Here is a 72,089-nt window from a genome sequence, read left to right on the forward strand (position 1 = left end):
TGGGGAATAGGAAGGTTAAAGCTATATCTTATCTTCATAGAACTCATACCAAATAATAATGCGAGAGTAGCTTGGTCCACAATTAGGACCAATAGGCTGCATACACTTAGCTCCTTCCAACACCCAGCCTTTTCTTCAGATAAATAGGAAATCGAGAATGACAGAAGGGTTTGGTTGAGGTTTACTGTGACTTAAAAGAGAAGGAAAGAAGAATTCTCAAATAGTCTAATAGTAGGGTTTTAAAAGTGTTTCCGTTGAAGAGAGAGAGTTTGTTTTAATATTTATTTTTTATTTTTTAAATATTGCTGATGTGGCAAGCTCTAAGGACGTCAACAAAAAGTCAAAGGTTTCGGTTTTATAGTATATATAGAAATAAATAAATTTATATGTATATATATAAATAATGGATGATTAACGTAGCTATAAAATATTTGTGTATTAATTTCATAGTTAACAAGGTCGCAAAAGATAAAATTAACATACACATAAACATTAAAAAAAATTCATTAAAAACATAAATAAAATACTGTGATTTTTGCCTTTCTAAAATATGAACTTTTAGTTTTAAATATTTGTAATACATATAAAACAAAAAATAGGAAACACTAAATCAAGATATTGATATGACAATCCAAATTTTTGGCTCATTACTAGTTTTAGTAGCACCATATTTAGTAGCACCATATTTACGGATGATAATCATAGGTAGAGCTATCTTTGAAATTGGCTTTGGATTATCATTCACTTCGAGTCAACTATAAATATCATAACCATTGCAAAATAAAATCTGGGGTACATTGATTAGTATAATTGGAATCGTTTTCACATTAGAGCAATTACCCTCTTTTCACTATATTCAAAGTTTAGTAAGGTCAGTATTTTGTTTTTGGTTTAATTTAATTTTATTATTCATATACTATTATGTCAATTCAATTTATTTAAACCCTGCTTCTAACAATTTTAAAACTTAACAAGAAAAACTTATTACAACCGCAGCAGAATTGCACCAGTTATTTGCAAGAAAGAGTGCTTAAGTAAGATCAATTACCCCAAACTGAGACACAATTTAATGAAATCTTAAAACCGTTAAGGTAAAAAATCATTATCCTTGTTATCGACCTCTTTGCAAGTCTTGGTTGATTAGAGGTGGGCATATTCGCAAATAAGGTGTTTATTTTTCTTTTTTTCTTTCACTTTTTTGAATATATATATACATATATATATATATAATTTAAAAATGGATTTTTATTTTGTAGGCTTTATGCAATCTTAATAATGTTATTTAATAGATTCTCAAAAAAAAGTTATCTAATAAATGGTAAATTAAAAATATAGAAAGACAATACATTTTTCTATAATTTTTATGCAACAAAATAAATAAATAAAAAATTAAACCTTATAACATAATTTTTATAGTCAACTTATAAGTTTTTGCAAAAAGTTAAAAATTTTATTGCAAACAATCGAAACATGCACAAAAGAAAAATTGTATACGTATATACAATATATATATATATATATATATATATATATATATATATATATATATATATATATATATTAACTATTGAGATTTTTAGCTTTCTAGAATATCACCTTTTGGTTTTAAACATATATAATACAGATAAAATAAAAAAGCAAAAACTAAATCAAGGTATTGATATTGGGGTGCACAGATCTACCAATCTACATGACTAACTTCACCATAGCAACAACTTGATTGTTGACGTTTAACTTTGATGCAGATTCACTTGAAAAAGCTCAGAAATTTTCAATATGGTGCCGAAGACGATGCTTGGTATAGAACCATTGGCGCACACAAGTGGTAGTAAAATCTCCTTTTTATCTTTCTAAACTCACATGTTCAATAGGTGGGGGTTATTGTTTTCTCTCTAGAACACGGTAAGTTAAGGATTTCTGCCTCTACAACATTATTTAAAGTGGGGCTTAGTGGGCCTTTAAAGTAGAAACGTTTCAGCCGAAAACAAAACCCATGAATCTCAATCGGTTGAGTGGTATCAAGGTGGTATCTAGATTTAATGAAGCTCAATCGGTTGACCTCCAAGAAATTCAGCAATTCTTGAGCAGATTTTTTAGAATACTCGTGTCTTCCAATATCATCTTCAAACACACTACTAGACACCAGGAACTTACAACTCAAAATAGAATTAAACAAGATTTTGGATACTGGTTGTCAAGTGTCAACACCTAATAATTTTGGACCTAACAATTATAATGCTTTGTTTTCTTATGCTGTGTTATTCATTCTGTTTGCAATTGTAAATTCAACTTCCATATTATTTTTGTTGTTGATGAGGAGAAGAAGAATCGGTCTTTTTGAGAAAAAGAATTTTGATTTAATTGTGACATTCCAATAATTTTTGCTTGCTTCTTTTATAATTCCTACATACATAAATACTACTAAGGAGATAAGCTTCATCACAACCAAGTCCTAAAACATAGGATCCAATTCCTACTTAAATTCAAATACAAATTGAAATTAAATCCTAATCCTCATCCTAATCTACTTCATAATTTTATTAGAATTCTATTCGAATTCAAACTTCTTCAACTACTTCAGAATTATTTGTCATTTGACCTTGGGACACAACATTCCTTTCCTCTTCAGTTGAATCTTGTCCTCAAGATTCTGCAACATAGAAATTAACCCTTGCTCACATTGATTGGAGAATACTCAACCTCGAATTTTAAAGTGTTGAAGGAAAATTATGACCATGGAGACTTGCCCCAATTCTTTAACCATTTCTATGAGCAGTAGAAACAAAAATATCTTGCTTCTCATACCCTTGAACTCATCGGGAATGACAAATTCAATGTGTGGGATTGAGATTGGCTCATTTGAATTCATGAAATAACCCATTTGATAAATCTTTTCCACTTCATTGAACCTTTGATCTTCAAAATCAATTTTTGTAGAAAGTGCACCCTCCAACATATTACTTTCTTGAATTGTTGGTGATGCTTGGAGTACATCACTTTGATTCTCCGAAATTTCATGGGATCCTTGATCTTTTGATTGTTCTTTGATTTCCAAAAGTACATTGGATTGTCTATCTAAGACCTCTATCATTTGACCCCATGAATCTTGCATCCTTGATGTGCTTTTGGACAACATATTTCAGCCTTGTAGGTGAGGAATTAAAGTGGGACAACACATCTTTCTTTTATGGTTATGAAGGAAGTATCCACCCAAGAAACTTTATATGGGTTAGGGCGTGGGATCAATTTTAAGCCTAGGCGGGAAACAACGTTAAAGGACACCATATTAATGCAACTCCCACTATCTATAATAACCTTGCAAGTTTTGTCCCCACACTTGGTGTAAGTTTGGAAGATGGCACTCCTTCGCCAATCATCAGTGTTCCTCTGTTCTGCCAAAGCACACCTTACCACATTCACTCTAGGGACACCAAAGATGTCATTGAAATCATCAACCCGAGGAGAGATGGCTCTAATGCACGTGAGGTAGCTAGGATCATCTTCCCATTCTGCCTCAACATCTTGGATTTCTTCAACATTTGGATCATACACCAGCTATTCAACATCTTTTACATTTTCATCATCCTCTTGAATGACACAAGTTCTAGAGGGACATCTAGCAGCGATATGTCCAACCCCATTGCACTTGAAGCATTGGAGGCAAGAGCGAAATCTTGCAGGCTCATTGACCACACCTTTTCCCTTGTCCTCTTTTTCTATTGGGGTGCTATTGGGGTTGACCTTAGGGGGTAAGGCAAGTCTAGATTTGTTACCAAAAGGTTAAGGGTTGGTAGGAACACTCTAGAGCTTAGAACGTCGCCAAAAGATAAATTTGGATGCTAATTCACAATTCCTAGCAAGGTCATATGCTTCTCTTAAGGTAGTGACTCCTTGGGCATAATCTCGCCTAGTAGGTTAGCATTTAAACCTTTCTTGAACCTATTGAGTGTGAAAACCTCTTCCTTGACTATTCTAATTCACCTCTTGAATTCCTTGAATTTCTCTATATATTCAGCCACAGAAACAGTGCCTTGCTTTAGGCGATCCCATTCCTCAATGAGGGAGCTCCTATCAGTTGGAGGAAGATAATTCCTCGAGAGTTCTTCCTTCATCTCAAGCCAATTAGTGATGGGGGGCTCATGTCGTCGCTTAAGGGTATCCTCAAGGTCCTCCTAGAAAAGGTCGACTCTTCCAATTAACTTCATCCTAGCATACCTCACTTTCTTATTCTTAGCCCAATGGTAATAGTCAAAGAATTTCTCCATATGACATAACCAATCAGTGAAAACTCATGGGTCTAGGTAACCATCAAAGGTGGCTGCTTCTATCTTTTCATTGGACATCCTATCATCATAATCCCTAAGGCTAGTGTGATTATAGTGATCATGTTCAAGGTTTGGAGCCCTATTAAAGTAACCATGGTTATTTTGCCTAAGCATATTATCTCCTTCATGGTTAATATTCTCCCTTTGAGATGCTTCAACTCGCTCTACCCTTTCCAATAAAGCATGGATAGTTTTTGCTAGGTCTTCCATGGTTTGCTCTGAGGAGGACCTAGGCTCAGAAGTGGATTGATATTCAGGGTTTGACATGATGCGACCACTACGTAGATGCATGTAACACTACATTTATGAATGTAGTTGAGATTCCTAAAAACTCAAATAACCAATTTTCAATATAAAATCAAGGTCAAACAAGAGTACATGTAGAGACTAGATCGAAGAATCAAAGGAATAAATTGCAGTCAAGTAGTGAGATAGCCCGAATAAAATTCAAATTCCAATAAGCTCCAAAATTAATAATGAGAATCAGATATTTCAAAGAAATTGGGTTATGTCTTTTTTTTTTTTCTTTTTCTTGGAATTTTAGAGTGGGTACTAAAAAAAAGCACAAATAATAAAACAGCTAACATGAGCACAAAATTGGAACCCAATGGAGTATGGTGGGATATGCACATAAAAAATATAACGACAATATTTTTTTAATGAGACAAAATTGAATTCACCAAAAAGAGAGTAAGAATTGTACCATTGTTAGTGGCCAACTTACTGCACTAGATAGTCACGGGCTTGGCTCCTCAATTGAGTGGGTCTATTTGGACAAAGTGGACCTGTGGATGAACAATTTAAAGGCCCAATACATGCAATGGGCTGTCATAGCAACAATACTTTCTTTCTTTTCCTCCCTTTTGATTTTTTTTTTTATGAAAAAAAGAAAAATACAAGAGTTAAACACGATAAACTTAAAGACAAAACATAAACTCAAAAACTAACTAACAAAACTCAAAAGAACTTAAAAGGTTGCCTCTGTGATGAGAGTCTTCGGCCGGTGTGGGGAACTGACGCCTAGCAGCAGCACAAAGGAGGCACAGACAGCGGTGGCGTGAAACATGGAGGACCAATGGCGGCTTGTCTCGGGTCTTGGCAGTGGCAGTGGTTCGTCAATCTCAGCGGCGGTGGGTTGAGGTTGACGATGGGTCTTGGCATGGGTCACTTCTTCTTCTCTTTTTTTTTTTTTGTGGTTTGTAGTTTATGGGTTCTATGATCAAAGGCGAGCATGGATGATGGTCACCGGCTTAGAAGAGGTCACTAGCTTCTTTATGGGTTTGGGGATGAAAAACTCATGTGGCCAAAGAGGGTATATATGGACTACAAGGGCTGGTTTGGGCTTGTTCAAGATCTCGTGGGGCAAAAACTTGAAAGGTAATGTCATATTTGGTTGGCTTGCTCTTAATGGTTTTTTCTTTCAAGTGGTTGTCTACAGTTGTATTGTATGGACCGGAAGTCTGCTCTGATACCAAAACTGACGTAGGACAACCACACTATTTCAATAGAACAATTAAACAACAATAGAATCAAGACTATACCCTAGGAGTCAGCACCTAAGGGTTGCTTGGAGTCAGCACCAAGCAAACTAGAGTCGACACCAGTGTAAAAAGAAACACAATAATTTTATAATTCTCAAAACTGTCTTACAATAATCAGAAAAGTGCTTAAATAGCTAACAATAAAATGCATAAAGAAACCATAATTATTAAATGCTCGGACTTGCTTAATCTCAAGCCCAATTACCAACAAGCTCCATCCATAAGGCCACAGGTTGGGCCGTCTTCTTTTTGCTCTTACTACCATACGTGCGTATAATTGGGGGCTTGTACCTTATGTCCGCACCAATTAGCTCAATAGAGTAATAGGACAAACCAATGCATCAATTTCCTCAGATTTACATTGTGTAATGTGTAGCTATTGTTTTGGATAGTTTGCAATATCAATTCATTTATTAGAGGGGAAAGATGAGGACTTGACGCATGATTTTAGAATAAAACAGATTCATAAGATATTTAAAAGATTTAGATTACAAAAAAGCAAAAAATGTCAGCTTCAGCCATCAATTTTTCACTTTGGTGGATTTGAAATTTCAATGGTACAGATGGGATGGCTATGTGGTCCTGTTTTGAAGCTTTAATCCTCAATTTCATAAAGGGATGGAATCCTAGTAGAACGTAGTAAACAGTCTTTGTCATTCCCCCAACATAATTAGTATGATTTATATAAAATCTTGTATTGATTTAACTTTTTGATTCTTGTACTGAAACCCCACCACTAGTCTGATTCATCAAAAATCTTCTACAATTTGAGTCTCTCCACCCACTTACACAACCACCACAAATGAGAGCAACATAAATCTTAATCTTCCATTAAAAAGGCAAACTCCAATCCCCCACAGATTTTGAAATATCGAATTTGTTTGTAGGGTTCCAATTATTTCAAGTGTGCTTGGGGCACAGGTGATTCAGTAGCAGTTTTGAAACTCTTGTTCACCAGTTTGTTCAAAGGATACAAAGTCAAAATAACAGTATTATATTGATAGCATGATTTTAAGGAATTGAGATTTTGTATAGATATCAATCTTACCTCATAATCAGTTGTGCCCTAAGTCAGAGAACTCCCAGTCTGATAACAAAGGAAACTGAAAAATAATCAACATTTGCTGTCTTTCAGCAGAATGAGAATATCTTTTGTAAAATAGACAATATGTTTCCTATCCAGGCTTTTTATTATCTGGGCGAAGTGGAAGACACAAACCCAACTTTTGGGTTTAATAGCAGAAGCTGCTGCATGTCCTTGGGAAGCACATTGAAAACTGCCTGCAGGTCTACCTTCGGATTCTGACGAGTTAATAAAAACTCTGCACTAGCACTTCCCGATTCCTGCAGCGCTGAAGATTGCATTTGATTGAAATGTAAATATATTGCCGTACTATCTTCACTATATAAATATGATTTCATGTAAGTTATATTTCACATAAAGCAAGGATAAATGAAACCCACAGGTTACACATAAAACATAAAGCAAATATTGTGCATAAACATTACATAGTTAAAATTCTATAAAAAATGTAGTAGTATAAAGTTTATCATTTCGGACACTACAACTCGTTTTGACAATTTCCAATGGATAGCCAAATGAAGCATCCAATCACGTTTAGACTAACATCCCAAACCAGCAGGTGTGTATATATATATATATATATTTAATCACACGCACTTTCTGTGAGCAATAATGTTCTTTTTCATTTTTTTTTTTTTTTTTTTTTTTTGGTTTAGTGTTATAATGTTTAAAAGTAATATATAAATAACCGTTTTTTTTTTTTTTAAAGAGGTAAGGTAATGAGGAATAATATTTAAAAATGAGATAGAGATAGTGTCTTAAGTTTTAGGCCGAATGGAAAAAACAAAAGAAAAAACCAAAAACTTAGGAATAATAAATTACTCTTTTAGCCAAAAAATAAATTACTCTTTTAACCAGTTTGTGTTTTTTTTAATTTAAAATATTTAAATAAAAGATAAAGGTATTTTAGAGAGTTTAAGAATTTGTGAGGATATTTTAGTCGCAAAATGTTAAAAACCAAATAGGAATCCTGTTATTAATAGTACTAGAGTCATCACACATGCAAAGCATATGCAATAATGCTCTTTTTTATTTATTTGTTTTTTTGGTCTAGTGTTATAATGTGAAAGCTCAGATTTGTGCTTAACACGAGAGCTTGTTCAGACCCCCCCCCCCCCAATTAAAAGTTATAGCTAGATTGCTTTTACTTTTACTTAATCAAAGTGCGGAACAAGAGTAAATGAAGCAAAATAAACCAATAACTACTCTAGTGCATAAACATGAATAACAAACAATAAATGTAAAGCACAAGAGTAAGGGAAGAAAGATGCAAACACAAGATAACACGCCAATGTGTTATCGAAGAGGAAACCGAAGTACTCGGCGAAAAACCTCTTCGCTACCCTCCAAGTGGTAAAACGATCCACTAGACAATAAGTTGGGATACACGAATAACAAGAGACCCTCCAAGCCTAATCTACCCAATGCACCTAAGCCCTCTAAGCTCCTATTCCAACAAGGCTTCTCGAAATTGTGTCTTGTCTAGCTTTCTGGATCCCGCAATACGCCCGATTGCATCTACCAAGTCTCACCAGCTTCCTTTGGCAAATCCTTAAAGCTTCCCAAGCTCCAAAACACTCTCTACACTCTAAAAATGTGTGGGTTGTGCTTGGGTATAAATCTCCTCTCAAGATATGACAATGAGAGAGGGAAGGAGAAGAAGCTACAATGATTTCTCACCAAGGATAGGTAGCTCTCTCTAAAAGATGGGTGTGTGTGTGTTGTAGAAAACCTATCTAGGGTTTTTCTTTCTGAATGACCTCCTTTTGCAATTTTTGTGGGTAATGAGGGTATATATAGTATGGATAAAGGGTAAAAAAGTCACACTAAAAAATCCTCCAAGCAGAACATTTCGCTAGAAGGCCTTACCCGCGAGACACTCGTGAAATTCTCCAGGCTGTCATGACTCTTCAGCTTCCAACATGTGCTTCTCATGTGGCTCTTTCGCAGATTAGCTTCTTGCGAGCTTCTCGCGAAATCCATTTGTTCTTCAATTCATGCTCGATTCTTCACCAACTTAATACTAAACCCAATACAATAAAATCCCACAAAATACAAAGAACAAAATTAAAGCAATTACAACACTTTTTGTCATAGAATAAAGCCAACATAAAACATAGTTGTAAATCACAACTTTACAATCTCCCATTTTGGCTATTCTGTGACAAAACTCCCTATAACAGACTCTAGACTTAAACGTGAGTCCTAAATCTAAAACTCGTGATGAACTTGGAACATATGTACCTGTAACCTAAAGGTAAATCAAGTGATAAAAGATAAGTATAATTTAACAAGTAAATTGCGATCAAGTAAACATGATGTGAAACATGTAAGCAACTTGATCATACACCAAAATAGTCATATAGAAATGATTACAATGATCACATAACAAAGTAAATGATCATCCGAACATGCAGCCAATAAAGCACAATAGCATAAGGATGTATGCATGTCCAACACATAAACACGATGTGATGAGAGCAACAAAGTAAAGATACTAAACATAACTCAAGACACCATAAAGCAACAAGAAAACAAGCATAAGGTAAAACAAGACAAAACAAGGTTTTCTCATAAAAGAATGTCTTCTCCCCCTTAGTATGTGCATCTCCCCTATGGCTTTCTCCCCCTACGAATGTGCACGAGGTAGATTTCTCCCCCTAAGAATGTGCACATGAGTCATATAGAAATGACGATATACTCCGGTATACTCTTTAGTATACTCTCCCCCTTTTGTCATGAATAGACAAATGAGTCAAGAGGAAGGAGGGAAAGAAAAGAAGATATGAGCAAGGGTATGATGCATGAGGAGTGCAAGATGAATGAGAAAATGAAGCTCAAATAAAAGACAAAAACAAAGAATTCTACAAAATATAAAGTAAACATGACATGCTAAGGATGATAAAACAAAGTATAGACATAAGCATGACATAGACACAAGAACATGTTATATGTGCTAAAAGATCTAAAAAGACTTAACTAGCATGAGTGAATACAAAACATGTCAAGTGTTAGAGTGTGTGTAGCAAAGGTGCATCTAGTGTGCATGTGAGATGCATGACTAATGCATGAGCAAGCACTCATGAGGCAAAGTGTGTAAAACACACAACCAATGAACAAAACATGATAAACATGTATAATCATGGTAATTCCCAAAAATTGGTACTCATCGGAGTCCAAAACAACGAGAAAATGTCATTTGGGCATTTTATCAAATACTTAGAGTGCACACACTACACATGTATGTTAAACAATGCATGAATATATGAAAAACTTGTCTAAATACATGTTGTTTTTGCCACAAGAGGCCAACATCCAAAGCAAATAAACATTTAAAACAAAACCCAATCAAAAAGATTGACAAAAATAAATTTTCCAACTCTCATTTGAGAAAATTCCAACTATGAATATACAACCCCCCAAAAACATAATCTAAGGATCAAAATCAATGAAAAGAGTTAAAAATTACCTTAGAGATGTTTATGGAATGTAAAACACTTAAAATTAGTTGGTTTTTGATATAGAAACATTAAAATAGGGGTTTGGAAGAAAATGGAAGAAGTTTAAAACAAATGTCCCACGAAATGCCCTTTAAAAAACTGATTTAGAAATTTTCGCTGGTAACTCGCAGGAAAACTTTACCCGCGAAACAGTCGTGAAACTCTCTGTCTAAAGTTGGAAAACTTGAGAATTGGACCATTTAACTTGTGACTGAGCTTACACGTGAACTAAGCCATGAAAACACCTAGAAAACATGTTTTTCACACAAAAACAACTTGAAAAACTTTGAAAAACATGGGTGATACAAATCACTTCCAAAAGCAACAACAAAAAAAAAAATCTTTTTGGTTTAATCCACATATGGTTAAGCACACACACATCAAATTTTAACATGTGCAATCATTCAAATGAAATAAGCATTTATTGAACAATAGACTTGTGTGTTGTGTGTGTGTATCAAATATGAAATAGTCCTTAATCTAGAGTGAAGTTTCAATGATCAATTCAATCAAGTCATACACAACTAATACTTAGCCAAGTGGTCTATCTCAATTATAAAAATGAACATCTATAACCTCCCACAATATAATAACTACAAATATTTGAAGCTTTTCTTTTTAGCTTCTTTCACTTTATAACTTTTGATCATTTACGAACAATACATCCCATTTTGAGATCGATGCCTAAAATTTTTAATATTTCAATTTTGAGAGTAAGCCTTTAGCTTTTTGAGGTACCATACATTTCAATACAAGTCGCTTTCCCTTTTTCCTAATTAAATACTAGTATGTGCGATGCCTTTTGCAGCTCATTATCTCTTTTCGAGATTTGACATTTGATGAGCTATAGAGTAAAAACATAAAAACGTGGGAAGATATATAGACACAGTCTATGCATTCATCAAAATCAACAAGACTATTGACTAATCATTTATGACAAGCTTGAAGATTGATTTACAACAATCACACATAGATTTCAAGATTTTTCCCACAAAGATAAATGTGCATACATAACAAGCTAAGCTCGTAAATGCACTACGCTATTAGTACAAAGGTACTAGGCCAAACTCACATATGATAAGTGCTTAAACATATATGATTAAACTTTTTGAATTTTTCACTTTTTATGTGTTTTTTAATTTTTACACACACAAAAACAAAAGCATAAAAGTAAGATCAAATGCAAAAACAACAAAAACAATGCATATAAAGGAATGCATGATGCACAAATGCATGATAATGAAGCATATAATACATGAAGGGCCCTGCAAAGATCGAAAGAATTAGATCAAGGACCCAAAGAGCAAAAGCTCAACCCTAGGAACCTTTCCTCATCCAAACGGAACGATTGTTTGGAATGAGTATCTCATGAGAAGTGAGACGATGGTTGGAAGAATGAGAACCAGAGATGCACATAGACAAGGAGGTAAGAACATCAAAAACTTTCTTCACCAACTTACCATTTTCCCCCAAATTCGATTTTGCTTTTATAGCACAACTTCCAAAATGCTCAAGTTTCTCTTTTCTTTTTATTCTTTTAAGAGCTTGAAATTTAGAGCAATGAGGTCTAAGATGACCAAAGGCACACAATGGTGACAAACAATTTGTATAGGTCCATTAGGCTTTTTGGGAAGGGATCCAGCAACATGGTTTTGTTCTCTCTTCAACTTTGGACATTGAGATCTTATATGACCGATCACACCGCAATAGTGACAAGTAGGAACAAACTTAGATCCAATCAATTCCCTAGGATGGGACCTGAACGAAGGCTTAGGCTTAAGAGTCTTTCTCTTCACTTTTTGGTTTCTTTTGTGTGGAGGAATGTACACCGATTTGTTTTTAGATGTAAAACTCACAATAGGCACAAAATCAGATTACACAACATGATTGCAACAAAGATTTTCTTCCTTTTTAGCAATAAGTTCAGCAATCAAACGCTTGGCATGCATCTTAAGAGATTCATTTTCACATTTAAGGTCATCAACTAGTTTGTTAGAGAAAACAAGTTTAGCATCCAAGTCCACATTCAAACGCTTTTAGTTTTTCAAGAGAATGTTCAGCAAGTTTTTTATACTTTTCAACCAATTTGTTAGATTCATTGAGCTTAGCAATCAAATCATCATTTTCACAAAAGAACTTGCTCAAATTCGCATGAAACTTCTTAACCTTTTTTTTTCAATAGTTTGACATTTGGAATATCAACAACACCTATAGATTCATGTAACATGTCATCACAAGTATGAGGATTAACACTCATAGAGGCATTTTCACAAATACATGGCATGTTACAATCAACAACATCCATAGAAGCATACAAAACACTATCCATGGCAATACACACAAGGGTCAAGGATCACACTTAGGTAATGAAACCAATACAAGTGTACCTACTCTGATACCAATTGAAAGCTCGAATTTGTGCTTAACACAAAAGCTTGTTTAAACCCCCAATTAAAAGTTACAATTAGATTACTTTTACTCTTACTTAATTAAAGTGCAGAACAAGAGTAAATGAAGCGAAATAAACCAATAACTACTCTAGTGCATAAACATGAATAACAAACAATAAAAGTAAAGTACAAGAGTAAGGGAAGAAAGATGCAAACACAAGAGAAAATGCTGATGTGTTATTGAAGAGAAGACCAAATAACTCGGCGAAAACCTCTCCGCCGCCCTCCAAGCGATAAATTGATCCACTAGACAATAAGTTGGGATACACAAATAGCAAGAGACCCTTCAAACGTAATCTACCCAATGCACCTAAGCCCTCTAAGCTCCTACTACAACAAGGCTTCTCGGAACCGTGTCTTGTCTAGCTTTCTGGATCCTGTAATACACCCGATTGCATCCGCCAAGCCTCACCGGCTTCTTTTGGCAAATTTCCAAAGCTTCCCAAGCTCCAAAACACTCTCTACACTCTGAAAATGTTTGGGTTGTGTTTGGGTACAAATCTCCTCTCAAGGTATGACAATGGAAGAGGGAAGGAGAAGAGACTACAATGATTTCTCACTAAGGATGAGTAGCTCTCTCTCTCTCTCTCTAAAAGATGGGTGTGTGTCTTGTAGAAAACCTATATAGGGTTTTTCTCTCTGAATGGCCTCCTTTTGCAATTTCTGTGGGTAATGAGGGTATATATAGTATGGGTGAAGGGTAAGAAAATCACACTTAAAAATCCTCCAGGCCGAACGTTTCGTGAGAAGCTCGCGAGAAGGCCTTACCTGCGAGACACTCACGAAATCCTCTAAGCTGGCATGACTCTTCAACTTCCAACATATGCTTCTCACGTAGCTCTTTCGCGGGTTAGTTTCTCGCGAAATCCACTTGTTCTTCAATTCATGCTCGATTATTCACTAACTTAATACTAAACCCAATACAATAAAATCCCACAAAATACAAGGAACAAAATTAAAGCAATTACAACACTTTTTGTCATGGAATAAAACCAATATAAAATATAGTTGTAAATCACAACTTTACATAATGCTTTAAAGTGATATATAAATAAACGTGTATTTTTTTTTTTAAAGAATGAGGTAAGGTAACGTGAAATAATGTTTAAAAATGAGATAGAGAATCTTAAAAAGTTGAAATCCAATATGACATTTGAATTTATTGATTGTAAAAAGAATTGTGATAAGTATAAAAATTTGAGATTTGAACAAAAGAAAAATGATATACATTAGTGTGGATAAATGGGGGTATGTAATAACTGTATAGAATTTGAATAATAAAAATTTTGGAATGTTTTATAAAAGCTCGGATTTGTGCTAAAACACAAGAGCTTGTTCAAACCTCCAATTAAAAATTACAGCTAGATTATTTTTTCTCTAACTTAAACAAAGTACGAAACAAGAGTAAATGTATGCAATGAACCAATAACACTACCCTAAACCATATTCATCCATCATCAACAATAAAATGAAAGCTTAAAGAGTAGGGAAGGGAGATGCAAACACAAGATAACACCAAAACATGTTATTGAAGAGGAAACCAAAGAACTCAGCAAAAACCTCTCCCCAACCCTCTAAGTCGAAATCAATCCATTAAAGCATAAAGTTGGAATACACGAATAACAAAAGACTCTTCAAGCCTAGTCTACCTCATGTACTTGAGCCCTCCAAGCTCCTTCTACCAACGGACTTCTCAAAGTCATTTCTTCTCTAACTTTTCAAATCCCGCAATTTAGCCCGATTGCATCCGCCAACGAATAGCTTCTTACAATGCTTCCCAACTGCATCAAAATCTCACTTAACACTCAAAATGGGTGTGATAAGTGTTTGAGTTAACAACCTCTCAAGGATCTGGAGATGGAGAGGTAGGAGTTGAGGAAAAACTACAAGGAAATGTATAGATGATTTCGGGTATAACAATCTCTAACTCTCAAGTGTATTTGTTAAGGTTTTCTCTCTGAAAAGTACTTCTTACAATTCGTGGGTAATGATGGTATTTATAGTGTGGGTAAAGAATTTGGTAAAGTAACATAACTTTTTGCCAAACAGAGAGTTTCGTGGGTACTTCGCAGGATGGCCCTTCTCGCGAAACACTCGAAAACTTAACAGTCTGGCATGACTCTTCAGCTTCTAGTCATGCACTCACACGTGGCCTTTTCGCAAGTTGCTTCTCACAAGCTAGTTGCGACTTCCACCGATTCACCTTTCGAAACTTGATTTTTCACCAATCTCTCACACTCATCCCTTACAAATAAATCCACATACATACAGGGAAAATGATTGAAGAAATTACAATCAAATTTGGCACAGAATTAAAACCAACATAAGTTAGATGGAAATCATAACTTTACATTTTAAAGAATTTAAAAATATATATAGAAATTTCGAGATAAGAATGAGTAGTTTTTACATGAGGTAGTGGGGTTTTTTTTTTGGAGGAAGTTATTTTTTTTTTTTATGAAGATAATTGAGATATTTGAATTAAAATAAATAACAAAATACAGATAAGAATCAGATATTAAAATACAAATGGGTGGTGAGAATAATGATTTTTTCCCTTTTGTACGTGAGATAGTATTATTGTTTTAACCTTTTTTTGCTTTTTGTAAAAATAAAATAAAATAAATAAATAACTAAAGGGTATGTTATTTTAGAATTTGTGTGGGGATATTTTGATACGCCAAAAATTGAAGACAAAATAGGGGAATCCTCTTATTTATAGTACTAGACTCATCACATGCGCTTTGCGCGAGCAATAATGCTCTTCTCTATTTATTTGTTTTTTTTTTTTGGTTTAGTGTTATAATGTTTAAAAGTGATATATAAATAGCTCTATGTGTTTTTTTAATATAAGAAAGAGGTAAGGTAACCTGGAATAATGTTTAAAAATGAGATAAAGAACCGTAAGAAGTTAATACCCAATGGGACATTTGAAATTATTGATTAGGATTAGAATTGTGATAAGTAAAAAAATTTGAGATTTAAACAAAAGAAAGATGATATACATTAGTGTGGATGGATGAGGATTTGTGATAATTGTATAGAATTTGAATAACAGAAATTTTGGAACATTTTAAAGAATTTTTTTTAAAAAAAAAAAACATAAAAATTTTAGGATAAGAATTATAGTTTTTACGTGAGGTAGTGGGTTTTTTTTTTTTTTTTTGAAAATGTAATTTTGTACTTTTTTATTAAGATAATTAAAGTATTTGAATACAAGTAGACAAAAAAAATACAGATAGGAATTAGACATTTAAATAAAATTGGGTGTTGGGAACAACATTTGTTTTTCCCCTTTTGTACGTGAGATATTATTACTCTTTTAACATTTTTTGGAAGAAGTAATTAATTTTGTATTTTTTTTTATAAAGATAATTGAAGTATTTGAATTCAAATAGATAAAAAATGCAAATAGGAATTAGACATTTGAATACAAATGGATAGTGAGAATAACGGTTTTGTTCCCTTTGTATGTGAGATAATATTACTATTTTAACATTTTTTGCTATTTTGTAGGAAAAAAAATTAAATTAAAGAATATGTTATTTCAAAATTTGTATGAGGATATTTTGGCACGCCAAAAATTGAAGACAAAACAGGAGAATCCTCTTATTTAACTGGTAAGATAAGGAACTTTGCATATCTAGCTGCATAATATTTTGTACATTGAAGAAACATCCGGAGCTCAGAGTTCCAATTTTGACAGTATCTAAAAAAAGAACATACAGCTTCCTATTCATATATTAACATAGAAATAATACTATCAAATGTAAAATAAATAAATAAATAAAGTATTGACAGAGATGATGAATATACAATTAAAATTGACGCTTACATTAACTGAAATTTAAAAAAAAAAAAAAAAAGGCCTAAATGCAAAAGCATTCCTTGGGGTTTGGGTCAGTTGCAAAAATACCCCCAAGGTTTTAATTCTTTCTTATAACGTCTTGAGGTTTTCATGTCCATCAAATTGACCCCTGAGACTAACTTTTGTTAACCCTTGTGGACAGAAAAATCACATGACTATCACATAACTAGTGGGAAAAATTGGTTGATGAATCTTCGTACTAACGTCACATAATGTTTACATGATTTTTCTGTCCATTAAAGATAACAGAAGTTAGTCTCAATCTAAGGCTGGCATTGAAGTTCATCAATCAAACCCAGTAATTGCAATATCATTAGCTCAATAGAGTAATAGTTCAAACCATTAAATCAATTTCCTCATAACAACATTGTGTGCTGTATACCTGTTTTGGCTAGTTTGCAATATCAATTCATTTATTAGGGGGGAAAGACTGAGGACAAGACGCATGATGTTAGAATAAAACAGACTTAAAAGATATTTAAAAGATTAAGATTAGAAAAAAGCAAAGAATGTCAGCTTCAGCCATCAATTTTTCACGTTGGTGGAATTTGAAATTTTTACGGTAGAGATGAGATGAGATGGCTATGTGGTCCTGTTTTGAAAATTGAATCCATTCCTTTCAATTGTCATAAGGGATGGAATCCTAGTAAAATGAAGTAAACAGTCTTTTTTATGCCCCCAACATAATTAGTATGATTTATATAAAATCTTGTAATAATTTAACTTTTTGATTCTTGCAATGAAACCCCACCACTACTACTAGTCTGATTTTTTTTTTTTTTTTAATTCTTTTAAATTTGTTAATCTGGTTGAATTTCAATGACATGTTATATGTATCAACTGTCTTTGAATCAATGACCTAAATGGCTAAATCATTCGTGATTGGTAATGATGTGTAATAATGCAGAGATCAATTCAAAGAAAATCATCACAACTTAAAGTACACTCAAACCTCGTTTACATATAAAACATGTTCATGATTCGTTGACCCAATGTTTAAAAAAACAAAACTGGTAGGTGAATTGAATCGAACAATTTTAAGAGTTGAAAATGAAAGTTAAATTGAGCAATTGAGTCCAGTTTTAAAGTATTCGTCATAGCCTAGTGATACTTCCTTCACCCAATTTATGGAGAGAGCCTAACCATAATGGGCACTAGCCCATGTGAATAGCATAACAGATTAACAGTTTATCAAAGTTCCAAAAAGAAACAGCCGAATAGGGGAGGAATAAGTGGTGGGGTTCTGAAACTTTTAACAGGATTTCTACTAATTGATTGGGCTCTTGACAAATAGCACTCAAATGAACCAAGTTTCTAAAGTCAGCTCAATTCCCTTCTCTGGTGGTAAACTTGAAGATGCTTCAAGCAAGAATAAATTTGAATAGCCTCCAGAATAAACTATGCGTTTGCCTAACGGAAATACATATATACTTTGGGGTTCCTTTTTAAATTTTCCCTATTACATCTTCTTGGCATTGATTGATCTTTATTAACTAACCTGAAGCTTTTATCAACATTACATCCAAATCGCCGTAACAGCAAAAGAATCATTGAATTAGGCAAGAAAAGTTTTTTTTTTTTTTTTTTTTCAAGGAAAAAGCGGATCTTCTTGTCAAAATCTTTTGAGGAAAATAATCCTATATTTGTACTAATCCATGACCTGCTTTCTGTCTCTATGTATTCTGTTTACCTAAACACTATTCACAAAAAACACTTCATTTTGCAGAAACTGTTTAGTGTTAACAATCGCATTACATAGCTCGATCCTTGATATTCATGAAAGATATGCCCCACCGTATAGAATGACAACATTTTTGAGGGCTCTTCCGTGAGTTACTCTACACGTTTCTAGCCTACAATTGATCCCAGAAATGAAAGCAACTTAAATCTTCAACTTCCATTAAAAAGGCAAACACCAATCCCCACAAATTTTGAAATATCGAATTTGTTTGTAGGGTTCCAATTATTTCAAGTGTGCTTGGGGCACAGGTGATTCAGTAGCAGTTTTGAAATTCTTGTTCACCTGTTTGTTCAAAGGATACAAAGTCAAAATAACAGTATTATATTGATAGCTTGATTTTAAGGAATTGAGATTTTGTATAGATATCAATCTTACCTCATAATCAGTTGTGCCCTAAGTCAGAGAACTCCCAGTCTGATAACAGAGGAAGCTGAAAAATAATCAACATTTGCTGTCCTTCAGCAGAATGAGAATACCTTCTGTACCATAGACAATATGTTTCCTAGCCAGGCTATTTATTATCTGGGCGTAGTGGAAGACACAACCCCAACTTGTACTGATGGGTGCCCAGGAAGTTTTGTTGTTCCGGGACTTCCTTGAAGAAGAGATGCTCTTTTTGGGTTTAATAGAAGAAGCTGCTGCATGTCCTTAGGAAGCACATTGAAAACTGCCTGCAGGTCTCCCTTCAGTTTCTGACGAGTTAATACAGACTCTGCACTAGCACTTCCCGATTCCTGCAGCTGAAGATTGGATTTGATGGAAATGTAAATATATTGCCATGGTATCTTCATTATATAAATATGAATCCATGCAAGTTATATTTCACATAAAACAATATTGTGCATAAGCACTACATAGTTAAAATTCTATAAAAAAAAATGTAGCAGTACAAAGTTTGTCATTTTAGAGACCACTACTCATTTTGATGATTTCTAATGAATAGCCAAATGAAGCATCCAATCATGTTTAGGCTAACATCCCAAACCATCACATGTGTGTGTATAATATATATATATATATATATATATATATATATATATAAATTTATATCCTCATTGGTTTATATAACTGGTCTAACTTGATTCCATTAAGATACATATCTAGCTGTATAATATGTTGTACAATGAAGAAACATCCGAAGTCAGAAGCTCAGAGATCCTATCTTGACAGTATCTAAAAATAGAACATACAGCTTCCTATTCATATATTAAGATAGAAATAATACTATCAAATGTAAAAATAAATAATAACTAAAGTAATGGCAGAGATGATGAATATAAAATTTACATTTACTTTTGCATTAAATGAAATTTTTTTTTTTTATAAAGAAGGCCTAAATGCAAAAACATCCCCTGGGATTTGGGTCATTTGCAAAAATCCCCCCTTTGGTTTCAATTCTTTCTTATAACATCTTGAGGTTTTCATATCCGTCAAATTGACCCCTTGGACTAACTTTTGATAACCTTTATGGACAGAAAAATCACATGACCAGTGGTGCAAATCAGTTGATAAATCTTCTTACTAAGGTCACATAATGATTACATGATTTTTCCATCCATTAAAGTTAAGAGAAGTTAGTCTCAAGGGTTAATTTGGGCAGATATGGAAACCTCAGGGTGATAAAAGGAAGAACTGAAACTCTAAAGGGTGTGTTTGCAACTAACCCAAACCACAGGGGGTGTTTTTGCATTTTGGTCAATTTATCCACACATTGGTTTATAAAACTCATCTGATTGAAGAATAATCAGATAGGGTGTTTTGCAATGTATAGCATCCACAAGTGCAGTAATACAAAGCCCTTAGGTCCCACCATTAATATTGAATAACAGAGATAAAATTGATATTTAAATAGACTAAGGACATCCACGCATGATTTACATAGCTGGTCTGGACTTCAGAATGCAGCTAGGAAGTGTTGGAAACAAAAATCCATTTCAAACCCTCAAAGCAATTCGTATTGGCCAAATCCCTATCAGTGGATGCCACAAACTTCTCTCTTAGGTACTCATGAGCAGTCATCCAGTTTAATTCTATTTCTTTTACTTTCTAATATTCTAATTCTTCATTTTCATCTCCTCATCATTACCATTAAAAGGCTACAAATTCTTGGTATATTTTTACTCTTATCATGTGAAGTTTGATGAATCTGATCCTATCACCAGATGTACTTCAGCTTCTAAGCCTAAATAGTATACCTTGGTAATTTAATACTACATTAATTATGATCCAAGCAACTATCAGATGCTGATATCTTTCTAAGCAGTCCAAGCATTTACCTCCGTCTAAATGAATCACATCAAGCGTAAAAGAATAACATTCCACACATCCAAACATTGATATCTTTTGAAGTAGTCTCTCCATCGCATCAAAAGCTCCCTCCCAGATTTAAGCATTACCAAAGAATTCCCAATAAAGTGAAAACAGACCAAAGCTCCTTAACAATGGTACAATGCAGAAAAAGGCGATCGCCTCCCCATTTTTTTTGAACATACAAAACTAATGAACAATGATGTCCTTGCACTTTTTCAGCTTATCCACAGTTAGATTTTACCTTGTGCCAGTGTCCCAAAAAAAAGAGTTATCTTTGTTGAAGCCTTTTGCCTTCCAAATGGCTCACATGGAAGATCTGCCACTAAAACTCCTAACAAATCCCAATAATATGACCTACATCAAACTTAGGATTTCTAGACATTACCAAACCCATTTTGTCCATTCCACCAATTAACTCTCACTGCATAAAGTACCAATGAAGTACATCATTAACACTCTTCATATACCTTGTTATAGTGGCATCTTTATTAATTGCAATGGAAAACAGTTCAGGAAGAGAAGATAATATGGTACATCTCCACGCCATAAATCATGTCAAATGTGAATGCAACTCCCATCACCAACAAAAAGTTTTAATAGACTTCAAGAACATCTCCCAACCACACCTAATATACTTCCACAGCCTCACATGATAAGGAGCACTGATGAAATACTCGCAGATCCTAGCCACCAACCACCACACAGATCTGCCAGTGACCACCCATCCCTGCCAGCATATTGCAGATTGTAACTCACTTAACCATTACATATTTGCCTCTCACTGGCATCAATTCTGCTCACTGCCCAAACCTCCATAATGAGTAGGGGAATACTCTGTATCCTAACTGGTGCAGACACCAAGATTAGTGCTAATTGAATTTCAAATTTTGATTTTCCATTGATGTAATTTTATCCTGATTGAGGATTATGTGGGATTATGCCTTTTGTTTTTGTTTTTGAATTAGTTCTCTTATTGATGTACTCTGTGAAAGCGTATTTAAAAAGCTCTAAAAAAACATACAAGACAGATTATTGAGGAATGAAATTTTAAATTGGAATTTTAGAATTGCTGGGTGTTGATTTCTAGCAACTTAGGAGACGATTATATAGCCAAATGAGAAATGAGTTTTTACAGTCTTGCCAATAGTGTAGTTTCAAATACAGAAATTGTTTTCTAATTGTAAAATTATATGCTTCTTTGAGCTTTCCTATTTCCAAATTCCAATCTTGTCCGGCAGTTTTGCATTAGCAATACCAGAACCCCAAGAACCAAAACAGATCTTTCAAATTGAGAAACATAACTAGCAATAAGAAAATTACAGTTTCCAGTATGGTAATGACTCATATTTCATGTGGATTATACTTCACAATTGACAGAAAAGAATGTCAAAAACAGAACAAGGTTTAAGCTTTGTAAGAATGGAAAGGAAAAATATGTATTAGAGTGTAGTCCTACAGTGGATGGATAACCCCAACCCAAAATGTTGGACTTAGAAAGAAAGAGAGACAGTAAACTACACACACAAAATCAAAACTTGTGAGCATTGAAAGACAACTGAAAAATCCTCCATGATAGGAAAATGAAATAAAGTCAAATTCTAGAAAACTGACAACACAATAGGGTTATAGTTTATTTACCCTAATTTTAACAGCTATTGATCTCAATAATTAACAAGTTCCTAGTTTATCAAATATAGGTCACAATCAACTTCTATCTCCACATGACATATTAGGAAACCCAAGTTTTGCAGGTAATAGAAGGTGGAAGCATGGATGAGAGAGATTGATTACTATGTCAATTTTTGAGTTAGCATTGATTATTGCTTTTAAATTCAGAGAAAAGGTTTTTTTTTTTTTTGGATAATACAACAACGGGGGTGGGGGGATTTGAACCTTGGTATAATTCCTCCTCGACCCAGCCATTATTATCTAATCCAACTTGAGTCATACTATCAGGGCATAATTGCAGCTATCCACCCTAAACTATCCATTTTGGTCATTTGCAATGTCCACCCAAGATTACAAATTTTGCAATTAACGCCCTACTTTGAGATAAATCAGCAATGTCTACCCCCACCAATCAAAATTAGTATACAATTAATAAATGAGAGAGTTGGTTGGATAGAAAGGTGCATTATATGTCAAAATTAACATATTGGTTCTCATATTGCAATTTCCACCCCCAACCAGCCGATTCATTTTTTGCTAATTTTTACATTGATTTCTGATTGTGGAAGGGACATTGCGAATTAATCTTAAATCAGGGTGTGGTTTGCAAAATTTATAGCTCAGGATGAACACTGCAAATGATCTCATAGTTTAGGGTAGAGAGCTAAATTAACCTTATTACTAGTAAGACAAGTTTAAGAGGTAATCACTATACCAATCATCAGTTAATCACCCTTTTACATTTTAAAATCTTTGATGTAGTTACACAAAGCACTTGATCCATGTCACCTAATGATCCCTCTCATGAAGAGATCAGTGCTGTCTTACTATGATTTAGAGCTCACAGTAAGTACTGTTTTGAATATAAGGTGCTCTCTTGAAAGCTGCAAATGCTTCAAAATCAAAAAGACTCTTATATGTGTTTTTTGTTAAATCATGTTTTCTTAAAAAATGGCTGAAGATAAAAGCACAACCAAGAAGAAAATAGGAGATAAAGGGGAAAAGCACCTGTATTTCTTCAAGAAAATGCCTCTCAATGGCATTGAAGGAATCTACAATTTCCAACTCAGACCTTTTAGAAATAAACTGCTGTATGTCAGTGTTCATCCTTGCCTGCCTCCACAGTTTATGCTGTTCTTGTTCAGCAACAGCACGCCTTCTTTGAAACCATGGCATAAAGTTGGGTCCTCTAAGAAAACGCCTGGGTAGAAAAGGAAGCATCTCTATTTCAAAAACATTCATTTAACAGGATAAGTTAACAAAAGGTAACTAACTAAATATTCAGGAAAAATTAAACTTAAGGACACCATATTTGATGAGAACAAGGTAAGAGAAAGATGAGGGGTCATGTGGGCAGTGGTAGTAAATGATGTATGTGGTAGTCAGTAATCATCACCTGTACAAGTCCAGCCAGTTAGACTTCATTCTCTTTGATAAGAACTTCCCTGGACCTCTTGCTGACAAACTTGCAAGAAATTCATCAGCATTAAATGAAGGGAGAGGGGGAGGGTCAACAAATGGAGAAGAACTTTCTGAAGGTGTCTTAGTCCTAAAATATGGACCAAAAGGAGCCAAAAAATTGGTAGTGAGCTCCAAGAAATGCCGCCGCAATATCTCATTGTTAACAACTGACATTGACTCCTCAACCCTAGGTGACATCCCAGCATCTATAAGCCTATTTAAGATAGAAGTGTCCGGCTTCGTTATTGCACCATAAGTGGTCCAGATGGCTTCCTTATGTTCTGTCATGAGACAAAGAGGACCATCTCTTTTCAACTTCACAGCACTTAACAAGTTTGAAGGAGAAAACTTCTTCAAGGAAAGCTGTTGAAGACCAAATGCTTCTGATCTAGCAGAAAATTTTCCACCAGAAGATCTCGTGGTGAAGGCAAGCCGGTTTGAGTTGGGAGCTGGGCTTCCAACTGAAACAATGTGGGGGATCTTACGGAGAGCTTTAAGGAAAAAAAGGTTTGTCACACCCAAAACAATTGGAGGAAATGTGTCTCCTTCTTGAAGTGAGTTCAAGTGGGCAAACTCAGGGTCATGAATTGTAAAGTAAGGCCTGAAATCAACACTATAAAGTAGTGGTGCAACCAAACTCACAAGACTGGCAACAGCCTCACAACACTGGGGAGGTGTTGGTGCAATTACAAGAATAGGCTCACCAATCAGTAATAATTCCCACAACACCCAGAGCTGCAATAGAAGCCCCCGGAAGGTACCAAAAAGATCTGAATCATGGAAAAGACCCTGCGGTACTGACTGATTATTGGGAAGAAAAGGAGCCATAGAGTAAGCAGACTCTTCAAACAACATTCCACTTTCTGACGGCAAGCTATGAGCAGGTGGCAAGTTCACTTTAAGCATTGCATTCCCTATAGGAAGATCCATTAGTTTACCAGGTTTAGGAGCAGGCCACATTGAAACAAAAGCAGCAATATGCTCAAGAGCTTTTTTTCCAATGTCAAAATACAATGGACCCATGATTTGTAACAAAGGTCTAAACACACTGGAATAAGGACTGAGAGACAAAATTACCACAGACTTCTGCTCACCACCTCGCTTTAGCCTCTCATCATGTCTCTGTCTATTAAAAACATAACCATACATGTGTCTTGAATCTTTGTTATTCTTGCAAGTATTGGATCTTGTCAGATTTCTTTTGTCCGTGGACTTTGGAGATAACTCCTTATCAACTTCAGTTATCTCCGAGGAAGAGACAAGGACAGATTGAGAATCATTCTGCCTTCGAAACCGGAAAAAGAAGATACAATCATGAATACTTGAACGGTTCTGGTGTTGGGAAACAGAATCTGGGAACGAACTAAAAGCGATTTCAAGTTCCTCATCTTTTGTAAGACAGCCAGGTGGGTAACACTCTTCAATGAGCTGACCCTGTTCAAGATCAAATCTAATAATACAAAAGGCCACAGCCCATTGCCGCAAAGATGCAGGGTCAAGCTTTGGACTAAGTTCTGTCTTCACTGAAAAAGAAGGAGACCGACTCATTTCCTAGAAGTTCAATGCTGGCTTTTATTAATCATGAGTCAAAACCCATCCCCATCATCGCCAGCAACCAATCATAAAATTACTAAGATTGTCTTCAAAGTTCAAAAAGACCAATGTCAAACTTTCCCACTCAATATTTTTCTCGGTTTTCTCCACTTCAACACTTGCAATCAAGAAATCAAAGCCTAACAAGGAAAAAGCAAAAAAATACATTCATATGCACATTGAATGTGACAACAGAGAGAGTGACAAACAACTCAAATAAGTAAAGTCACGTAGAGTAACAATATGATGCTTCATTGAAAAGCTTAAACATATATGTGCAAAAGGGAACACATTAAAATCTTTCATATTGAGTTTTCATCAATTGAGCAACACCACCACTTGCATTACTTCGAGTTGATAAATTTCTTTCCATTTGTTTTTTTCCCAGATAAGTACTTCAGGTTCACAGACTTTCAGTAATTAGAAAACTATAAAGCACAAGAATCAAATCCATTTTCTTTCCTTTCCTCCCAGCTTCCCATCAACCAAACAAAGTATAAAGACAGAAAGAAACACTATACAGCAATTACAGTTCAAATTCAGAGAGATCTGTAACTGGGTTATCAGCATTTTACCTGAAATTCAAGAACCCGGATACAGTTTTTGCAAGAACCAATCTGGATCCGCAAGAATTGGGCTTCCAATTGCTCCAAAAACAAATGGGTAGCTGTGAAAAAAAATAAAATATAGTTCAAGAACTGTGGGGCTTGTGTAGGAAGAGAAAGTTCGGGTTTTTCTCTAACCGTCCGAATTGGAAGGTGAAGTGCCGAATTGGATTTTGATTGTATGAAATTTCACAGGGAAATCTAAATGTATTAAGGTCTCTTTCAATCTTTTTAGACCCCTAACAAAAGTCACTTTCAATCTGACTCAGCCAAAATGGGAAATAAAAAAATGTTCTTTTCTCATTAATACTTTTTTTTTTTTTTTAGGGGATGCTAGTTATTCTTACACATGGCAAAATTGGATCAGATTCAATAATCTGCCCAAACCCAATGGAAAAATATATATATATGGGAATGGGTATAGATTTTTTAACTTGTAAAAAAAGGGTCAACTCGAATCTGACCCGTTGAAACGATAAATTGAATTGGGTTAACTTATGAGTGACGAATCACATTAATTAATCTGATTCTTATTATATAAAAAATTATTATTGATTGGGATACTTTAATTTGTCAACTTATATCTAATTTGCTAAAATATGAATTTAATCGAGTTGACTTTATTTTCTCAAATGTTTCATGTGTTTTACTCTTTCACTTATTACTTCAATTTTTTTTTCCTTTTTTTTTTTTCTTTTTACAAATACTTAGAGATTCTTTTTCAAGGGGATCGAATCTTGAAGGCTTTAATTTAGTAAATCTTAAACTGAGTAAACGTAAGAATAAATTACTTAACCAACCTAAGCGACAAAGTTTTGCAAAGCTTTGTGAACACGCATGATCAAAATTGAAAGGGTGCAAGGAAAAGTTACTAACCAAAGTGGGGTAAGAAATTTTGATCAAGCAATAGCTTAAGCTATCCCTACTTACTCGATGAGTTGTGTTTTACTCCCAAAAAAAAGCATTATAAATAAGCATGGCTCTCTTATGAGTTGTTTTGGTGAAGTCACCGGAATCAAGAACATAGAATTTATTGGATTGCTTGGGATAAGCTGTTAAATCAAAGCATCAAAAAAAAGGAATGGGGTTTTGTGTTCTACAAAATTTTATATTGCTCTCCTAACAAAACAAATGTGGTGTCTGATTCTTAACATTGACTCCCTACTTTACCGAGTAATGTAGTCAAAATAATTTCCAATATGTTCTTTTTTGCAGGCTGTTGGGAATCAGAATTCTTCTTTTGCATTGAGAAGTTTATTGGCAGGCCGGTCTCTACTTGACAAGGAAATGCAGTGTGAACATTTGGGTTGATTATTGGCTATTCAAGTCTTCAACTTTTGAAGTAACTGGTTTGCGGAATGATCATTAGGCTACAATGGATTTAATGATCGACTTAGCAAGTAATGGAGGGGTGATAATTGATATGATATACCAAGTTTTTCTTCCACCCAAAAAGACTACTATTATTATGTCTTTACCATTGATCACTAGGCTGCCAAGTAACAAACTTATATGGCCTAGGTGCAAATCTGGCTAATACTAAGTTTGCACTGGGTATCGTTTCTTATATCTGCACATTGATGCTCGGGTTGGTTCTTCATCAAATGTGTCAAGTGAAAGGGTGGTATTTGTTACATACCCATCATTTGAAATGAAATTATGAGTAAAAGACACAAGTTGAAAACACGATTTTGAAATTTATCTTCAACTCATGATTTCATTTCAAAAAAATGTGTAAAAGTTTTTATCCCAAATTAAATAAGCTTTTGGAATAAAGGTTGGCATATTCCAATACCAAACAAAATCAAGAATCATGATCTAGCAAGTATGTAAAGGAATTCTTCCTACCAAGGTTAGTCCATTACGTTGTATTTTGTAAACTCTAAATAAATTCCTCACATCTTAGGGCCAGTTTGGACTTTGGATGGAGAGAGAAGCAGGGAGAGTAAAGTAAAGTTGGCTGGAAGTAGAATACATTCACATGCCCAACTAGATTGGCCTAAGAGTACTCCTAACAAATGGTTCTTTGGTTTGCAGGTACTCAAACTATTTGATACGGTACTAACGAGACCAAAATGGGGTTATTTTGTTCTATTGCCTCAATGATTTGGACCACCAAGATTCAATGTTGTCTTGATGGTGTTTGGCATGATCACCCTTTTATATACCAGCAAGATGTTCATCACTACGATGAGTTTGTTTACCGCGCCTATGTATTAAAAGTAACAACAATCCCACAATCCTATTTCTGGTTTAACTTGGCGCCCTTTTATATACCAGCAAGATGATCACCCTTTTTCACCTGAAGATAGCAGCTTAATTTTGTTTCTTGGATCCTCAATCATTCATTTTTAAAATGATTTTGACATCTTGACGATCAAAATGACTAACCACGGACCTCAATCGAATAAATAGATCAAAAGATATTAAGAAAAACAAGTTTTAATGGTTATGCATTCACACTAATGAGCCTAACCACACATGAACATGATTATAAACAATTAATTTTAATTTGTCCAATTTTGATCAATTTAAAACTAATTACATGTCATGATCTCATTGGTTCGAGGCTAACCCATTTGGTAAGCTTGCATGCACTTAATCACTCCTAAACGTTTGCATTAATACAAATTTAATATTTTTTTATCAAATCAATTTTTAAAATAAATTTTAATTGATTAATTTCTTAAGAATATAAAATCATAATGGTTGATTGAGGGCCGATTGCGTTAAAATTCAAAAGGGAAAATTTAAGTCATTTTTTACTTTTTCATGATCCATAATTAAAATATTCGATTTTTTGAAATTTTTGTCATTCTTAGGTTATAACGATTCAAGGAAAAGCGCTAGTCATATCTGCGCTATACCTCAATAAAGACTAATCACAATTGAAACTCCTTATAGTTGTTAGTAAAACTCAGATCTACCTAGCAAATACCCGATGTGGGATTCATCACACACCCACACAACACACATAACTAATCAAATTAGGGCATCACATAGATACTCCTAGAGCACTTAAATGAGGAATGACAAACAACAACAACAAATAAAAATAAAAATAAAAATAAAAAAACGTTATCAACATTATAAATTATAAGTAATTCTTAAGTACTCCTAGAGCACGGTGAATGATGTTCTTTTCTTTCACATTCATGATAGAGTCCACTCATTAAATTCATGGCAAGATCCATCATAAATATGAAAGGAGAAAATACTATTTCACCACACGCCGAGAGTACCTAAGAATTTTCTATATATCATTGATGATAAGTTATAACATTAATTCAAGAATTTAGAGAAGAAATTAATACAATCAATTTATAAATGAATGTATGGATTCTAGTTAGCTCAACTGGTAAAGTATCCGATGGTTGATAAGAGATTTGGAATTTAATCCCTACCTACACCAAAATCCAATTGGTGTCTTAATCTGATGATAAAGAGCTATTATCAGGAGCGGACGCCATAGATTGAAACTTAAAAAAAAAAAAAAAAAAATTAAAAAAATTATAGATGAATGTGAACTCTAGCACATAACTTATAATTTGCCCCAAAATCAATGAATTCTACCTATTCTCGTAATTTACTAAAATTTTCTTTTCTTTTAAGCCCTTTCAATTTGTGAGCAACTCTTAACCATTTTTTTAGTTTTAAATTTTTAAAAAAAAAATTAATGATTTAATCATTAGTCTTTGTACATACATTTGAGTTGCAACTGTTTTCAAAAGGGTCTTTTTAACACATATTTGGAATGCAGACACAGAATAAAACTCAGTTTTCGTACACAACTCATTCGCATACATCATCATGTTGTGAAATTGTGTGCATAATTAGGTGTCTCTGAATTATTCATCAAATTTAGATGTAGAATCGAGATTAACATTAGAAAAGATTACACTGGGAGGACACAAGGTAGAAATCTAACTGACGTACTAATGTTGCTCACACATGGATTTGGATCACTTTTGTGCCTCAAAGGGGAATGGATTTATAGCATTTCAAATGTATATCCGAATAATTTATTAAATACAATAAATAGCAACCTGATAGCATTTGAATACTCTGTATTAGAACATTGGGAATATCTTGAACTAGGAATGTTCTTAGCCCAAAAAATAAAATCTTGTACCAAGAATAAATGTTCCAGCTTCCTGGTCAATATGATAGAAAAAATGGGATCAAAATTGCATTAATACCTCTGTGACGCAGAATGATGAAAGTTCTGAACCGAACTGATGAAGCAGAAAGTTTTCCGGAAAAACAAAAGAAAAATTAAATAAAACCTAGGAATCAGAACCTAAGGTTGCATCACTCTAGCAATGGGTATAGATATCTTTGCCTTGATCTGGGTCTGTTGAACAGATCTTGTGATTAAATATTCATGATGGTCCAACAGAATTTGGTGTGTCATGGAGCAACCAGCTAAAAACAGAGTCCCTGAGTCAGACGTACCTGCAGCAAAAGAAATTGAATCATATACACTAAGTCAAGAAAACACTACTTTTATTATGATCTGTTTACAAGTATTATCTGATATTGCAGATTTAACATTTTTACCAATATGTAGCGCAATCATATTGCCAATCTAGGAAGAAGAAGAAGAAGAAGAAGAAGAGAGCCATTTTAAAGTGTGTGTAGCCACTGTTGTCTCTTGTCTCTTGTCTAAGAGGCATACACGCTGTTGCCCGTGGAAAAGTGAAAATCATTCAAGAAAGAATATAAAGAAGGGCGTAACCTCTAAGAAGTAAGAATTTTCTCAAACAAACTAAATTAATAGAAGAAGATAACATAATTATTTGTATATCATAATTCATTGCACTCAGCAGCAAAGCTTGACCAGAATGTGTCAGGTCATCCATTGAATCCAACATATTGCTTCTTTAAAATCTTTAGGATCAAATGACTAACAGTAATATTTGTTATTAAGTATTGTTAGATATTAAACATACTATATGCAGATATATCAAAAAAGTTAAAATAATGACAGAATGGACAACTAATTGAAGCTTTGATATATTTATTCTCAAAAAGCCTTAAAAATTCATGTATGATCAATACTACCTCAAGTTTCATTCTTTTCACCAATAATCCCGGCAAGAGCATAATCCATCCTTGAAATGGTGAAACCTCTTAGCATCTCGTATGATCAGTTCTCTGCCTACAAGCTTTGAGATGATCTTCAGTGCATTATGGCAATCACCACAAAAACGGAGATTCTTGATTACCCTAATAGGAGCACGAGGAGGGCTGTTAAGGAGACCATAAGCAACAGCAAGTCTCTCACTATGAGAAAGAAGAGCTTCCTCCTTGGCTTCCTGGTCAATGTCATGCAACACAAATCTAGTCTCTGGTACATAACCAGACTCTTTCATTTGTTCCTTCAAACTCCTGAGTTCCGCATAGATCTTATCATTCTCAGGATGAGATCTATCTCCTGCTCGGTATTCATGAACCCGGCTCCTTACCTCTAGAAGATTTTGACTTGCTAATTTCTTCTTCTCCTTCTCTTTTGCAACATCTGAAGCTTTCACAGGTACAAGGCCAGCCTTTGATTGCTCAGTCAAGCGGGAGGGGTCCAGCTGCTCAACAATCTCAGCACAACGATCACCAAGTTCTATGTGTCCATGAACTCTACAAAGATTCATCAGGGTTTCCCATACATCAACGCTAGGTTCCAATGGCATCTTTTCAATGAACTCAAAAGCTTCATCCAGGTACCCAGTACTTCCAAGCATGTCTACTACACTCACATAATGATCCATGGATGGGACAATACTATAATCCTTGCTCATTGATTCAAAGTGTAACATTCCCTCATCAATGTCTCCCAAAACATTACAAGCAGAAAAAATACTGATGAAAAATTGGCCATCAGGTTTCAATCCTTGTTGTTTAAACTGAGTGAACAGATCAATTGCATCCTCTCCAAGACCATTCTTAGCAAGCCACGTTATCATGGTATCCCAAGATGTCAAATTTTGCTTTGGCATCGTGTTAAACACCTCAAAGGCATCATCTATAGAACCACATTCCCAATACATCTTAATAATTCTGTTATAGGTGCTGACCTTAAGTGGAGACAGCAACCTTACGACATGTTGATGAACATATTTTGCTTCTTGCAGAGATTTAGCCTCACTGCACGCCTGCATTAACTGTAGATATTGGTGCAACTCCACTGGAACACAACGTTTCTCTAATAATGACAAAACTTCTACAGCTTCCTTTACTTTCCCCTCCTTGCTAAAACCATCTAGCTCCTCAATAGTACCACTATATGGGCAACTATCAGATCTCTCGCCCAATTCCACCTCAGGTTTTGTATCACTAGATAATTTAGTGTGGGCATTTGAGTTTGGCAAATATTGTCCAGCACTTTGGCTCTGCTGATACACACTTTGTCTTTGCTGATAGGCTCCAACAATGCCCATGTTATGTTCACTTAGGTTTTTCTGAATTTGCCCATGTGTATAGCTTCTAATTTGGCTTCCCTGAGATTCTGAAAGGCCATGGGAAGCAAATTCATTTGTGTTCTGCCTCACTTCTCTGAGACCCTCCTGGTAAGATCCATTTGAATTCTGTAGATATTGATTTTCCCCATAAGATCTGTTCATATTATGCTGTAAGCCCGCTGAATTCTGTGGATTGGCTCCAATAGGGTTCTGTGACAACACTCCATTATTCTGCCCAGTAAAATTCATATCTTGCTGAATTGGGATATTCTGTATGCTTTCCCTATAAACCCCAAAATTATTCTGATATGACCCATTTGAACTCTGCTCAAAACTCCTTGAAGTATTTGCATAACTCTCATTTAGGTTCTGCTGAACCTTGTCACTATGTTGACCACAATAGTACCCACTAAAATTTCCATTTTGCCCAACTGAATTGTTTTGATATGTACTTTTAGGGCTTTCCCCAGATAGTCCACAAGAATTCCGGTAAAACCCATGTGAATTTTGCTGCAAATCACCATAATTTTGCCCATAAAAGCCACTAACATTTCCATTTTTCCCATCTGGTTTGTTCACAAAATCATTTCTGTGGGGGTTTAAGCTCTGCTGAACCTCCACAGAGTTTCCACCATCGAACCCATTTGAATTCTTCTGCCAATCACTAGGGCTTTGGCTCACTTTTTCATATCCACTAGGGTTTTGGTGACACTCTGATGAATTATCTATGTGATATCCATTAGAATTCAGAAAATCTGACCTTTCTGCAGCAGTGCTGAGATTTTTCAGCAAGGTGAGGGTTTTGATTGAATCTAGCGAGTGGCGTGAAGAACATACCTCAGATAGTGCTGTGAGAAAGTTGACTGTGAGAATTGTAGCTCTCTTTGAGGACATATATGGCCTAAACCTGTATTGGTTTAAACACTTTAGGATGAGTGAAGGAGTTTTAGAAAGAGATTGAATTTACAAAGAGAAAAAGGGAGAGGCAAAGCTTACTGCTTATCAAAAAGTTAAGAAATTTATCTGCTAGCCAAAACTAGAATTATATTTCATATTTTAACCATACAAAAAAATCTCTAGAAAAATCTTAAACCTAAAATTTATCCTCTTTTTTTCCCACTTACTCCACTTATTACAAGTGACAAAGGCAAGAATTGTCTAAACTTGATAACACAAATGTCAAGACCCAAATCCGAACCGGGATTCAAGATCGGACCAGCATGCTAATACCAAGCCTATGCCCGATATTAACGAACCCTCTAACTTGTATATAAAATTTTTATTGTTCATTTTAAACCTTAAAACAGTTCTATCTAACAATATGGAAGAATCTAAGTTAAAAATAAAGATGGAAGTTAACAAGAGCTAGTAACACTGTGAATGAAGTTGTGGCTTTAGATAGCCTCAAGAGGACTTTTTTAAGCATATATGTAAAACAAACAGTGTTTGGATGATGCGAAGGATATCACTGCCATTACTAACCTTTTCATTTTGTCCAAAAGAACAAACTTTACACACCCACCAAGAATCCATCACCAGCCCATTTTAAGAAATACTGATTCACGCATAAAAAATATAACTCAACATTTAAATTTTTACTCAAAAGCACAAATATTTTGTATGCAATCCCACTATTATTTAGCAGAGATATATTGGTATTTGACAAATGTTTTTGCCACACATAGTTGTAAGTTCTAATGGGTCCTGGTTTAACACAACAGATTCTCACTACAAACGTAACTCAAACTAAGAAATTAATTCAATTTTAAGTTTTAAACCCCCACAAAATATCTAAGACACCCAAAAGTTATATAAGGAACGAAAAAACGAATAGGATGAAAAAGATTACCTCTTGGGTATGAAAAATAGCAGTGAAACGAGGCTGAGGTGAGAGCCGAAAAGAGAGGTTGGTGGCAGTGGCAGTGGCTGTGGCTGTGAACTGTGGGTTGGGTCAGTCTCTCAGACTCTCAGGTCAGGTGGTCTTCAGCGTCTATAACTCAAATCGAAGACAAGCTGCCAGAGAGAGACACACACACTGAAGAACATATATGGGATGGGCCATAAGTCCAATGGGCTTGAAATGGACCAAACTATTATAAAAGGAAAAAGTTAACAAGATCTGATTGGTTTAAAAAATATTTTAAAAACTTCAATACTTATTTTTATTTATCCTATGAGGGTGGTATTAAATTTTTTTTAAAATCGTCTATTAAAAAATACTCTAAATATACTTGTGAACCGGACATATATATATATATATATATATATATATAGATGGAGCCACCATTGGACTAAGGGGGGCAATGCTCCTAAATTTTTTATTTCCCTTAAATAACATCATTTATTCTTTTAAGAGTAATGTTATACTCACAAACTTTTTTACAATATTTTTGCGAACTGTTTTGGTAGCAAATTCTTATTGGTTGCATATAAGCCTATCACTTACATCATTTTTTTTACATAAAAAAATATTTTCATCATTTTAGCGACCATAAAAATATTTATAGATCTAAAATCACACAAAAAAAAAAAAAAAAAAAAAAAAGCTCAACAAAAAAAAGTAAGCGTAATTAATTGCTTGATTCCAAAGATTAAGGGAATAGTGTGAATTGTGAACTAACATAAATGGGGAAAAGTGTTTTTTTGCCAATCTCTCCTTAATTTAATTTTTGCTTAATATAAAAACTTTTGGACAAATTTCGCTTCCCCCTTAACAATACAGTAGTAATGTCCGTCTGAACTACAAAACCACCCCCAATCTCCATAACCAGCCAAACAATTCCAATATGAGCTGCAGGCCTCAACATCCAATTGTCTTTCTTCTATCTAATCTTTGTTTTCTGTTATGACATTTTCCAAGCTTGCAGTTTGTCTTGCGTTCAGTGATCAATTTGGAAATCATGATTTCTTTCTCAAAGTTTATGTAATTGTCTATCCCTTGATAGCATATCACATTGTCAGAGATATTGGAGAGAAAAGTCCAGCCTCCTCTTCTAAAAGAATTATTGGCTTATGCTGAGTCTCATCTGTAAATTCTTTCATTTGCTAAAATTGCTTGGACAAAAATTTTCAAATTAAAATTAAAGAGAATAATTTGACCCAATTATGTCCTATGAAAAAGAAGAAAAAGAAACCAAGAGTGATATATATATAACCTCTCTATTTTTCCGAGTAATAATTACTTCTACTTTTCCGAGTAATAATTACTTCTACAAAAGTGACAAGGCCTACAAGGCTCGAGAGGGAGTCTGGCTCTTAGATTTGGTACTTTAACTTTCTTGCAATTTATTTACCAACTTGCCCGCACGAACTACATTAGATTAACATGTTATTACAATTCATATTCATGTATTAGGTATATAAAACCATTCACTCCCATAGGGGTGAACCCCACAACTGTAAGATTCACCCCTACATGAGAGGGTGGTTACATATACTGGATACACCATATATCATCTTTTATTATAGCTATCTTGTGTTGAAGGTTTAAAGCTATGCAGTTCGGGATTTTATTCATTTTTGAAGTTCTAGTTTGGTAAAGCGGATTTTAGGGTGTTCATACACAATTTTTTTAATAAAAAAAAATGTGTTACTTTTTTGTTTTATATAATAGGGATATAATTGTAAATTTATACAAACTTTATTTTTCATCCTCTAATTTTTCTTCTCAACCAAATAAATAAATTTTTCATCTCTTCATTTTTCCATCCTCTCAACCAAACACAAATGGTAGAAAACTAAATCTCTTCTATTCCACCTACTTTTCTATCTCATTCTCATTTTCTATCTTCCTACTTTTCTACTCCTCCAATCAAATGGACCCTTAGGGTGTGTTTGTTTAGGGTGAAATAGGGTAGATGAAAAAATTTGGAGAGAAATCAAGAAGGAAAACTTTTTTGAAGTATGTTTGGTTTGGTGGAAGGAAGGAAAATAAATGGTAAGGCCCAGATGTTTTATCTCCAGACCCACCAAAAAGTTTTTTCCCCAAAATGAGGAGAAAACTGAAAAGATAAAATGAGGTTGCTTAATAGAGTAAAATACCCATGTACACTTGCACATAGGCAATTTGTCCACTTCCTTTCTTCTTCTTCTTCTTCTTCCTTCTCCATCTTTTTTGTGCACTTTCTTGAGCGCGTTGCCTCTTCCTTTTTTTTTTTTTTCTTTTTTTTTTTTTTCATTTCCTTTCCTAGACATTGCTTCTTTTTTTTTTTTTAACTAGACATAAATTTTTTTTTTACATGATTTTTATTTCTTTAATAAATTGGGTGATTTTTTTTTTTTTTTTGGGTTGTTTGTCACTTTTTTGTTTTAATAGGCCATCATTTTTTTAACAAGAGAATATGAATAAATTTATACAAACTCACTTTTTCTATCCTTCCACTTTTCCACTCCCAGCCAAACAAAACTAAGAAAAATTAAAATATTTTTTATCCTCCCACTTTTCCACCATTCCAACCAAATAAACCCTTAATGTTTCAATGACTTTAGAGTAAAAAAAAAAATGTAACAAAATATTTTAAAACTGTCAATGTGACAATTTGTAAATGGTAGATAACAGAATGATATTAGTGGTGAATCCAAACAAGAACCAATAAAAATCTACCAACTCAATTACTATAAAAATTGTTACATCAATAGCATTTTTTTAAACGTGAATATCTATAGACAAAAAAATTTGACAAAAAGTTTCACACCTATGGTAGCATGTTTGTTCTAAATAAAAAAAGTAATATTAATAGTAGACCTAAAAGAAAACCGGTAAAAACTTGTCAAATCAACTATTTAAATCCGTGGTAAAATGTTTTGTATATGAAGCACCACTCATTTGTTTGGACATTTGGTGAGCTGTGTGTGTTTCACTTTGTATTAATAGAAAGCAAAACATGTAGAGCTCACCAAATGTCCAAACAACAAGTCTTTCATCCTTCTTTTCTACCCTCCCAACCAAATACATATGAGAAAACATTAATCTTTTATCCTCCCACTTTTCTATCAATTTTTCATTTTCTATTCTCCAACTTTTCCACTCCTCCAACCAAATGAACCCTAAGTAAATAGATTCAATGTCCAGTATTTAGACTAAATGAATGGATTAAATACTAAATGAATGGATTCCATTAATCTATTCCTAATTACCATATAGGAAAAGAAGTAAGGAAAATATTAAAGTGAGAGGAATATAATTATAATCTCTCATTTTTTTGTCCTTTTCTTTTTTTTTTTTAATAGGTAATAGATTTTATTTACCATATAGGAAAATAAGTGAGGAAAATATTGAAGTGAAAGGAATAGAAATACAATCTCTTTTTTTACTTTCAAAAAAAAAAAGTAATAGAATTTTATTGCGAATAAAAAGGATTACTCTATGTTCACGATGATGAGTACAGAGCACTTTGAAGAATTACATGCAAATCAAATGAAAGATTTAAGAGATCTGAAAATAGAAAAAATTGAAGCACAACTTGTAAAACATCATACTCGAGACCAATTAAACATAGTACAAAACAACAAAGACTTCACTTGCTCAATAGGTCTCACACTCTCCTCAAAAATACGGCTACCACACTCTTTCCACACTAACCACATCACATATGCCAGCACCAAGTTCTGTACATTAGAAGAATGTTTTCCTAACAAATCATGCCAACCGAAAAGGAGGGATGCTACCTTATCCAACAACACCCATTGAATCCCAAACATCATAAACATATCACTCCACAAAGCATATGCATTTTCACAATTAATCAAAAGATGATCCAACGTTTCCCTACTACAATGGCACATAAAAACACCAATTGACTAGTAATATGCGATTATCAATTGTGAGAATCTTATCCCATGCAGCTGACTACAAAAAGAAAGAGACCCTCTTAGGGACCTTTGCACACCAGGTACTCTTTCATGGTAATAAATGAGCATCTGCTCCACGGATGGCATTATAAAATGAAGGCCCATCAAAAATACCACTCCCATTCAAAACATTACGCATTTACACCTTCACCGGCAATTTCATTTGCCAATGCCTATATGCCCATTAGATTAATGAAAATGAGTTTCAAGCACTAGCATTAGCATTCTAGTTTTTCTCTTTACCCATAAATATCATTCAGCAAACGGGTTACCACTTAATATCACTAACTAACTTGTAACTCCAAAGAGAGAATTCAATCTAAATAAACATATCACATATCTAAGACATTAAAAATCAACCATATAAAAACATGGTAGCCTTTTGCTTGTAGCAAAGCAAATTATTTCACTTTTTCACATAAGATCCAACATCTGATTGACTATTAAATTCATTCTCCAAAAAAAAAGATTGACGGTTAATTTTTTTTTTTTTTTTTTTTAAAGAAAAAGGTGTCGTATTTTTTTGTAGAAAATACTATTACTTGATAATTCCTAAGAATTGCAGATTCCATTGTATATCATGATCTAGTAACTCCTTCCCCAGTACGTCCATTTTTTTGCAGGCTTTCCGGAAGCAAAGCATTTAGTACCTATGAGAAATTGAACATTAAGTAACAGAAAATAATATAAAGAACTCCACACAGCAATATTGAATGAAAGATACAATCAAATTGCAATTTATCATAAATCCAATAAACCATTAAGGACAATTTGATGTCCTAGGGAAGCTTATTCATTCAACTGCACAATGAGTATCATTCTGTGGTGCCAGCGACATAAATAGTAACTTACGCAGCGAAATGTCATCATCATAAATGCAGCCAAAATTGCGCTTAGTTATGGCATTAGCTCCAGCATTTTATTAGTACATTCAAATACCATATGACATGATAAAGCCACTGCATTAACATGCAATTTCTAGAAAATAAAATGCAAGAACAATTAGATCACACCATATCAATCTTTGATAATGAAATTATTTTTCACCCTACCATGGAAAACTTAACACACAATTGCAGGAGTCTTAGATCCCCTTCAAAAATGGTAACCGAAATTTACAATATTGCAACTGTCAGAAGGAGATTACACTAGAAAGTGTACTATTTGAGGACATGGAAATCAACATATTCCAGAGGCAACAACTGGTAGGCTTGTGGCAGTATCAATTTGAGTAACCACCCACGCCAGGCGGCAGGGAAAAGGAGTAGGAGTGTATTTTATAGGATAAATAGTCAAGGTTTGAAAGTAGTAATAAAAATACAATAAATGAAATAACCCTGACATGAAACATAAAGACTACCTTCAGGGAGCTCTGGCTGGTCAAATGGGGAACAAAGGCTCTTACATGCTCCCATCTCACCTTTCGTCCTTGCTTTTACATCTACCTCCACCTCCTAAAAGAGTTGCACAATAGATTTATGAAATCTATAAGGACCAAAAACCAAAAAAGGGGGAAGGTTAAAGTAACATTTTTCTGCCTCATGAGGGAGGACGTTTGCTCTAGTTGCATGACAAATATAATTTACAATCCAAATTTGCATAATTTTGGCAAAGAGAAAAATGAAACAGAAAATCTAATAAAAAATTACATTTTGAGTCTTGTGTAAGAGCAAATCTCCAATGAACATGTTAAAATCTTTTCTGGTAAGTAAGCTCTTTGAAAATGGGATTTATTGATGAAACTACCTAGAGAAAGGAAAAGTTTAAAAAAATTTACTTTGAAAAGGAGCGGTTTGGAAATGTGTTACCCATAAAGCACATAATCTTATTAAAAAGAGGTGATAGGTCAAATGCACAATATGTGCTTTGGCCACCTACTCCTAAGGACCCATTGAACATATTAAACTTAGGACAAAACTTACGTACAGTACCTTAGGGGTTGTTCCTTAGGTCCCCTCTTAAGATTCTGTCATGTGGCTACATAACTTAAAAAATACACTTCCATCCATGAGAAAAAAGCCACATAACAGAATCGTAAGAGAGACACCTAAGGAACAACACCTAAGTACTGTACTTAAGTCTTGCCCTTAAACTTATACATACTAGTCCAAAACACAACAATAATAGAGCATTCATAAGACAAAAAAAGTATAGGGGAAAACCCCAATGCAATAAATTTTAAGTAGAAAAAGATTTTGCACAATCAACAACCCAAAACAATATGCTATCTCATAATATCAATATTTTAGTAAATGAAACAACAATGAACTTGAACAAAAAAAAAACCCTAAATACCACAAAAGTGTACAAATGATCAAATTCAAATCAACAAGAAACCTTTTGATACTGCACAGAAAATAAAACTATTTAGGCAAATGCATAAACAGAAAAAAATTGATATCAGACCTCCTCATCACACCAAGGTGCGAAGATCATTTTTCTTTGGCTGAGTGCTTCCACAAATTCATCCCAAGTTTTAACAGTCTGAATGCAAGCATCTCGTTTTTGTTTGGCAGCATCAAACAGGCTTTGTTGGATATTATCCAGCATTTCTTTTACTTGCTCAACCAGCTTGTCCCTAGGGATGTCTGTTTTTGCTGAATTATCACGTCGAACGGCACGTACCTGTGAATAAAACCAGCAATGTAACAATCCTCCCGGTTGGTCAACTATAGGAAAAAAAAGACAGCTGACAGTAATGCTGGAAAAACAGATACAAATTAAACCAATGGAAGTAAAAATAACAGCAGAAAATCAAGAAAGACTAGCTGACCTGACTATTTGCCAAGTCTTTTGGACCAATTTCAATCCTTAGAGGAACACCTTTCAATTCCCAATGTGAGTACTTCCAACCGGGAGAGTAATTATCTCTAAAGTCTGCCTTAGCACGAATACCTGCCTCAGTCAAGGAGGCCACAGTGGCAGAACAGGCATCATAAATTCCCTGAGTATCAGCATCTTTATAAGGCACAGGAATTACAATAACCTGGACAGATGCTACTTTTGGTGGCAGCACTAAGCCTTTGTCATCCCCATGAACCATCACCATAACACCAATCTGAACACAAATGATAAACATTACAAAAGTGACAATCTGTAGCCACACACATCTATCAATAAATACTTTCTAATACACAAATACACCACACCAACCTCCCCAACTCCAAGTGCTATAAACCAGGCAAGTTATAACTTTAAAAAGATTTCCTTTTACCACAAGGAAATGTACAAACAGATTAATTATAACTGTCAAACTCAAACAGATAATTAATGCCTTAAGATTACCGTCCGAGTGCTATAGGCCCATGAGTTCTGCCAGGCCATACCCTTCTCTCCCTTCTCATTTTCAAAGTTTATCTCAAACATTTTAGCAAAATTTTGACCCAGACAATGCGAAGTTGCACCTTGTATGCCACGACCAGTGTTTGGAACAAATGCCTGACATGAGACATAATACAGAGACATTGTTCAAACTGTCAAATATAACAGAGAATGGATTATATATGCCCACATTTAATTCTCACATACCTCAACACTAGTTGTGTAAAGTCCACCAGCAAACTTCTCCAGTTCACTCTTCTTTCCCTTTATGACAGGAATAGCCAAGTACTCTTCATATATGCGTCTATAGAGTTCCAAAATATCCAGCACCTAAAATAGAACAAACTTTGAAAAGGGCACATTTGTAAACAAAGGCCAATAAGCTTTAGCTCAAATAGCATTTCCCTTTGTATGATCAAGGATAGAAGGTGAAATTGTAGGTTTAGGACCCACTGGGTGCATGTGTAATTACCAATCAAAAAAGAGGGGGAAAACATGAAGGTGCCCATGTTCCAACGTAGATATGAAAGATCAAAATCAATGTTCTAATGGGGAAAAGAAGAAAAAAAGGATGCTGACACTGGAATGTGGAAACATATAATAAAACCCAAACTAGGCAGTTATCTTTTTTTGTTGATAATATAAATATGTTAGAAGTATGTCAACACTTTTTAATTAGGCACATCTGCACTAACCAAAAGATAGCATACATCTGCACTTACCAAAAGATACCATACATCTGCATTCTAACATCTTATGCTTATATGAGAACCTAGGATGCACAGATACAAACCAAGATCCAAAAGAGTAAATAAAAGATAACTAAATAAGTGTTTAACACTGAAACCAATATATAAAAAATATATATATAAATTTTAACAAGTTTAGGCTATCTCTCACAACCGGGGGTTGATTTACAACAGTATCCAAGCTGTATCACGGCCATATCCTGGATGTATTGGCACTTAAAAAAACTGGGTACATATCTTAGAGCCATCCGGTGTGATACCAGTATGATACGTATCAGATGCGGGTACATGAGAAAAACTGGAGTATCCTTGCATCCTAGGTTATGACATTTCTGATAATAATCCAATGACCATGGGTTTGGATTTTTCATATGAAAATAGAGGTTAGGAAAGGAGCAGAATACCTTGTGATGAAAGAACATGCCAAGTTTCTAAAATGCTTAGTTCAATACTCAATTCAAGAAAAAAGAGAACGAGACCAACAAATCTCTGGCTTGTCTGCCATGATTAATTTATATGTATAGACCTCCACGAATTAAAAGTAAATAAATCAAAATTTAAGTCCTGAGTTTAATACCTCTTCATCCGCCTCTGCTTTTGTTGCGAAAGCAGTATGGCCTTCCTGCCAAAGAAACTCGCGACTCCTACAATCAGAAATCATGTCCAATGTATTAACAAACTCTCATGAAACTTGTAAGATGGTTATTAGAAATTTCAGTAAACATGTTCATGCCTAACAAAAAATAGTGAATGGTATTTTACACTCATTTGTAAATTAACTGTAACCAATTTTTTGATAATTCAATAGTTGGAGGAGGGGGGATTTGAAACCTGGACATCTTCGTTGAAAACGCTAGGAGGTGCTAGTTGGGAGGTGCAACACAAATACACAATAAAATCATGCAAAGCCTATCAGAACTAATATGAAATGCTTCACCAAGTGACAGATCAAGGAGAAGAATGGCTTCAATAGAAACAAGTAAATCCCATGCCAAGAAATAAAATGTAAATCATAACCACAGAAGAGGAACAGTAAACAATCATGCCAGCATGAAGTCAAGGTTCATATTACCAAACCAAATTCAGATTGGCTGGTGAATTGCACTCAAAAATTCAATCTGCAGACTAAAATTTCATGCCATCTAATCAGCAAGCCAATGGATGCTATCAACAAGGTTAAAGAATTCTTAGACGTGTGAAACTGAACAAATTTAGAAAGAACTACCTGATAAATGGCGTAGGATGGCTGAATTCCCATCGAACAACATTGCACCACTGATTAAGTTTCAAAGGCAAGTCACGGTGTCCCCTTATCCATTTAGAATAGTAAGGATACATGACAGTTTCACTAGTTGGACGAATTGCAATGGGCACTTCCAACTCAGACTCCCCAGATTTTGTCACCCATGCAACCTACAGAAGCCCAAGATACAATGTGATTAGCACCCCCTCCCCTCACTTCTAATAAATTGAATGAATAAATTCTCTCTCATTAAAATAGAAGCACTTACAAAAATACAAGAGAATAAAAGATTATCATCAACCAAGAATCATCCAAAACATTTTACGGTTTCACCCTAGTTAAAAACAAGTGTATAACAGATAAATTTTGTACCAAGGACAAACACTATAGTAAGAACCAGTTCCACTAAAAAGAATCAAGGAGAACCAGGTTGTGCGGTACTCTAGATTAACCATTATACCTCCAATCTCAGGACAAGAACATAGGAAAATTTTTAACAGTGCAAATTTCAGTTTCCAACTTACTCTAGCACCATTACAACAATTCCAGCCCAAAGCATGAAATGATTTTGCCAGAATAGTTGAACATTTCATAAAATTAATAAAGAGTCTATCCTACAACAAAGTAGTAAGCAAAATATGCTTAATGAAGATTTCAAATTTAACTCACCTCAGGAGCAAAACCCTCAACGTGATCCTTCTCCTTCTGCAATACCCCAGGAGAAACAAAAAGTGGGAAGTAGCAGTTCTGGATGTCCATTTTCTTTATTTCAGCATCAAAAAATTTCTGCACAATGAAATCAATGTAATACATTAATTATGCACGTCAAACTAGAAAACTGGGAAGAAAGAAAAAGGAAACAAAGAGAGGATTTAAAAAAAAACATCTAAAATTTTCATTATAAGGGGGAAAAGAAGTCCATTGCTTCACAAATCTATATAAATAACCAGGACGGCTTCAAATTTATATCACGGAAAGTACTGCATAGCATACACCATCTATGTTTAACTTAAGGAACAACCAAAATTTGAAAAATGTATAGGGAAAAATCATTGTGGATAAATGTTGTACGTGTAAGTATAGACACAGTCGACCATCTCCTTTTACATTGCATTGTGACAAGAGAATTGTGGTAAATAGATTTCTCTTTATTTGCTGTGCAATGTTGATGTCTCAAACTATGTTAGAAATGTTTGCAAACTGGAAAGGGATAGACACCATCTTTGCTTGTGTGGACAGTTTGGCAGTAAAGAAACTCAGCTAAACGTGACTATTAAAACTTTTTTTTTTTTTTTAAGTTCATTGTTAGACTAGTTGATCGCTTTGGGCAGGGTACATTGCGATTCTTTCTTGTATTTCCGATCCTAATTTGCTCGGATACCATCTTACAATCATCTGGTGAATTAATTCACTCTTCTTATTTTTTAAGTAACTGGTGTATTAATCCTTTTATCCTTCAATAACATTCTTATTAGCAACTACTAATGAAATGAAACTAAAGGACAACAACCCCGGATTCAAGAAGGGATTCAAACTCACTTGCATTTCCTCCCAGATCGCCATTGTCCATGGCCTCAGAATATAACAGCCGGAAATATCATAATACTCAATCAATTCTGCATTCACAACAACCTACACAGGCCCGAAATAAAGATGATATTAATAACAAATGCACGCGGTTTTTCAAATCTACAAACATCATACATTGTAGTCGTCAAAGATTTTTCAACTACAAAACAAACCTCAGAATACCATTCCCCAAAATTCTCATGCTTGCGATTCACTAGTCCCAAACCAGTCTCCTTCTTCACCTCCTTCTTTTTTCCTCCTACTAAGTCAAAAATCACACACAGCATAAGAAGCAAACACAACAACATGCTATGGCATTTCCAAAACTAGCTAAACCCTAAAACCCTAAACCCTAGGAAGCAAACACAACATACAGACCAATGCATTTCAAAACATTCGCACACACATAGCATCAGCAAAACTAGCACACCCACAATGAAAATGAAGTCACAGACACTCACCGCCGCTGACATTAGGCTTTTTCGCACCGCCGCCGCCGGCATTAGGCTTTTTCGCAACGCCGCCGCCGGCGTTAGACTTTTTCTCATCGCCGCCAGCCATGTCCTCAGCTTATTCCTGAGTTTCAGCTTGCACCGGTTGTAACGAAATCCTCCGCCACCGAATCCGGCGAGACAGCGAAGTGATCGAGGATGTGACAAGGAGATGGAGAGGGAGATGCTGAGAATGAGTTGCCGCGTGAGAATGATAAAATAGGGTGAAAGAGTAAATACACATGCATTATAAATAAATAAAAAATAAAAAGTAAAACCTGAAAATATATCATTTTGGTCTTCAACTTCCCATTAATTTGGTCTATGAGGCTTTTTAGGAGTTTATAAGGAAATAAAATAACCATAATAAAGAAATGGAAATAAATGTAATAAAATGTATTTAAGTAATGGAAAAGAATTGAATGAAATTAAAGTAACTTTGATGGTATGTTTTAAAATAAATAAATTAAAAAGAATGAAAATAAATAAAATGTAAGTAATCTTGTTTGGGAGTAACATAGATGGAATGAAATGAAATCATTTTATAACAATATTACTATTAGACTCCTATTTTAAAATAAATTGTTGAATATATAGGGGTATTTTGAGAGTTTTAGTAAAAAAAATCATTAAATCTAATTATATTCTCTTCTATTCCTCTCAATTTCGGGAGGAATGAAAATTTGAGGTTTTAAGGGAATAGAGAGGAATGAGTGTTCTCTCCTACCCATTCTATTCTGTAGAGAGGGAAAATTCCCGACCTATCACAAGTTGACACATCATACTACCAAGTTCACAAAATACAACCAATTACAAGGCGCCACGTACTGCTGCTAGGTTTTGCCATCACTATTCGGATTCCAATAGAAATTTGCCAAGTGTCATTGAAATAAAGGCATGAAACTGCCTCAGCACGTGTAAGCGATGACACAAGCAACCCTGCACGTGTAAGCGATGACACAAGCAATCCAGCACGTGTAAGCGATGACATAAGCGAACCAATCAGGCTGTGACAAGTGTCACCAATCAGACTCCACCACGTGTCGCTCACCCACCCCTAAACTCCTATAAATAGAAGCCTTCCTAAGACATTTAAGAGGACAGAGAGAAGGAATAAGATATCTTGAGTTCAAAAATCCAGAAACTCTGCCGGAATCAAACCCCAAAGCCTCCAAGAATTTCAAGAACTTCAACCTCGAATACAGACAACATTCGAAGCAAAATCATCCAAACTACTCGTCCAGGTCTCAAAGGTCACTAGAATCAAGCTCAAAAGCCTCCAGAAACCTCAACAAATCATAAATCAACGAAGCTCTACGGAATCAAGCCTCTAAAGCACCGAAGAATTTCCACCACAAACCTTCAAACACGAAGAACACGAAGAACAAAGAATTTCTAAAAAGCTCATAGCCAGAGATTCATTGTAATTCCGTTTCAAAGATCTTCGATCCATTCCTCAGCCAAATTGAAGGATATCTTGTGTTCAAATCAAAATCACATTACCACAATTCCAATCAATAAATCTTTCAAGGAGATCGAATCAAAGGATCACTCTTTTGTAATTACAGAGAATTGTACCACATATTCATCAATACAAATTCGCATTTGTGAAACTATTTTTACTTGTTTGATTTATTTCGAACTAAGAATTTAGTCGTCTACAAATTCTAGCACGCCCAGTGGGACATCTCTGCCTCTCATCTCTTTCTCCTTCAAAAGAAAAGAAATTCGATCTACTACTAGCTTCGATGGCTTCTAACAAGAATGCTCAAAAATCGGTGATGGATGCTTCCGTTGCGGATGATTATGTCGGCCCAATCACTCGTAGTCGATCCAAAGCTCTTGATCAACTGCAACCGCAATCAACCAAAGAAAGCAAGCTTCATAATATCATCTCTCTAGACTTTCTTGCAAAAAGGAAAGCTACCGCTAAGGATTCATCTGTCTCGAAGGATTTTGAGATCAATGATGAATCATCCCCAACAAAGACCTTTTCTATCAACTCTTCACCCGTGATGAGAAGCCTAAGGAACAAAATGCCTTTGACTCATCCTGTCTCATCGTTTTCTCCATCATATCTACAGGTCATGCTAGTAATAATGACCAACACCTCTACTATGGAAGAAAAGATGGTTGAAATGGAACAAATGGTCACCCTTCTCACAAAAGCACTTAAAGATAAGGATGTCCAAATTGCAACCCTGATGAACAAACTGGAAGTCCAAGATTCAGGTGAATCAAATCTAGACCTTGAGCACCCTCCTGGCTTTACCTTGAAGGGAGAAAACGCTAGGGGTGATAAGGAAAAAGGAGGTGAAGGCACTTCTTAACAAGGACATTCCACCTCAATGGCCTCGATATCTGTCCAACAACTGCAGGACATGATAACGAACACCATACAAGCACAATATGGAGGTTCTTCTACACATTCTCTCATATATTCAAAACCTTATACGAAGCGCATTGACAATATGAGAATGCCAAATGGGTGTCAACCCCCCAAGTTCTTGCAATTCGATGGCAAGGGAAACCCTAAGCAACACGTTGCTCACTTTGTAGAAACCTGTGAGAATGCAGAGACTCAAGGAGGCCTCTTTGTAAAGCAGTTTGTTCGTTCACTGAAAGGAAATGCCTTTGATTGGTATACAGATTTGGAACCTGAGTCAATTGATAGTTGGGATCAGTTGGAAAGGGAGTTCCTTAACCGGTTTTACAGCACGCGCCGCACGGTAAGCATGATGGAGCTTACCAATACTAAGCAGTGGAAAGACGAACCCGTTGTTGACTACATCAATCGGTGGCGTTCTTTGAGTTTAGATTGTAAGGATAGACTGTCTGAAATATCTGCTGTAGAAATGTGCATCCAAGACATGCATTGAGGACTTCTGTACATCCTACAAGGGGTAAAGCCCCGAACATTCGAAGAATTGGCAACTCGTGCGCATGACATGGAATTAAGTATCTCTTGCCATGAAAATATGAAACCTCCCGTACCTGAAGAAAAGAAAGAAAGGCGAGAAATAAGGAAAAATGACAGGAATACGAAAAGTAATGTCAAACACTCCATGAATGTCAACCCTGCCCCAGTCAAAATTTCAACGGGAAATGTAAAGGCTAATGAGAAGAGGCCTGAGGGAGGCCAACGACGCGAGACGCGTCGCTCATCACTCAACGAATGGGAACAAAAGGTGTATCCTTTCCTTGACGCTGATATACCCGAAATGCTAAAACAACTGCTCAACTTGAAATTAATTGAATTGTCAGAATCTAAACAACGGGAAGAAGTAGGAAAGGTTAATGACCCGAACTATTGTAAGTATCATCGCATCATAAGTCATCCGATCCAAAAATGCTTTGTTCTTAAAGAACTCATCATGAAGCTAGCCAAGGAAAGGAAAATCGACTTAGATGTTAATGATGTTGCTCAGTCAAACCTCGTAACATTTCCTTACGGGTCGCCTAGTTGCAAGTCTCCAACTACTAAGTAGAGGGCGAATACCACGTTCATCCGATTTGGTTCTTTGGAACCTGTTCAAGTTCAGCTCTCACAAAAAGCATCTGATTATAACTCAAATGATGATAAAAAGTCAACAATGGATGAGGAAGAGGGTTGGACGTTGGTTACTCGTAAGAGATGGAAGAAGAGACCAGTATTCCCTCTTCATTTGATCACCCAAGAGTCCAGAAGAGCACAAAACCAAATTCAACCGCATTCAAGAAGAAAGAATGATAAAAGGAAAGAAAGACTAAGAACGGAAATGTGTGATGATTCGACACAAACCCAAAAATTTCGAAGTCTTGTCACATTGGAAGAATTTTTCCCCATAAAATTCTTTCAAAACAAGTCAGCGGAGGCTGTTCACACGGTCTCTCGTTGTGAAGTTGATGAAAAACAAAAAGGTGTTGACCATGGTAGTTCAAATGAGACTTTGTCATCTTTAGAACAACTCAAATCTCAAGTTGATAAAGTTGAACCCTCGCAATCTTCCACCTCACCGAAAGAAGGGATCATTCAAGCTCTTGAAGAGCCAAAGATTTACATTCCTTGTACCAATACACTTCAACAAACACAGGAATGTTTCGCGTGCTCTCCGGACTTGACTTTCACTGACGAGGATCTATTGTTAGGCCCTAAGCCTCACAATCGTCCACTTTATGTCTCTGGTTATGCTCGTGAACAAAAGATTGATCGCATTCTCATTGATAGAGGTTCAGCTATTAATATACTACCGAAAATGACAATGAGATGACTTGGTCTTACTATGGAGGAATTATCACACAGTCGTTTGGTCATACAAGGTTTTAACCAAGGAGGACAACGCGCCATCGGCATGATACACTTGGAGTTAATTATTGGAGAATTGACAAGGAATGTTTTGTTCCATGTCATTGATGCCAAGACAACCTACAACATGTTGTTAGGACGTCCATGGATTCATGGGAACAGAATAGTGCCGTCAACTTTGCACCAATGTTTCAAGTATCTTCAAGGTGGAATAAAGAAAGTAGATGCCGACTTGAAGCCTTTTTCTGAAACTGAAGCTCACTTTGCTGACGCGAAGTTTTATGTAGAAGATGATATCTCTAATGAAGTTCTCCCAATTGAAGTCCCGTCCATGAAAAGCAAGCAGGGTGAAAAGAAGCATGTTAAATTCATCACTAGAAAGGATATTCCTTCCCCAAAGGAAGATCCACGATATGGGAATAACCAGTCTAGTGAGTCTACTAGCAATTCAGAGAGAGCGAATGAAAGTCCTACGCCTTCCAATAACCCTCCATTCCTCCGTTATGTACCATTGTCACGCCGCAAAAACAGACAATCACCATTCACGGAATGCCTTCAATCTACAATGGACATGCGAAGACCTCCTACAAAGCTCACGATGAAGGATGTAGCCATGTTGAAAGAAAATCATGTAATGCCTTTAACTTCATCCATAAATCCTTTGCCCTCAAAGCCACTAAATGGATTCGTGAAGTCTTCACAAAGTCTGACAGAGCATGGTATTCTACCAAGTAAACGGACGAAAGAATGGTTTGACCCAAAGGCATATAGGCTATTAGCCAAAGCAGGCTATGATTTCTCAAAACAAAGCGGCCTAGGGAAACTAATTCCAGAAGCCACCGGAGAAAAGATGCACGGCCTTAGTAAAACGCAAGGGAAAATGCGACTTGAAGGGCATGAAATTCCTATCCCAAAGATCGGAATAGGTTATACTCCAGAACCACCAGCTCAAATATGGATCAATAAAAGAAGCAAGGCTTCAAGTTCCCAATACATAACAGTAGAGGTTGATGAAAGTTCGAATCAAAGAAAAGATCACTCTTCATCACGCATCTCAGTATTCGATCGCATTAAGGCTTCATCATCATGAATTACAGTGTTCGACAGGTTGAATACGGCTTGTTTAACGCAAAGTCGGGACACTTTTGCGTGTTGATCAGTCTTTAATCGATTGGGGGCAACAAAAAGGCCCATTGATACTTGTTCTCAAAGCTCAATAAACTTTGAGGACAAAAAGGAGGAGAAAGCTAATGATGAGATACGTAGTAGTATTCCTTCACGCATGAAGCGTAACTTTATTTTGGATATCAGCACTGAAGGAGCTCTCAAAGTCAAAAGGCGAACGATTGTACACACAAGTCAGTCACTCGTCCACAATGAGCAAATTGAAGAAGTATCATCCTCGTTTCATATTACAGTAGAAGAAGATATACTGTCAGATGATGAAGCCGCAAAGAATAAGGTCGATGAAGCTCCCCTAGCCTTGGAAGATGAAGTACAAGCTACAGTTGATGAACTTAAAGAGATCAATTTAGGAACTACTGAAGAACCTCGACCAACTTTCATCAGTGCCCTTCTCACTCCTGCAGAAGAAGAAGGATACCTCCAGCTCCTAGTAGAATATAAAGATGTGTTTGCTTGGACTTACAAAGAAATGTCTGGGCTCAATCCAATTATTGATTTACACCATTTGGCAGTAAAGAAGGGCGTGTACCTAGTAAAACAAGCTCAAAGACGCTTTCGGCCGGAGCTTATCCCTCAAATAGAAACTGAGGTCAATAAGCTAATTGAGGCAGGCTTCATCCGTGAAGTACAGTATCCGGAGTGGATCGCTAATATTGTCCCTGTCAAAAAGAAGAATAGACAAATCCGGGTGTGCGTTGACTTCCGTGATCTGAACAATGCATGTCCCAAGGATGATTTTCCGTTGCCTATCACTGAGATCATGGTTGATGCCACTACTGGTCATGAAGCCTTATCTTTCATGGATGGCTCTTCTGGTTACAACCAAATTCGAATGAATCCTAAGGATGAAGAGTTCACAGCTTTTCGTACCCCTAAAGGTATTTACTGTTACAAAGTAATGCCTTTTGGATTAAAGAACGCTGGTGCTACTTATCAACGAGCCATGCAAAAGATCTTTGATAATGTACTTCATAAGTACGTGGAGTGTTATGTCGATGATCTGGTGGTTAAAACAAAAAAGAGGGAAGACCATCTGGTAGATTTGCGATCCGTGTTCAACCGCTTAAGAAAGTATCAGCTTAAAATGAACCCTTGCAAATGCGCTTTTGGCGTAACATCCGGGAAATTTCTTGGTTTCATTGTAAGGCATCGCGGTATTGAAATTGACCAGTCTAAAATTGAAGCTATCCAGAAAATGCCAGAACCCAAGAACCTGCAAGAACTTAGAGGCTTGCAAGGAAAACTAGCTTACATACGACGATTTATTTCAAACTTGGCAGGTCGATGTCAACCTTTCAATAGATTAATGAAGAAGGATGCACACTTTAAATGGGATAAGGCTTGTAACAATGCTTTTGCGCGCATCAAAAGATACTTGCTTAATCCTCCAGTTTTAGGTGCTCCTATCCTTGGAAAGCCTTTGGTGTTGTACATCGCGGCACAAGAAAGGTCTCTAGGTGCTCTTATGGCAAAAGAAAATAAAGAAGGGAAAGAAAGAGCCCTTTATTATTTAAGTCGGACTCTCAATGGAGCTGAATTAAATTATTCTCCTATTGAAAAGATGTGCCTCGCTCTTTTCTTTGCCATAGACAAATTGGAGCACTACATGCAAGCACATACGGTCCGTTTGATAGCAAAGGTGGACCCGATTAAATATGTCCTCTCCAGGCCAGTGGTTTCGGGTCGCATAGCTCGATGGGCAGTCTTGCTGCAACAATACGACCTTGCATATGTTCCGCAAAAAGCTATCAAAGGACAAGTATTGGTAGATTTCTTAGCTGATCACCTAGTTCCATCTGATTGGGAGTTCTCTGATGATTTCCCAGACGAAGATGTGTTTTACATTGAAGTAATACCACCATGGATGATGTTTTTCGATGGGGCTGCACGTCAAGAAGGAGCGGGGGCAGGTGTAGTGTTTGTTTCTCCACAACGACAAATACTTCTATATTCGTTCTCATTAAGCGAACTTTGCTCTAACAATGTAGCCGAATATCAAGCATTGATCATTGGTCTACAAATGGCCATTGAAATCGACATATCGCAACTCGAGATCTTTGGGGATTCCAAATTAATTATCAACCAAATCTTGGAGCAGTATGATGTCAAGAAAGGGGACCTCGTCCCTTATTGCAAATATGCGAAGAAGTTGCTCGCAAATTTTGAGGCAATTACATTAGAGCATATTTCGAGGAAGGAGAATAGACAGGCTGATGCTTTAGCTAATTTGGCTACCACCTTAGCATTATCCCAAGAAGAGACAGCCAAAGTTGCTGTTTCCCAAAGGTGGGTGGTGCCTTTCGTGGTTGAAGAAGAAAAAAAAGAAAAGCAAGCCAACGTCATTTTAGTATGCCTTGTTGAAAAGGAAGATTGGCGACAAACAATCATTGAGTACCTTTAACATGGAAGACTCCCAGATGATGTACGCCACAAGACCGAAGTTTGGCGAAGGGCTGCTCGATTCATTTACTATAAAGAAACTCTCTTCCGCCGTTCATTTGATGGTTTGTTTCTCCATTGCTTAGGAGAGGAAGAGGCTAAACAAGCCTTAGAAGAAGCTCATTTTGGAATATGCGGTGCATACCAATCAGGTCCTAAGTTACACTACAGGATCAAGCGAATGGGTTACTATTGGCCTACGATGGTGCAAGATTTCATGGAGTATGCTAAGAAGTGTGAAGCTTGTCAATTATCATGCAAACTTCATCCATCAGCCACCAGAACCTCTACACCCAACTGTAGCTTCTTGGCCTTTTGATGCATGGGGGCTCGACGCAATAGGACCATTACCAAAATCATCTGGTGGCCATTTGTACATCTTGGCTGCAATTGATTACTTCTCAAAATGGGCAGAAGCTGTGCCTCTTAGGGAAGTAAAGAAAGAGACGGTGGTCAATTTTATCCGAACTCACTTGATCTATCGGTATGGTGTCCCTTGATATATCATAACCGATAATGGCAAACCGTTTCAGAATAGGTTGATGACATAGTTGTGTGAGAAATTTGCATTCAAATAGTACAATTCTTCTATGTACAATGCCCCAGCAAATGGATTAGCCGAAGCCTTTAATAAAACTCTTGGTAGTTTGTTAAAGAAAGTGGTATCCAAAACTAAGCGAGACTGGCATGAAAAAATTGGAGAAGCATTACGGGCATACCGAACAACATTTCGAACGCCTACTCAAGCGACCCCGTATTCTCTCGTTTATGGAGTAGAAGCTATCCTTCCCTTAGAATGCCAGATCCCATCACTACGGATCGCCATTCAAGAAGGGTTAACTAAAGAGGAAAATGCCAAGCTTAGGTTACAAGAGTTGGAGGTACTGGATGAGAAAAGGCTCGAGGCCCAACAACGCCTTGAGTGCTATCAAGCTCGTTTGTCAAGCGCATTCAATAAAAGAGTTTAACCACGATCATTCCAAGTTGGTGACTTAGTCCTCGCCGTTTGAAGACCTATCATCATGACTTATCGAACAGGCGATAAGTTCACCTCGAAATGGGATGGACCTTATGTTGTACAAGAAGTCTACACTAATGGAGCTTACAAGTTGATTGATCAGGAGGGTGTAAGGATCGGCCCCATCAATGGGAAGTTCCTCAAACGCTTCTATGCTTGAAAATCAAGAATTGCTCCTCGGTAAGAGCTTAAATTACCCACTGCAGCACTACAAGGGTATATGATGTTTTCCCATTACCTTTGAAAGTGCACAAATAAGGAGAAATTAATCCCACTCTATGTCACCATTTGTGAGTGTGGCGTAGTGGCTGGATGCCCATGTCGCCCTTGAGGCCAAGGTCTCGAGTTCGATTAGAGGTGATACCCACTATTGCGCAATTGGTACCCATGAAATGCCATGGGGTGTAGGGCGAGGATTACACACTTGAGTCCTCCCTTTTTGAAAAAAAAAAACAAAACAAAACAAAAGAAAAACAAAGAAAAAAAAATCAAAAAAAAAATTATTGAACTACGTAATGACTTGATCCCTCTCGAGGGTACGTAGGCAACTTAGTATCTTTTTGCTAAGTTCAATCACTCCAAAAAAAAAAAGAGTTTCATTGTTAAAACATGAAAAGAAAAGAGCAGGGAATAAGTCTTCTTTATTGAATAAAGGAAAGTGGTACAGGGGAAAGCATGATGACACGTATGAAAGGAATTAAAATACAAAAGATTACGACATCTATTTTAAGTCTTTCAAACTAGAACGACTATCTTCCAGCAAGGTTCGTATCTTCTCTAAAGCCTCCATATCTTGGTCTTCAAGAACGGGAGCGGATTTGACTTCTTCAAGTTGTTCCTCCAAAGCTTGCACAACATTGTCTTGATCAACTTGATGAGATTCGATTTGAGACAATAATTGTTCTAATTGGCCAAGCTCGGTTTGCAAGTTAGCCATCCTCAAAGTAACAGTATCAAGCTCGGTCTTCAAAGATGCCTTCTCATGCAATGCTTCAGCATGGAGGAATTCAACTTCAGTCTCACGTTGAATTAAGACAGCAGGACTTGGTCGTGTATTCAGAGATTCTTTCATCTTCAAGTAGTCTGCAACACCCTTGCAATATTTGTCAACATTTTCGCGCAAGTATTGAGGGTCCACTCCAAGAATTGCAATCTCACTATAAATTTCATGTGCTTCGGCTTGTGGGAGGATATTGTCTATAGAAAGATTCGAAAGCCTGTTTAAAAGAACATCTCCCAGCATAGAAGCTCCTGTCCTACGCACGGAAGAAATATGCACCTTGGCACGAAATATAGAGGCTTCTGGAGGGTCGATTGGTTGCAAGGATGAGAGAGGTGTCATTTCTGTCTCAATCGAAAATTTGGATGACGTGCCAGCATCAGCAAACTTACGCCTTTTGAGATCCGAACTCTTCGTAGATGGCTTTGAGGTAGAAGACTGACTATGTGTAAGAAGATGTGCATGATCAGTAGAAGTCTCCGCATCAACACCTTTCATTGGATTCTTTGAATGTTTCCAACTGGGGTCGAAGTCGTCACACACCTCCTTTTTAAAAATTTCAATGGCATCCCTAACTGGTACAACAAGCGAACCTTTGATACTTTGACTTTGTGCAAACTTTGACAAGGATTGTGGAATGTCTGAATCTTGAAGATCCCTCTTTCCCTTCTGAGGCTTGTTGGACGTCAGTGATTTAACAGAGGAGGCAATTTCAACTAGTAAATTTGTTCCTTTGGTAAAATCAGTTTTACATACTCCTTCCCACCATCGTTTGTAGCTATGTCTGACCTGGCTTCCAAAGTCGGACGCAAAAGCCAGAATGAGTACCTTGGAATCTGTGTTGCGGCAAGTGAAAGATTGGTAGAATTGGTACAGATCTTTTAAAGAACCTGTATGAATTTCTTCCTTTAAGTCACTTGGAATGTCTTGATGAAATCCAAAGCGCCGACTGAATCTGTGGGGGCTATATGCTTTTACAATGTGTTGGTCTTCACATCGAAATGTCAAGTACCCTGAGCGAAGGCTCATAAAGTAGTCGAACCTCTGAATGGATAAACGATCATTGTCAATGAATGTCTGGTCATAGCTTTTATTAAAAGCAGTCCCGTGCCAAAAGAAGTCGGTGGCAGTTCGTATCTGCTTTCGTGCGGACAATTCACTGAATACAGAGGCAGAACCCACACCGGAGTATTTAGTCATCAAAGGATGGGATAGTTTGGCATGAACGATGCGGTTGCTTATGAAAAAATGACCCACCCAGGCGTAAACATAATGAATAGCAAAACTAGCTCCAGACTTGCTCGAAGTAGGAGAGGAAGAAATGGTGTTAAGCCCACGATAAATGCTAGCCAGTACTGGGGGGGGCAAGGCCAAATGAACGACCATTGGCCATAGAACTAGCAATCTTGAAAGTGCCGAGACGGATGCTATTCAGATCCTTGTTAGGAAAGACAAATATGCACAGCCAACAGGAAAGAAGTGCCGATAGGTAAGTCTCCTCCTTTAAGTCACCCTCAATTTGAAGGTCTGCAAAGACCCCGTGTTCTTTATCAGACCATGGTCCAGGCTCGTTTATCTCGCCAAAGGGATTCTGACTCCACTTGGGAATGGTTGCCCGTCTCGCTGGTTTTCTGGGAGCTGGGTACTTGCTGTTTCCTCTATACCAAAAAGTAATCCAGTCACGAACAATCACTTTCCCTTGCCTTTTCATCCGGTTTTGAAGGTGATGATACGCCATGAAAAGGTAGCGGCAGCTATGCGGTAGATAAGGTCGTCCTTCGTCATTGGTTCCATCTAGCTCTTGCGCATTAGGTACCACTTCATCATAAAATGCACATGTGCAAGGAAGTCCGCCAAGAATGGAAAGATCCCATGGTGTGATAGAAATTTCCCCAACTGAGGTGTGGAGGGTATTGGTAGACGGACTCCAACACTCACACAACACCTTCATGAGATTCTCATCATAATCATATGTGAATAGGGAGGCAAAGACAGCGTTGTAAAGGTGGACCCCATCAAGAAGGTGCTTACACCGACCAAGCACATCTTCTAGCCAATCCCAATAAAGAAAAAAATAGGAAAACCCTCCATTCGTGCTAAAGGAAGAATCCCAATTGGCGCGTTTTGCGATTATCTCTCGTCCCAAAGTGTTGTATGGCTTTGATTTGGCAACATTTTTGTGATGCGAAGCAAGAAGGGTAACTATCTCCAAATTAGAGCCGCCATCAGAGTGAATAACTTGTGACCATTTTGGCAAATTGAGAGGATAAGAGTTACAGCCCCATCTCTCTGAAAATCTTCCAATTATGGGCGGACGAACAATCAAAGCTGTAACCTTTGCATCCTTGTCACCTTTCTCTTTAAAAATAAATAAGGCTGGTTCTTGCCCAATTTTCGAATCCTTGAAATAAAGCATCATGATTCCCTGAAGAAAAAAAAATCAATCAAAAAGTGAAAAAAAAATGATAATAACAAATAAATAATTAATAAATAATAATAAATTAAAAAAAAATCTTTACACTTGTATTACGTTACTCAGGAGATTATGCTTTGTATGACTTCATGCATGCCCTTTATATAGAAAACTTCTGAGATAACAGATAAAAAAAAAGGGAGAAGTAACAAAGTCCAACAATGCTTGCAGGCTTCTCTTCCAAATTTCCAAATCCTTTGACAAGATGCCACAAAAATCTTCGGAGGACTTCAAACAAACAAGGAGAAGTCCAACAATGCTTGCAGGCTTCTCTTCCAAATTTTCAAATTCTCTGACAAAGATGACCCAAAAATCAACATTCAGTGGTTACCATGAACCTACATCCTGCCTGAATTTCTACATGTTGTCAGAACGACCACCGCCAAAATAGACCAAGAAGATTACAGGTCCAAGAATGCCAACGAACTTCTTCTTCAAACTCGTGGGAATCCAGACTTCATTTCACAAAGCTGAATCCACCAAAATCTCAAGCCAACAAAAATCGGCAAAACCCAAAAAGTTTCAGGAGCAAACACTCTGCCACGCGCCTCCACGCGCCGCCAAAAGCTTCAGAGGACTGCGGCATATTCCTTCCTATTCACACAAATCCAGACTTCATTTAAAAAAAGTGGCGTTACCACTCGATCCTGCGGCCACCGATCTACAAGACCTAAAAATTTCAAGCCCAAACGATCAACCACGCGCCTCCACGCGCCACCAAAAGGTCCGGTAATCACAAGCTTCAAATGCACGCGCTCCCACGCGCCGCTTGATGAGACCACGAGCTCCCACGCGCCGACAAGCTCTCACGCGCGTGCACGCGCTCCAGATCGATAACATCACGGATGACGTCATCCTCCACGAACCGGTTCGACTCAATTAAGACTTTAACTTTGACTTTGACCAAAAAGTCAAAATTTTCAAAACGGACCTGTCCCACTCAATTTTTCGCGTACTTTCCAATTTTGGGGTCTGTTTTTTCAACCAAGACTCGAAAATTGCACAACAGTCCAATTTCTAAAAAATTGACTTTTGCACAAATTTTGACCAAAAGTCAAAATTTTTAAGATTGACCTGTCTTGCTCAATTTTTTGCGTACTTTCCAATTTTGGGGTCTATTTATTCATTTGAGAATCTAAAATTGCTCAAATAGTGTGATTCTACAACTATTGGCTTTGATGTAAACTTTGACCAAAAATCAAGATGTTCAAGCAAAACTTGTCCTATCAGGTTTTCGCAAAGATTTTGATTTTGAAATCTAGGTATTTGTTTTGGATTTAGAAACTACGCCCACTTCTCCAAAGTACTAGCGGTGTCCAAAATTTAAGCTCTCAAGATCATAATTTGAGATCCATCCATTTGGTCTGGATTCCCTCAAAATTATCCTCCAGACTTGATCAAGGCTCCCCTTTCAAAAACAAACGAACTCTCACAAGTATGTCTCAAAATTGAAATTACATTGGGTCACTACTTCAGCCTACTATTTTCGTCGATGCCTACCAGTCTCCAACCTAACATTCTCATTCGGCGCCTACCGTTCTCATCCACCGTTCTCACCGAAAGGTCTCGTCCGCCGTTCTTAACTACCCAACTACCGTTCTTCATCTCTTCGCTATAAATAGAAGGGCCGGATCCACTAAAACCCGTCAAGAAAAAAACACACATACACTGAGTCATGAAATGAAGATTTGCTTCTTTCAAATTTTCAAATCCTCCTTCTCACAGCCAGTTCTCACTGTGGCCTCGTCATTCTCAATACCTAGCAACCAAGATCGCTTCATAATCAGTTTGAAATCAACCCCTTCATGGTTTAGTAGTAACCCTTCTCACAACATCATCACTGTTTTAGGATTCAAACAAATTTTGTTACCTCACATAATGACCACGTTTGTTCATAAAGTTATTCATAACAAGGTCTGCATCGACCTTCCATGCTTCCTTGGAATTGGTTGGCCAGGAAATCCAAGTCCAGCAAAGACACCTGTTCCTAAAAAGAGGGCTTCCGTAGTCTCTCGTCAACTATTTGGTCTCCCATTAGAAGCAGTGGTTTGGAACAAATAGCAGCTTGGCTGGTTTCTAAAACCAGGATCACAAGTTAGCTCCATCTTTCATTTGTTGTGCTTTCCCAACAAAGTTGCATTAGGTGAAGATGGTAAAAAGTGTTGGGGTATCCTACAAATTGTCTCCCATCCAACACTTGTGATGACCTCCAAGGTACCAGCTCATCAAAAATTAGCCTTTGGTGTCGGTGAATGGTCACCAAAGCCTTATTCCATGTTTCCACCAGCATGGGGTCCAAAGGTCATCATTGCTGGTACCACAAAACACACTTTCTGGAATTACTCCAACTTAAGATCAGCTTGAAGAATTTCAGAAAATATACTTCTGAAATTACTTCAACTTAATGTCCGTCAGTATGGTCCAATCACACATGTGCATTCAACAACTTGCCGTCGGACCTCATTCAGCATGCAGCCAGTCCCACATCTGAAGGTGTACTTCCCAGAGACATCTACGCCAGAAAGTCTCCAACATGCAGGGTCAAGGCCATAGTGTCGTATGTCTCACCCATTCACTTTGCTTCATCACCATCTTTTTCACCATCAACATCAACAAACCCAGAATCCCTTCTGAAATTACCTCAACTTAACCTGAGTGATGCGATAACACAAGCACATTCAACCACACTCCCATATGTTCTCTCTGAAGTATACCCTTCAGATATAACTTCACCAGAAGTCCTTAAAAATAAAAGGCTAGCTCCAGAGCTCTGCATGCTGTACCCAGCCAACATTCTCATCTCTTCTCCATCTTCAACACCTTGTGATCGCCACCAACGATCCAAAATACTCTTCTAAAATTACTTTGACTTAACCTCTGCTGAGAAAGCTCGGTCACACGAGTACATTCAAATACTTGCAGACCCCTTCTCGGTCTCATCAAAGCCTTTCATATGGGTGGGTCTACTCTTCTACAATTACTTCATCCTGTTAAAAGCTCCACCACCTTCAACTATTTCACTAGAAGAGTCAAGTATAAAAAAAATCCATTTTCTTTCAAGACTCATTCACTCACCACACTCCAAAACTGTGTGCATGAACGAGTCTCGAGGGGGCATTTGTAGAGAGTGAAAATTCCCGACCTATCACAAGCTGACACATCATACTACCAAGTCCACAAAATACAACCAATTACAAGCCGCCACGTACTGCTACTAGGTTTTGCCATCACTATTCAGATTCCAATAGAAATTTGCCAAGTGTCATTGAAATAAAGGCATGAAACTACATCAGCACGTGTAAGCGATGACACAAGCAAACCAGCACGTGTAAGCGATGACACAAGCAGCCCTGCACGTGTAAGCGATGACACAAGCAATCCAGCACGTGTAAGCGATGACATAAGCGGACCAATCAGGCTGTGACAAGTGTCACCAATCAGACTCCGCCACGTGTCGCTCACCCACCCCTAAACTCCTATAAATAGAAGTCTTCCTAAGACATTTAAGAGGACAGAGAGAAGGAAGAAGATATCTTGAGTTCAAAAATCCAGAAGCTCTACCGGAATCAAACCCCAAAGCCTCCAAGAATTTCAAAAACTTCAACTTCGAATACAGACAACATTCGAAGCAAAATCATCCAAACTACTCGTCCAGGTCTCAAAGGTCACTAGAATCAAGCTCAAAAGCCTCCAGAAACCTCAACAAACCATAGATCAACGAAGCTCTATGGAATCAAGCCTCTAAAGCACAGAAGAATTTCCACCACAAACCTTCAAACACGAAGAACAAAGAATTTCTAACAAGCTCATAGCCAGAGATTCATTGTAATTCCGTTTCAAAGATCTTCGATCCATTCCTCAGCCAAATTGAAGGATATCTTGTGTTCAAATCAAAATCACATTACCACAATTCCAATCAATAAATCTTTCAAGAAGATCGAATCAGAGGATCACTCTTTTGTAATTACAGAGAATTGTACCACATATTCATCAATACAAATTCGCATTTGTGAAACTATTTTTACTTGTTTGATTTATTTCAAACTAAGAATTTAGTCGTCTACATATTCCCTCTCACTTAAACTCCTAAACAAGGGAGTAGACTTTTTATTCCTTTCATCAAAACTCTCAAACAAGGGAATGGAAGAATATTCTAAAATTATTATTTTCATTCCATTCCATTCCCTTCTTCCCAACGAGGCATAAATTTTAGTAATAGTCAATTCCATCAAGACCAAATTGATTTAGCGTAGAGACCAAGTTAACAATTCTATTTTTGCCTAATATAGATAGTCGATGACTCAAGTCAAATTAGTCATGTTAAATCTACTAATCTAAAAATAAATCTTTCAACACTTCTTCAAAATTAAATTCCCTCAACTTATCCCAATAAAAAAAATTAGAGGAAATTTGGCATTTAGCATTATTTTAGCAATTATTTAGTTAGTTGTCAAGTTCGCAAACTATTTTGAAACTAACATATCGAGGGTTTGAAACTCAAGTTCAGTGAAGGAACTTGAGTCTCTAAGCCTCGAGTTCAAAGTTGGGGTGATCTGATGTGGAAGAAAAAATGCACGTGGATCTCGAGTTTCTAAGACTTGAGTTCCTGTGTTGGGTTCTTGGGTCTCTTCTTCTTCTTCAAATCTTCTTCTTTCTTCTTCGTTTTTCTGTAAGATCTATAAAAACAAAACTCGAGTCTTTAAGACTCAAGTTCTGCATGTATAAATATTTCCACATCAACCTTCTAGAGCATCAAAATCGAGTGTGTTAGACTTGATTTCCCACGGCAAATTTGAGTCTAATAGACTCAAAAAGCTAGTTTTCTAAATAGTTTCGAAAATATGCTAACTAACAAAATTGTTACCAAAATAGTGTTAAATTGCAAAAAAAAAAATCCTTAAATTCATGTACACTCCTTATTTTCCAGTGTAGAGTCTGTAGGCCTTTGGGCTTTGGCCCAATGTTTTTTTTTTCATTTGTTTTCCTTTTACTGCTTTCTCTAGGTTCCTCTCTTGAAAAATTAAGTTCTCTTTATTTTCTTCCTCTATCCATGGATTCTCCCATCCTCCATTGGCAGTTCATACTTTGAGAATTATATTACTCTTCCGATAGTGAAAGATCAAGACTTGCTTCAAGATCCAACTCATCTCAAAAATTTTCAACATGACAAATGTGTGGACTGCGGAGCATGACAATGACACCAAAATTAACTGGTGGCATTCTTGTGTTGTACCACAATCGATCTCCCTACAAATTGAGTTATGTAGATTGTGAGCATGAAGAAATTCATCTTCCAAGTTCACATTCATCTCTCATAACTTAACTAGTACCAAATTTTCCTCACAAGTTAACGGACACTTTATAGCATTCACCGTAATGGGTTAGGTTGTAAGCCTGGAGGCAAACAACCATGGATGGACTACCTTGTTAACAGATCAAGGGGGCCATGACAAACCACCCCCAATTTTTATATTTTTACGTGTGTGTATGTTAAAAATTAATTTTGCAAAACTTATACTTGACCCTCTTTTTTTTCACTTGATTCATGAATTTCAATCACAAGAATAAAATTTTACAAGTAAAAAAAATGGAGCGACCATGTGTTCGGATTAATGGAGTCAATACCGTATCGAAAGCCATTTTAGTTTAGTTAAAAAAACGAAATATTTCATTATCAATTAATACTGGCATACTGTTTTGGGATTACTACTATATATATATATATATATATATATATATATATATATATATATATATATATATTACTAGTTAAAATCTTTAAAATGATAAATTTACATCTCACATATTTTTATTTTTATTTTTTAGAAGACATATGTCACCCATCAAATCAATATATCAATCAATAATAATAATGCTATTCTATGATTTCAAAAAAAGAAAACCAATAATATATAAATACATTGATTTAACAAAGAATAGTGGAAGCCATTTACGAGGACTAGAGTCACTAGAGTAAAAGCTTGCCTTAAGGCCATTTGTCCAAAGCTTTAACCCATATGATCGTATACTTGTCTTTTCACTTGGTCACATAACCATGTGGGGGTAAAGGGTGAAGATAAAGACAAGTCCTTTCACTTCCCATCTCACTTTAAATTTTCATAAGATATTCACGTGGGGTGAAAAGCAAAAGGTGAAATAGGAAAATAAGAAGGAAAAAAGAGAAGAGGCATGGCAAATTTGGGGCTGAGAGCAAGACCGAGAAGAAGAAGTAAAAGTAACAGCAAATAAGGCTTTGGTGTTCTGCAACAACAACAACTATCTTAAATCTAGTTTTACAAAACTCTCTTCTTCCTCTACTTCTTCTAAGCCCCTCTTGTTTTCCAAAAATTTGCAAAAAAATCAAAACTCTTGTTTCACTTCAGTATCCAGTTACTAGCCGAAACCCAGTATATATCCCAGTATGGCCAAAACGGGTCTAATACAACCAGTATTCAAACCAGCACGAAACATCAGTGTTTATGTTTTGGTATAATAAATTCTGGCCATACCAACTAGTAGGTACAAAATCGACTCTCTTGATTTGGATGCCATGATATGGACTAATAAGCATAGGATTAGGGTGTAGAAAAATGAAAGTTGTGAATGATTTTGTGGTATTTATGATGACTTCATATGTGTGAGAGATTGCGACCAATGCCTGCGCATTAAAATTCTTCAAGGGGGCCAAGCTAAATATATGAATAAAAAATAAATCCAAAGAATAACCTACACACAAACAAAATATGTTTGTAACATGATTTAATAAATGCTATTTTCTTACATTGTTTATATATATATATATATATATATATATATATATATATATATATATATAGAAAAATGAAAGTTGTGAATGATTTTGTGGTATTTATGATGACTTCATATGTGTGAGAGATTGCGACCAATGCCCGAGCATTAAAATTTCTTCAAGGGGGCCAAGCTAAATATATGAATAAAAAATAAATCCAAAGAATAACCTACACACAAACAAAATATGTTTGTAACATGATTTACTAAATGCTATTTTCTTACATTGTTTATATATATATATATATATATATAGGGATAATAACACTCTCCTCCCTTGAAGTTTTGAGAAATTGCACTCCATCCCAAATTTAAAGGGAAAAAACCATGGATGGACTACCTTGTTAACAGATCAAGGGGACCATGACAAACCACCCCAATTTTTATATTTTTACATGTGTGTGTGTGTTAAAAATTGATTTTGCAAAACTTATACTTGACCCTCTTTTTTTTTTTCACTTGATTCATGAATTTCAATCACAAAAATAAAATTTTACAAGTAAAAAAAATGGAGCGACCATGTGTTCAAATTAAGGGAATCAATACCATATTGGAAGCCATTTCAGTTTAATTAAAGAAACGAAATATTTTGGTACCAGTTAATACTAGTGTACCGTTTTGAAATTACTGCTAATTATATATATACACACACACACACACTATTGGTTAAAATCTTTAAAATGATAAATTTACATCTCACATATTTTTATTTTTATTTTTTAGAAAACATATGTCACTCATCAAATCAATCTATCAATCAATAATAATAATGGTAATCTATGATTTCAAAAAAAGAAAACCAATAATATATAAATTCAATGATTTGACAACAGAATAGTGGGAGCCATTTACGAGGACTAGAGTCACTAAAGTAAAAGCTTGCCTCAAGGCCATCTGTTCAAAGCTTTAACCCATATGATCGTATACTTGTCTTTTCACTTGGTCACATGACCATGTGAGTTAAAGGGTGAAGATAAAGACAAGTCCTTTCACTTCCCAAGCTTTAACCCATATGATCGTATACTTGTCTTTTCACTTGGTCACATGACCATGTGGGGGTAAAGGGTGAAGATAAAGACAAGTCCTTTCACTTCCCATCTCATTTTAAATTTTCATCAGATATTCACGTGGGGTGAAAAGCAAAAGGTGAAATAGGAAAATAAGAAGGAAAAAAGAGAAGAGGCATGGCAGATTTGGGGGTGAGAGCAAGATCGAGAATAAGAAGTAAAAGTAATAGCAAATAAGGCTTTGGTGTTCTGCAGCAACAACAACTACCTTAAATCTGGTTTTACAAAACCCTCTTCTTCCTCTACTTCTTCTCAACCCTCTTGTTTCCCAAAAATTTGCCAAAAAAAAAAAAATCAAAACTCTTGTTTCACTTTGGTATCCAATTACCGGTTGAAACTCAATCTATATTCCGATATGGTCAAAACGGGTCTGATACGACCAATATTCAAATTAGCACGAAACATCAGTGTTTCTGTATTGGTTTATGTTCTGGTACGATAAATTTTGGCCATACTAGCCAGTACGTTGCAAAATCAACTCCCTTGATTTGGATGCCATGTCTTACAATATGGACTAATAAGTATAGGATTAGGGTGTAGAAAAATTAAAGTTGTGAATGATTTTGTGGTATTTATGATGACTTCATATGTGTGAGAGATTGCGACCAGTGCCCAAGCCATAAAATTTCTTCAAGGGGGCCAAGCTAAATATATGAATAAAAAATAAATCCAAAGAATAACCTACACACAAACAAAATATGTTTGTAACATGATTTAATAAATGCTATTTTCTTACATATAACAAAGTGTTTATATATATATATATATATATAGAGAGAGAGAGAGAGAGAGAGAGAGAGAGAGAGAGAGAGAGAGAGAGAGAGAGAGAGGGATAATAACACTATCCTCCCTTGAGGTTTGGGAAAATTGCACTTCTTCCCAAATTTGAAGAGACAAAACACTTTCTCTTCTTAACATCCAATTGACAAAACTTTGTTAAATTAATATTAAAAATGTTATGTACTAACATGTCCTTTGTTTAAGGGCAAGTTTCAAGAATTATCCTATATTTCAAAATTAATATTCATTGTATTAAAATTTTAATTGAAGTGTTTAAAATATTAAGTATGATTTTTTTTCTTTTTTCAACGAGTTATGGAGAGATTTGCCATTGCAAGCGTTTTGGTTCTTGATAAATTTTTGCATTTTTTTTTCTAAATTTATCAGTTCTTTTTATTAACCATAGTTAAACTTTTGTAAAGAGATTCTTATAGAAATTTAGAATATTTCGCTAATAATATAAACAAAAGGGGGGGAGTGTTTTTTTTTTTTTTTAATCTCAAGAAAGGGAAGTGTTTTTTCCATTCAAGTTTGAGGTTAAGCGTCAGTTCCTTAAACCTTAAGGGAGGAGAGTGTAATTGCCCCAATATATATATATATATATATATATATATATATATATATATATATATATATATATATATATTTATTTATTTATTTATTTATTTATTTATATTAATCAACATTTTTTGTTGCTTCTAAAAGGAAAAAAATGTCTATAACTCTAATTTTTTTTAAATGAATTTTTTTTTTTAAATATGGAATTTTTTTTTTATCATGGTATAAGAGTAATTAGAGGAAAGAAACAATAAAATTTTAAATTTTTTATGAAATACATTAATGCAATTTAAATAAATTAGTTATTTATTGTATAACAATAATTAGAGGAAACAAAAATGATAAATTAGACTAAATAGTCATGCAATAAATGTGTTACATGTTGTTGGTAAAATTAGGGGGACCATTATCTTAATTTACGTTTTTTTTACCAAAAATATAAAAGTGAGGAGGGATTTTTGAAATTTCAAGGGGGGTCATGGCCCCCTCCCTTCACCCCTAATGCAACCTTAGCCCACGTATCTTTATTGGACCAAACTCATGTAAATTGGTGACACTGTGTTTAATGCCTCTCAAAATGATGGTTCATCTTAATATATTTTCCCTTAGAACAAGGATAATACATTTGAAGTAGCCACTTTTTTATTAAAGTGGAAAACCTAGGAAAACCATATGATAAGAATAAACCTCACCATTTTATTGATAAGATTGTATAATTTACATTAGTTTGAATATAATAGGAACATTACATGGCTTGAATCCTAAATAGGCTTTGAGGAAAATTATGTGGCTTGTTGTCCTAGTTACATTCTAAAATTATGAAAATTACTCATGATAAGACCTAGTCTATGAACCTTTGATCTAAGTTATGCGGTTAAAAGTCAAGGACCTTGTAGTTGAATTAGCACTTCTCCATACACAAAGTACATGGGGTATAGGGGAATGAATTTGAGTGGAATTAACAGCATATTGTAATTATCTTTGTAAAAAAAAGTTTTAAGATGAAAGACTGTTAGGCACACACCTTGTCCAAAGTCCAATGTACCGATCTTCTAGATTTTGGTGATCATCGTCATATCATGTCATCCAATCAATCAACATGTAACAGTGAAAATAAAAATAAAAGCATGTCATTCAAAGAAAAAAATGAATCAAATATCTAGTTTTTTTTTTTTTTGACAAATTATTGAACATGTGAATATTTCCGTAAGAACATTACGTGATCAAGTCAAATAAGAAACACGTGAAATAATATAGTACTTGCAAGAAGAAAGATCTAGCATCTAGCTTAAGCATGTGAACAATTCAAGAATAGCACGTGATCACGTGAATATTTCAAGAACATCATGCGATTATTTGAACAAACAATGAACCTGGCGTGCTTTTATCCTAAATCATCCCATATCATCTCGATAAAACATGTTTTTTGAACTAGTAAATAATCCAAATGGATCAAACACACGAAGGGATGAGAAATTCCACTTGTATAAATTGGGAATACTTTGAACTGTGAACCCCTCACTACAAAATACAAGGGCTATAGCGGCATTTGCAAAACGTTGCTACAAATCTTGAAAACGCCACTATCGGTTTATCTGGGCTATAGCAGCGTTTTCTACCCATGCTGTAGAACCGTTGCTATAGGTCCATCTAGATCTATACCGGTGTTTTGGAAGCGTTGCTAAAAGCATTTTTTTTTTCCCCATATCCTTACATTTATTATGCCAAAATTGTACTGTGAAGATGAATTATGGATTTTAAATAATTAATCTTTCCAAATTAAGTATAATTAATCAAACATTTAAATTAAGTTCATCATCTTTATAAAAAAAAGGCGAAACTACAATATTGGTCCCTTAAAATTACCCTGTGTGCGCAATTGGTCTCTCAAGTTTCAACAGAGCACAATTAGTCCCTCAAGTTTATAAAATGAGTTGTATTAGTCCTTTTACTAACTGCCGTTAGTGATGTTACTTATGTGGCTAACGGAACAATGACTTGGCATTTTTTAAATGACATGGCATTTTTCAAATTACAAAATTGCAATAACTAATTTCCACATCAGATTTTAATGACCCGGTTGTAACAACACTTAAATTATAACCCGGCTACAATTTTTTTTTTATCCGGTTACAAATTAAACTAAACCTACTTATCAAACAAAAACAAAAAAGCTAAACCCATTTATCATCTAACGCACGACGGCGCCAAGGAGAGAAAGGGGAAGGAGAGCCTGCCGTGACGCTGCCGCAGGTGGAGACCCAAGCCCTAGCCACCGCCGGAGACATCCCAAGCCCTAGTCGCCGCCGGCGACAACCCTTGACCCGCGTCCCTGTTTCTATCGCACAACCACTGACCCGCCTCCCTCCTCCCTCCTCCCATCTCAGGTATTGCACTCTTTTTCCTGTGGAATCTCACTTCAATTTAGATTGATTAAAGTCAAAACAAATGCTCAAAGATTTAGAATAGTTACCCATCAAAAAAAAAAAGAAAAAAAAATCAGCTGCGGAATAGTTAAAATTTCTTGTGTGATATGTTGGTAGTTTGTTCTGTTTTGCGTTCCACTGAATACAACCACAGTTTGATCTTACAAATAATGAGTTTTATTATTTCCATGCATTTTGGGCTGACTGGGTTCCTATTTTTGTAATTAGAGATGCATATTTCAGTTTGTTTTTGGAATTAGAGATGCATTGTTAATGCTCCTGATCGTTCTTATAGTTTCTTCAAGCACCCAAGTGCCCATTGAGAACGTTGAAAGTAATGAAGCTACAGACTGTGCCAAATTGCCTAACGAAGAAACTTCTCAGTTTCAGAAATAGCCATCATTCTTTGTAGATTCTGCAACCATTGAAAGAATGGTAAAATTTTTATTTGCAAAAACCAGACTGTTATTTCTTTAATTTGTCATTTTGGGATACCCTTACAGTAGTTATCAAATCTGGTTGAGATACATTAATTGTTCTGACCAAAGATGATTTTGCTTTGTATTGTGACCCTTTCAAAACAAACACATGAAGTTGACCCATATGGAGCACACAAGGTGCATGTGGAAGCTGTGATGGGTTTATAGATATATAGTTGATTGCAACTATTTATCTAGGATTTTTTTTAATAAGTAAATATATATATATATATTTATTTTTTTCCTATAAGTAAAAATTTGAGAAAGAGGGCAACGTGGGGAATAAGTAAATATTTTTGACATCTAGTGGATTTAATAATATCTATTTGAGCTTGCTCCTCGCCTATTCTCTATTAAAAACATATGATATATTAAGCGGAGGCCACAAGTGTGGAGAAGTTATTTTCATTGGAAAACACGGAAGTACTTGTTAGATATGAGGTGTGAATGGCAAGGAGGCGAGCATTTCTTACCTCTCCCCAGACCTCCTTGCGAGTATTGTAGGTTACCTTTTGTTGTTAAAGACATTTTGAAAATGACTGGAAATTCTATTGTGCTGTTTTGTATGCATATAGTTATTCAGATAACAAAGAGAGCATATACGTATATGTACTTGCCAAAAAGATAGCATATGTGTCCTTATTTTAAGTTTTAGTAGGCACTCTGTACATAAATACATCATTTTCACCATACCCAAATTTTTTGGCCTTATTCCATATCTCAACAAGTGACATTTCATCAGAATTATTGTCTTCGTATATCTTTACCGCCCCTCGTTCATATCTATATGGATTATTCCTAATCTTTCCCCAATAATAAAGAGCAATTGTGAAGTCAAAGTCGTCCATCCCTACAACAAGAGCAAGGAATTTACTGTTAAAAAGTGACATTGTAAAGGGCTAAATTAGTATTATTTTTTTAAAAAGTTATTATACAATTTTAAGAATGAACTATTTGACAATATTTGACAAGCAAAGAATTATATCTAATACTATGCATGAACGTAACAGAATTTAAATAATAAACAATATGTGGTCCTCCTTGTGTATCACTAACTCACTAAAAGACACAAAGGGTCCACCACTATATGGTTAGGATATTTCTTTATGACCATGAATTATATGCAAATGTTACATACAGGTGGAAGCAGTGTCTGAGGCCTTCGAAAACTTTCAATTGAAGACTTATGGAATGAAAGCACAGATTCATTCAACTCCTGAATCAAAGAAATAGCGCCAGAGATAACATAAGGAACAGGCCTTATGCAGCCAAACCAAGATTAAAAAAAAATAATACAAAAATAATATAAAAAATTTAAAAATGAAATAAACACATACTAAAAGAAAAGAAACATAAGAGGATTAATCTACAAATGTTATTTAGTAACATCAAAGAGGGGATTAAACATAAGAACGATCTCAATGGGCAATTTGGCACAGTTTGTAGCTTCATTACTTTCAACGTTCTCAATGGGCACTTGGGTGCTTGAAGAAACTATAAGAACGATCAGGAGCATTAACAATGCATCTCTAATTACAAAAACAAACTGAAATATGCATCTCTAATTACAAAAATAGGAACCCAGTCAGCCCAAAATGCATGGAAATAATAAAACTCGTTGTTTGTAAGATCAAACTGTGGTTGTATTCAGTGGAACGCAAAACAGAACAAACTACCCACATATCACACAAACAATTTTAACTATTTTGCAGTTGATTTTTTTTTTCTTTTTTTTTTTGATGGGTAAC

At 35.6% G+C, this 72,089-nt stretch overlaps 3 protein-coding genes across 5 annotated transcripts; all 3 read right to left on the reverse strand.

Moving 5' to 3' along the window:
• Positions 1–18,466: 18,466 nt before the first annotated feature.
• Positions 18,467–26,349, reverse strand: LOC142632017 (uncharacterized). Its single transcript, XM_075806441.1, has 5 exons — positions 26,117–26,349; positions 23,884–25,681; positions 23,496–23,688; positions 18,885–19,249; positions 18,467–18,791 (listed from the first exon to the last, which is right to left on the reverse strand). Exons 2-4 carry the CDS (start codon positions 25,494–25,496, stop codon positions 19,028–19,030), a joined length of 2,028 nt encoding a protein of 675 aa, XP_075662556.1. The 5' UTR covers positions 25,497–25,681; positions 26,117–26,349; the 3' UTR covers positions 18,467–18,791; positions 18,885–19,027.
• A 3,763-nt stretch (positions 26,350–30,112) lies between these two features.
• On the reverse strand, positions 30,113–34,616 carry LOC142631727 (pentatricopeptide repeat-containing protein At4g32450, mitochondrial-like). 2 transcript variants are annotated; one of them, XM_075806014.1, is made up of 4 exons: positions 34,451–34,602; positions 34,084–34,156; positions 31,211–33,508; positions 30,113–30,601 (listed from the first exon to the last, which is right to left on the reverse strand). In XM_075806014.1, exons 2-3 carry the CDS (start codon positions 34,089–34,091, stop codon positions 31,228–31,230), a joined length of 2,289 nt encoding a protein of 762 aa, XP_075662129.1. In that variant the 5' UTR covers positions 34,092–34,156; positions 34,451–34,602; the 3' UTR covers positions 30,113–30,601; positions 31,211–31,227. The 2 variants fall into 2 exon arrangements, with proteins under 2 accessions (XP_075662129.1, XP_075662130.1); XM_075806015.1 differs by lacking the exon at positions 34,084–34,156 and having other exon boundaries at positions 34,451–34,616.
• A 4,131-nt stretch (positions 34,617–38,747) lies between these two features.
• On the reverse strand, positions 38,748–46,073 carry LOC142631493 (proline--tRNA ligase, cytoplasmic-like). Of its 2 annotated transcripts, none has more exons than XM_075805663.1 (12): positions 45,795–46,073; positions 45,507–45,592; positions 45,304–45,396; positions 44,434–44,550; positions 43,747–43,934; positions 43,099–43,165; positions 41,980–42,102; positions 41,737–41,889; positions 41,225–41,509; positions 40,858–41,076; positions 39,812–39,905; positions 38,748–39,101 (listed from the first exon to the last, which is right to left on the reverse strand). In XM_075805663.1, the coding sequence occupies exons 1-12, from the start codon at positions 45,892–45,894 to the stop codon at positions 39,037–39,039; spliced, it is 1,590 nt and encodes a 529-aa protein (XP_075661778.1). In that variant the 5' UTR covers positions 45,895–46,073; the 3' UTR covers positions 38,748–39,036. The 2 variants fall into 2 exon arrangements, with proteins under 2 accessions (XP_075661778.1, XP_075661777.1); XM_075805662.1 differs by having other exon boundaries at positions 45,507–45,595; positions 45,795–46,055.
• Between the last annotated feature and the right edge of the window lie 26,016 nt (positions 46,074–72,089).

Source organism: Castanea sativa, chromosome 4, assembly GCF_040712315.1.
Source record: "Castanea sativa cultivar Marrone di Chiusa Pesio chromosome 4, ASM4071231v1".
NCBI lineage: Eukaryota > Viridiplantae > Streptophyta > Magnoliopsida > Fagales > Fagaceae > Castanea > Castanea sativa.

What these genes read in the sequence shown, in the direction of transcription:
- LOC142631493 (XM_075805662.1), bottom strand. Translation starts at nt 45,894, where the DNA reads ATGGCTGGCGGCGATGAGAAAAAGTCTAACGCCGGCGGCGGCGTTGCG. An exon ending in AAAGCCTAATGTCAGCGGCG is followed by an intron (nt 45,596 to 45,794) that starts GTGAGTGTCTGT and finishes TTTTTGACTTAG; the next exon opens with TAGGAGGAAAAAAGAAGGAG. An exon ending in CACCTTGGTGTGATGAGGAG is followed by an intron (nt 39,906 to 40,857) that starts GTCTGATATCAA and finishes CAACTCTTTTAG; the next exon opens with GAGGTGGAGGTAGATGTAAA.
- LOC142632017 (XM_075806441.1), bottom strand. Translation starts at nt 25,496, where the DNA reads ATGAGTCGGTCTCCTTCTTTTTCAGTGAAGACAGAACTTAGTCCAAAG. An exon ending in AACTGGCTGGACTTGTACAG is followed by an intron (nt 23,689 to 23,883) that starts GTGATGATTACT and finishes TTTTCTACCCAG; the next exon opens with GCGTTTTCTTAGAGGACCCA. An exon ending in ATTTTCTTGAAGAAATACAG is followed by an intron (nt 19,250 to 23,495) that starts GTGCTTTTCCCC and finishes TCCAATCTTCAG; the next exon opens with CTGCAGGAATCGGGAAGTGC.